This window comes from Musca vetustissima, unplaced genomic scaffold, assembly GCF_032173495.1.
Source record: "Musca vetustissima isolate MV318-11 ecotype Yass unplaced genomic scaffold, APGP_CSIRO_Mvet_v1 utg15341, whole genome shotgun sequence".
Lineage (NCBI taxonomy): Eukaryota > Metazoa > Arthropoda > Insecta > Diptera > Muscidae > Musca > Musca vetustissima.
In genome coordinates, this window is record NW_026880581.1 from 144,561 (window position 1) to 216,649 (window position 72,089).

A 72,089-nucleotide genomic window follows, 5' to 3' on the forward strand; every position below is an offset into this window, starting at 1 on the left:
GGCGTTATAAGAATCCGCAAGTAATTGGAGAGAGGTTATTACATCCTGAAAAAGTCACTGTTTGGTGCGCTCTTTGGTCCGAATGTGTGATAGGACGATGGAACGATTGTTGCAGCAAAAAGCACGACTTAGAGAATATGTGGTTTCAACAAGACGGTTCCACTTTATTGCAATGTTACATTTTTCATCGTGGCGATATCAACTGGCCACCAAGATCATTCAATTTGACACCATTATACTTTTTTGGGGTTACGGAAAGGCCAGGCAGATAAACCGCCAACCCTTAAGAACTTAAAAAAACAACATTCGTCAAGTTATGACTGAAAACCCGCACAATGTGTGACCAAAAAACGGGCGAAAATTACCTAAAAAATCAATGCTTGCAGCAGTTCGGACAGAGCGACTATACGCGTTCTAGTGTGGTAATACTAACCAAACCAAAACACTTAGACACCTGTAGTTATCTTAGTAGATCTCCTACATACAGCAATAAAATTGGTATTTATTTAAAGGTCACATACTCCTCTTGAATATACTATCAACTTCTCGGGATTATGTCCTTCAGGAGTAAATATACACGCCATAGAAGAATAGAAATTTTGTAATTTTTCACAAAAAGGTTCATTTGACCGATTTTCATCATATTGACCGGTTTTTTGACCGATTTTCATCATATTGACCGATCTTCATCAAAACAGTCATGCTTATTCCATTGCCAGACTCCTTTCTCTGTATAAAATTTCATGATGTTCGGGTCATAATTGTAGCCTCCAGATCGATCAGAAAAAATACAAAAATAAAGTCCATTTCACCCCATAAATATTAACCGATCATTACCAAAAACGATAGACAACTCCAGAAACGGTCCCGACGATTGGTCCATAAATGTGGCCCGTAATAATATACAAATTGTAATGGACAGACGGACACACATGTTTAGATCGACCAATATTTCGCAGCGTTCCTCATATTTTCCCACCTATTTGGCATTCCGGTTTCTCGCACCTGTAGCTCCCCTAAAAACGTCTCGCCTAATTAAACACTACACAACTATGTTGTCAGGGTATTACAGCTTTGTGCAGCCCCAAGAGTTTGTAACGCCACGAAATATTGGTCCTAGACCCACCTTTAAGGATAACGATCTTCAAATCTCGACTAGATGAGTCGATCTAGACATGTGTGTCCGTCCGTCCGTCTGTCCATTATATTTTGTAAACACGATACAGGCCACAGTTATGGACCAATCTTCACGAAATTTTGCACGTAGGATGGGTTCTGGCCAATGAAGACCCCTATTATTTTTGGCAAAGATCGGTTAATATCTAGGGGATGAAATGGACCAAATACTTAATTTTTATCGGTTTTTCTGGTCGCTCTAGAGGCCGCAATTATGACCCAAACATCGCGAATTTTTGCATGGAGAAGGGGATTGGGCCAAAGAATAAGCATGCCTCTTTTGATAAGGATCGGTCAATATTTAGCGGGTCAAATTAACCCTAACTTTTGTGTGAATAATTACAAACTTTGTATTTTATAGCGTATAGATTTACCTTTGAAGGACATAGACCCGAAAAGTTGTTGGTATATCCAAGGGCAGTGGTTGACCTTTAAATTGATACCAATTATATGGTCGTATGTACTCAGATGTGGGAGTTACACTTAAATATTTACAGGTGCTTATGTATTCAGATATTATTTAGTAACTCTTTACCACACTAGAGGGCGGAAATATAGCTCTGGTCGCTTTGTAATTTTCCAAGAGGATCAATGTATGGTCAAGGACAACGCCTATAATTTTCGGTGATGATCAGATAAATTTTTGGGTTGAACTGAACCGAGAACCTAATTTTTGGTATAATTTTGAGACTATCTATAGGCCACAATTGAAAGCCGAACATCGCAACACAACCCACGGTGAAGGGAATATGACCAAGAAATTAGAAGGATTCTACTGAATATTAGTAATATTGGATGACCTCTAATCGATCAAATATTGCCCAAGCACAGAATAGAGATCAACAGAATGTTAGATTTTCGTAGAAGTTTTGTAGGGTATCATATGGTCGGCCCCGTCCGACTATACTGCTCCGCTCACTGGTTTTATGATATCTTTGTTTGTGGTTGTTTTTAACAGTGCTCGCGAGAATTCTCGAACATTAGTTTTTTGAGTTTTTTAAAAGAATGTTCTACAGCAGCAAATGCTCGCGAAAGAATGAATAGACGACGCTTGCAGCGAAATTTTATCGTTCGTGAATTTTTCGCTTGTGCATTCATTGTAACTTTATCATTCGCTATAAATTGAAAACATTCGAATTCTCGCCCGTGAGCATTCGTGAGAAAGAGCGTATTTTAATCATTCTTCGCACCCTGGTTTTAATTGCATACCAATATTGGTAAATTTTTAGACCCTCCACCATAGTATGGAGGGTATATTAATTTTGTCATTCCGTTTTTAACTCATCGAAATATTGCCGACCCTATAAATTATATATATTCTTTATCAGGGTAAAATTCTAAGACGTCTGTTGTAATCACGCTTCTGAATGAATTGAGATAGGGTGCTGAAATATTATTATAAAATAAAATAGTTATCTAATTTGTTCCGCGTTTTGGGTTTGGTTCTAAGACTCTGTTGCAATCATTTCACCTGCGGAGGATATCGAGATAAAAAACTAAAACGTAAGGTTCAATAATGAACTATATATGAACTATAACCCGCATTTAGGTCTGTGGGAGGTACCAGATGGAGTGGACCGATATTCCCCATCTTCGAACTTGAACTAAGTTTGGATGAAATAATAAGATGGGCAAAGTTTGAATGAAAATTTTCAAAATTTTCTGAAACAAATTTGGCCCAAAGAAACATGGGGTCTAGCTAGAACCAATATTTCGATGAGGCTCATTTTCACCGTGTCAAAGTGTATATACCCTCATTAGCCATATGGCTGAGGGTATAATTATCCATTAAAAATTTCTGAAATTTGCATCATGATTTACATAATCGGTTTGTAGAAATGTCGGTATGAGTCCGCTTTTCGGTGTATTCCCTATATTTTCATTTCAAGTACCTGTCAGTATATCTATGGTGGAGTGTATCCAAAGTTCGGCCCGACCGAACATAACGCTTTTTCGCTTGTTTAAAGTAATTCCCATATTACAATACCTCACAAATTTCGGCACTTTGGGCAATTCGTAATTTAATATTTTGGTTTTTCATGGGGTGCCTACCTACCAAAATTTTGTCGGTCTACGTTATGGTATTTTAATTATTTCAGATATATTTTTCGGTATGTTTCGAGGTCCTAGGCACATTTTCCCAATTTAAATGACTGTAGTTTAGTATTTCGAAATGATTTCCATTTTATTTAAAAAAATCAGTCTGTTCTGAAAATTACAATACTTAATAAATAATTCATAACTTTAGAAATTTTTTAAAATATGTTGCTTGTTAAAACGCAGTGTAAAGCAATTAAATTAATAACACAAACTATCCCCCTTTCAAAAATGCCAACCCAGTTGCAGTGGAATAATCAATGCTGCACCCCCTGTTGAGTCAAAACAGAAAAACAAAAATGTCCTTAAAACCGCGAAAATACGTAACGATTTTAAGGGTTAAGATGTGGTCAGTTTCTGAAACACAGCAGGACTAACAACAGCAGCAGCCAGCCAAGTGTAGATTCTTGCACCTTAGATGGGAGCTTAAACACACACACACACTGACACAAAGGTAGTTTCAGATAAAACTAATTAACGTAAATAGAAATACGCCAAAGAGAAATGTTTTACCTAGAACGGTGGCATGAAAGAGCAAGTTTTTTATTTCTGCATATTTAATTATTTATGTAAATTTTGAAAGACAGACAGTAAAACTGTAACACGCTTTTTTGATTGTTCTTCGAAATAGGAAAAATATAAATGGAAAATTATTTAATTTTATTTTAACGTGACTGACCACTGCAGAAGGAAATGCCAACTCATAAAGTAATTTCCGAACGCAATGCAACACAGCAACTGACCATTGGTGGTGTTAATCCTTTTTGTAGCTATTTCCTTTCGGCAAACCAGAAACCCGGTGATGCAAGTGTTCATAATTTTTTTTGGAATTTTAAAATAGAGTATTGATAATGAGCTGATTTTAACTATGGACATTGTTTTAGTAGTGGTCACGCACGCTCCAAATATTAGGCGAAGGGTTTTGAAGTTTGTGTAAAATATTAACTAATACCAATGTAGTTTGGCTGCTAACCAGGGGCAGATTTACTTAGACAACAATGCGATAATTAGAGGTATTATTTTATTTTTTACAAGGTAATGAGTTGTGAAATAAATGCACGTGTGCTTTAGTTTTAAAGGTATTTATGTAAATACACATGAATGAGCGTATGTAAGATCGTATGTGCTCTGGGTTAATATGTATGAATACTACCCAGAATTTAGGGCATTTTTGAACACGAATGGGCTCTAATTTGGTATTAAGGGATATCATTGTATACTCATCTCCGTACCAAAATACCGATTTGCTACCCAATTAGAACCGATTTGCTACCCAATTAGAACCGATATGCTACCCAATTAGAACCGTAACTATCAATATAGAAAAACGTACCCAAAATATAGAATTTTTCATAAGGGGCCTATACCAAAATTTGGACCGACATATACTTGGTCTGTTCCCGTACTACAAGAATCTACTATTTTTTACTACGATAACGAATTTTCCTTTATAATATCGAAGAAAATAGTAAAATCTAGTAGATTCTTGCAGTACGGGAACAGACCAACTATTTTCAATACCACATAAGTTGTGGAAAATGGTTTACGAACATTTGGCCTGTTCCCGTACTGCAAGAATCTACTACTTTTTACTGCGATAACGAAATTTCCTTTATGATATCGAAGAAAATAGTAAAATCGAGTAGATTCTCGCAGTACGGGAACAGACTAATTATGTTGTTGTTATAACAGGTTGGCTGTAGGTGAAATGTCTTTCCTATATTGGTAGAAGAAATAGCAATGGAAATGGAAGCCTAGGAAGAAATCTCTCACAGTCTGATTTGCAGAAATTCCAGGAAGATGTTGGAGTATGACTTTGTTGCATCTGTAGCCATTTATGGCTACACGGATTTCATTGCGTTCGCCTTGGACGATCTGTTGACGTTCGATGGAATGACGTCTTCACGATAGCGTCTGGAATCCTGACAGATGTGTCGCGGAGGTGGATCCCATCACTGTGGGATGTTTGGGATGACACGGCTAGGGATACGTAGTTGAGCGTAAAAGTCGACTTTTAGACTTTTCCATTTTTGCCACCGACCAAAAAGTCGATTTTTAGACTTTTCGATTTTTGCCTTTGACTACAAAGTCGACTTTTCGATTTTGTCAAATCTGTTCAAAATCGATTTTCGACTTTTATCAACTAATGAAAAATCGCCTATAAATTCCATTATCTACAAGAATTGTTGTCAACAGAGAAAATAAAATTCTGGAAGGTGTAATTTTTGGACAATTTGGGCCTTTCCATGAAGAAAATGGAAAGTCGACTTTGCGATTTCCTCAAAGGTCAACTTTACGACTTTTTAATACAGAAAGTCGATTAGTCGAAAGTCGATTTACTTATCCCTAAACACATTATGTTGCTTGACTGACAGCATCCTGGATTAAGCGTGAAGGTGATCGACGCTCGTCATCTGGACACACCCGATTGCAATTCGGAATGCATTATTTTGAATGCATTTTATTATCGTGTGTCGCTAAGTATAATAGTCCAGACTGAGACAGCATAACTAAGCATGGAAGAGCCGATGGTTTTGAATGTCGGTACCAATGTTTCTTTATCCTAGACCAGCCAAAGCTTTCAGCACTTTATTCCTAGATTTCACCTTATGGTTGATGTAGTTACAATGCAATGAAGGAGGTTATCGAAGATAACCTTCGGATTATGGACATTCCCACCGCCTTCCTTCGATGGCAATGGCAAGTTCTAAATTGACTTCTCGCGTCCAATAGACTTTTTAGATTGCGGTAGTTGGAAAATTTTGCAATTACGTCTTAATTGTAGACTAAAGCTGCTTGGAGTTTATATTGCAGTGGTTATGTGTTCTAACCATTTAGAGCGCCTATGCTCAAGGGCTTAATCTTCTATTTCAGCGCTTAGCTGCCGGATTCTGTCGTTAACCCGATTTTCGAAACGGAGTTGGTCGCTTTTCTGTGTTAATGTGGAGGCCCTAGATGGGTAGTTTGATTTCATTAAAATAATTCTGCCCGCGGAAAATAAGACGCTTTAAGAATAATTTCACGGAATATTTTCTGGCAAAAACGGTTGGCGTCATAGGAGTCCTCAATGAATTTTGTGAATCCTTGCCAGTAGTGTTCATTATAATTCATGAATGTACGTTGATCGGGCTCCACGAAATCGCTGGGTTTCTCAACAGTGTCCAGGACGAGAATATGTTCGGAATTTAAAGCGACCTTTGTTTGATAGGAAGGATACGGTAGGAGCGATTCCTCATTGATGGAAGCGAAATCGGATTCGTCTATTTGGTTCGCAATAAGAATACCCCGTGGACCATTTGGAAGTTGAAGTTGTATGAGCGTTGAAGCTCCAAGAAATTTTATTATCTCCCTGTTGCAGATGGATGATGCTTGGATGATAACTGGTCCCAATGCTATTAAAGGGCGGAATATATACATTGACAATTTCAATTTCAGAATCTTCGGAATGAACTGAAATGCTCAAAACCTCCAGGAAAGGATCACACTGGGAAGGAGACGGAAGGGAAGTCAGGGTATATTTGGCATCTCGTTGGATAATGAATGCGAGGCCCCATCATCCCTGTCTCGTCGAATGATGTTGTAATTCCCGGAGGAGGATAAGGAACAACTGCTGGTCAGTACAGCACACACACAAAGACAAATGCATGAGAACCGAATTTTTACGCTAAGCCCGTGCCTGTTTTAGTCCTTGAGCATGTACGCTCTAAATGGTTAGATCACCTTTACCACCGCAGTGCAAATCTAATCTACAATTAAGAGTCTATGTGGTTGCAAAATAATTAAAAACATCCCTGATATTTCCTTCAATAACATTCAACATTCTGATGCCAAAAATGTGGATTGCAGTTCTGCTGGCAATTCATTGAGCATCCATCTTCGCTGAACGGGATCAAGCTATAAGTTGTCAATATCATTCACATCCAGAGAGGAAGAGGCAATAATCTCCAAATCAATGCCATGCGCATTAATTAATTTTTACTGGTTCAGATTACAAACTATTCTTAGTGAGGTTAAGTACGCAATAAAGAAATATGTAAGAGGTAGAAAAGCTTAAGTAGTGATGACAATGATAATCAAGATCGATATATCGATAAGAATAAGACTTAATTAGTTATACGTAATTGTAATACATATCACTTAAGAGTTCCAACATAACGGAACAAAAATGGAAATTCCAAAAACTCAAAAGTTTTAAATCGACTTTTTCGGAATGATTCTAAAAAGTCGAGATATAAATAATATAAAAAAATTCACAAGTAATGTTCGAGATTTTATGTGCTCTCTAGGGAACAATTTATATACTTCCTTCATAAATATATTCACTGCAATGTCCCTGTACTACACATAGGACCACCCGCCGCTTTACTAACATGAATATCAAATATGACGATGGTCACATTAAATTGAAACGGACATTGCTGAGAACACAAATTTCCGCATAGCTATAAACTGTGCAGAACTTTTCACTTATCTTTCGATTGACACCGGAAGGATAGACCATACTCCACATGTGGGGCGGGAAGATATGAACTTTTATTGCGTTGCAATTCAATAAGGAAATCCCACAAAACTCCCAAGTCAACTCACAAGCAATATAAAAATACATTCTCTCTTAACAAGAAAATTTCCAAATAGAATATTATTTTTATTGGATACCAGCCATGTCACTTTTTTGCAAATTTCAAAAAAAAAAAAAAATCCATTAAGGGTAATTTTTAATGGTTTTCAAAAAAAAAAAACAAAAACACAAAATTATGAAATATTCTCAAGAAAAGCCAAAACAACCCACCAGCCAGTCAGCCACTTATTCGTTCTCCAAGGAAGGCACTCAGTCAGTCAGTTAGTAATAATAAACAATAGCACGTGAGAGTTAAAATTGAAATGACTTCCCACGCCGACGTTCAATGCAATCAACAGTACAACAACAACAAGAACACCAATATTGTCAATGGGAATAAACTAGACCAATCTGAAACCAACTAAACCAACCACCATATTGCCATTACCACCCTTAAACCGTTTGCCATCAACTGCCTTGGCAATGGGAATATAACCGACGAACAGGATAAAAGCAAACTATTAATGCTTAACCTTAGCCAAGAAGAACAACAAAACATTCCCATCAAATCCTAACTACACTCAACCCTCAGAGACCTCCGGGAAAATTATTCAATTTCCAATTGGACATTATAAAGCAAACAAAAGTTTCTTCAAAATGTCAGTTGATTGTTTTTAATTCATTCATATTTTTGTCACAGTGGATACAACACCTCTTGGGTCTGGAATCTCTATAAAGAAAATCATTTGGTGTTCTACAGAATTGTTAGAAGGCCTGTTTGTATACTTTGTGACCAATCCCAAGGCAACTGTTTGTACATACCGGCTCTCGGATCCCAACTCGGTACACGGAGCTCTACCACAATCTCCCAACAGAAACCTCGTTCACAGGACAATCGGATCTACTCTCATGAACGACCACAGTTCGACTCAACCAGGGATTGTCAACCCAGCGAAGATCATGTCGGCAGTTTTGCTCGCAATTGTTCGAATTCGTGCCGGCATTGAACAAAACCCAGGCCCTGATGTCTGGTTATGTCATCTACACATCGCTGCTAATTCCACCTCAGTACAATGCAATGTTTGTCACAATTGATCTCACCCCACACCGCGACTAATTCATGTTGAGGGTCTGAAAGCAGCATTTTGAAATAGTGGCGGTGAAGATGATACCCAGAACCAATAAGAGATGACGGTATAGAGTGTATACCACCTAGCCAAGATGAGGTCAGAATAGCAATCAATCGGTTGAAGATTAATAAAGCAGCAGGTGCCGATGGGCTATTAACCGAACTATTCAAGACTGGTGGTAAGGAGCATGCACCAGCTGATTAGTACAATTTGGCTAGAGGAATGCATGCCCAACGATTGGAACCTCAGCATCCTGTGTCCCGTGCACAAATAAGAAGATAAGACGATATGTGTCAACTATAGAAGTACTATCCAGTGTAAAGTGTGAACGACTGAAGCCAATGGTCAATGATATTATTGGATCGTATCAATGCGGTTTCAGACCTGGCAAATCCACCATAGACCAGATTTTTACTCTGAACACATCGACACATTCCATCTATTCGTCGACTATAAATCCGCATTCGATAGCCTTATCCGTTCAGAGGTGTTTAAAGCCATGTCTGCGTTCGGCATTCCTGTAAAATTAATACAGCTATGCAGGATAACTTCAACTGACACACGATCAGCAGTTAAAGTCGGAAATGAACTCTCGGAACCCTTCAATACAGAAAGAGGATTCAGATAAGGTGACAGTTTGCCGTGTGATCTTTTGGGTGTTATCTTGCCGGAAAAGGTCATACGAGATGCAAAGGTGAACAGTAATGGCACTCTGTACACCAAACAACACATGAAGTAGTCTGCCAATGTGGGTCTGGCAGTAAATGGCGAGAAGACCAAGCTGATGGTATCAACGGGCAAGACGTCCAATAGACTCGGGCCAACTGTGGAACTTGAGAACTAGCTTCGAGGTAGTCAAACATGTTATATACCTTGGTACCGCCATAAATAAAACTAATGACATCAGTTTTGAAATTCGGAGAAGGATAGTGTTGGCTAACAGATGCTAATATGGTCTATGTAAGCAATTTATAAATAAGGCCACTTCTCGTCAGACCAAACTCACACTCTACAACACGCTGATACTACCTGTCGCTGTTGGTGTATGGATCTGAAGCATGGGTACTTATGCAAACAGATGAGGTAGCTCTTGGAGTGTTTGAGAGAAAAATTCTGCGTTGACGATGAATATCGCCGAGAACATTTCGAAACATGGTCTTTCAAATTGGAAGAGCTGCGCGAAAGACCGACGCGCCTGGAAATCTTTGTTAAGCTCGGCTTATGGAACAAATATTCTGTCTCGAGTCAGCTAAATAAGACTTGATTTAGATTATTCGAGTTTACTTGCGGCAAGTCTTTGTTTGTAGGAGAGAGGGGCAAGGGGTATAGAAATGAAAAAAAATTGCTCGTACCGACAATTTTCTGGCAATTCGTTTTGTGTATTTCATATTTGTTGACATTTTATATATATTTAAATGTGAAAAAACAACAAATAAAAAAATATATTGGAAACCGAATTGCCTTGTATAGACGCATGGAGCAAGTTCAAAAGAGAACGATAAAAATTGCCGCAAGTAAACTCGCCTAATATAAATCAGGACTAAGACCTAGAAGGTCTTTTATAGGAGGTATTCTATAGGAATATCCCTAGATCACCTATAGGAAGACCATATAGTTACCTATAGGACCAGATTATGCGTAAGAAGTATAGGAAGAACTCACAGGTCTCCTATAGTAGGAATAACTCAACTATAGGAAGACCTTACTAATCTTCTACAAAATGACCTCTGGTGTCTTCTATTGATCTGGTCCCGTATTGCTAGAATTTGTTTTTTAATTTTTGTCGATATCATAAAGGAAAAATTGTTATCGTAGTTTTCATCGAAGGCCTCACATGTCTTCTATAGCAAAACCTCTCAGTTCATCTACATGAAGCCCGCTAAGGGGTTTAATTTATGATATTTCATAGGAAGACATTTCAGTTCTCCTGTACGTTTTTTAAAACGACGTTTATGGAAATACTTCACAGGTTTTCTACCCCCTCTATTGGAAGACCTCTTAGGTATCTAATAAGTATTTTATAAGGAAATCCTGTCAAGTTTCTATAGGCAGGATTTTTAAATTTTCTAAAGGAATACCTCTCAAGTTTTTTAATAAAACTACTTATGGCTTCTACAGGAAGAACTCAAAGGTATTCTTTAGAAATAACTTTCAATTATTCTAAAGAAATACTTGTCATTTATTCGATAAAAATACCTTTCAGTTTTCTATAAAATACCTCTCGGCTCTTCTGTGGGAAAATCTCCCCAAACCTGTCTTTCTATGACATGTCAGTACTTCTTTAATAACACATCTCAACCCTTAAATAATTTACACATTTTAACCACTGTCCCAAACACAATCGACTACCACGATTGTTCTCATGCGAAATACAAATGACAAGAGGATTGTGTACAACAAAAAATGCGCTGGTGCTATCAACAGGCAAAAAATAACAGCAATGCTACTCATATTACACACAAACATATTTTTTGTGTTTGATGAGGATGATGATGGTGATTTTAACCTGATAGACCCTTGTGAATCCAATAAGATTTCTCTTCTTTCCCAGCCATATAGAATACAGGCAATGGGGGTTGATTTCAGGCTATCATCATCATCCACATCGTTTAATAATCATATGTTTGTCATTATTGCGATTGCATTTTGATATTTCCATTGTTCTTGTTGTCCTCGTTGTTTACATTATCCTGGCCCAATGGCTCGTGTACAATTTTACCGCTCGTCGAAAAAAAGGTAAAAAATAACAACGAGCTCACACCAAAATTAAATTGATTTGTATTTTTGCGGTAATGTCGTCGGCTCTGTCCCATTAACTGGTGAATGAACATCAATTGTGTGTGTTTGTGGATTGTTTTACGGTTGAGTGCATAATTCGATTAGAATATTTATTGAGAACAAAAATTAATGGTTCATTAAAATGTTCAGTGTTGTTGGTGGCAAAGGTAATTCATGTGATGTGATAAATCTACATATGCACAAACATTCATGCATGCATACGTTGTTTATATGTGTGTCTTAATATATGCACATATGATAATGCCATAAAGGTAGATGACTGACTGGCTGGCTTTCTGTCTGACTACCCCTATCCCAATTAACATGTTGTGCAATTGTTATTGCACACATCCGATTCATATGTGATTATATTTTGATATATTTTTGCTGCTGTTGTTGCTTTGATAGCTATAAAATAATCAATATTGGTTTTATTTGTTTGCATTTGAACACATTTTGGATTCATTGTGTTGGAATATAAATCATTCGTTGATGGTTTTTTTTTTTTCTTTCAAAAATATATGGATTTTATTACAAAAAAATAGAACGACGTAAAACAAAAAAAGAAAACTAGATATAACTTTATTCATTGAATAGCTTAGACATCTCCCCTTCGTCTCTTTGACGGGGGAAACTGAATTTTTTTTTTCAATGCCATGGCACTTGATTGGGATTACTTATGATACCCTTTTTATAGTATTTTACTGTTGCTGCTGCCGAACTAGAAAAACTAGGTGAATTCAATGCCGGTTCATATGAGGGACCTGAACCCTCAGCTTTTAGCACAGCAGCACATTTCCATTTTTTGCTATAATTCACTGGAAATAAAAAATCGAAAAAGTTATTATTTGTTATCTTGAATGGAGGGGAGGTATTTGCATCTTACTTCTCCATATCCGTACACAACCATCATCACCGGTCGAAATCAACATGGTGGCCAACATGTTCCAGCATACACGCCACACTGGACAATTGTGATCGGTGTGTTTAACTGTTTGTATATCTAGTTTGGAGGTGCCGGTGGCATCACTGAAAATAATAATAATGATAAAAAATTTTAATAATCCTGAAAATGTTTGTAGTTGTAATTATAATCCTAAGCTTTATTTTAGGTTATTATAATTTATTTTAATGTTGGGTTTGATGCTATGTTTGTAAAATAAGTCTATAGTTTCAATGCCTGTTGATAAGCTATTTCTGATCGGCAAACCGAGTAGTTATTTAGACTGCTAACAGAGTTTTACCAAACCTCTTCCTACAAACCGCAGCATAAGCAACACTTGGGTACCATAGAACACCATTAAGAAACCAGTGGGATGAAAAACGCCGCGTATAGGCCAACTTTTCAAACTGTAGCAACACGCAACGCAAGAGAGAATTATCAGAAGGAATGAAGAGAAGAGAAACTATTTTCAAGAGAAAGAAGAAAAACGTGAGCGCGAGCAAATCGAGATGTACAGGAGTCAGAATGAAGTCCGGAAATTTTACCCACGAGTAAAACACCAAACCGAAGGCTTGGTTCTGGCACATTCTCCTGTTGAGATGAAGAAGGAAACCTGGTAACAGATACAGACAGCGTTTTGAGGATCTGAAAAGAGCATTTGGAATACCTCTGGTATCAAATAGTAACGGCGAAGAAGATCAATCAATAATAGATGGTGGTATATATTATATACCACCTAGATAAGATTAATCGGCTGAAGAACAATAAAGCAGAAGGTGCCGACAAGACGATATTTGCCAACTATAGAGGAATTAGTCTTCTTCCCATCGCATATAAAGTGCTATTCAATGTGCTGTGTGTGTGCGACTGAAACCAATGGTCAATGACATTATAGAACCATATCAATGCGGATACAGCATGCCAAATCCACCATTGACCAGATTTTCACTTTGTGCCAGATCCTGGAAAAGACCCACATCGACACATTCCAACTATTCGTCTACAATAAAGCCGCATTCGACAACCCAGTCCGTTCAGAGAGGTTTAAAACCATGTCTGCGTTCAGCATTCATGCACAATTAATTCGGCTATGCAGGATAACTTTAACTGGCACAAGATCAACAGTTAAAGTCGGAAAAGACCTATCGCAGCCCTTTAATACCGAAAGAGGATTCAGACAAGGTGACATTTTGTCGCGTGATCTTTTTAACATCTTACTGGAAAAGGCCATACGAGGTGTAAAGGTGAACAGAAAGGGCACTATGTATACCAAGCAACATCGGTACAATGGGTCGGACATTGCGAGCGGTAATAGCCACCTTTGAACGAATTGAGAAGGTGTCTGTAAAAGTGGTACTGGTAGTAAATGGCGAGAAGACCAAGCTGATGTTATCAACGCGCAAAACGTCCAGTAGACTCGGACCAACTGTGGAACTTGAAAACTACAGCTTTGAGGTAGTCAAAGATTTCCTATACCTCGGTATCGCCATACACAAAACTAATAACATCCGGAGGAGAATATTGTTGGCCAACAGCTGCTACTATGGTCTGAGTAAGCCACTCAAAAGCAAGGGCACCACTCGCCAGACCAAACTCACACTCTACAAGACGCTGATATTATCCGTGCTGTTGTATGGATATGAAGCATAGGTACTTGCGCAAGCAGATGAGGCAGCTTTTCTCAGGTAGATCTGCGTCGACGGTGAATATCTTCGTCGAATGAACCATGAGCTATACCATCTATTCTCAGACATCGACATAGCCAGACGGGATCGAGCTGCAGCAACAACGTTGGCTAGGTCATATTGTGAGAGTGGATGAGGATGCCCAGCGAGCCAAGTAATGGCTCATCCGTTTGCAACACCACGAAATATTCACCGGAGACCCCACAAAGTATATATATTCTTGATTAGATTAAAATTCTATGTAAATTTACGAATATCTGTTCGTCCGTCTGTCTGTTGATATCACGATAGTGACCGCAATATTTCAGATAGAGCTCTGAAATTTTGCAAAGATATTTATAGGATTTTGCTGCTGCAAGTGGGATATATCGGTCCACGTTTTGGTGCATCCCCCATATAACGGTACTCCCGAATATTCGGTATGTTGGGGATTTTGAAGTCGTTTTTCAACCGAATTGAGTACAATATGGTATTTTTGGTTATTATTGAATTAAACATATTCGTACCAAATATTTATTCATATTGACCCCAGTTTCAGTGTTGCCCCATATAAAGGAAAATCCTTTAATATTCGGTATTTTGGAATTTTTTTTTGGACACGTTTTTTAAACGGAATTGGCTGTAATTTTGTATTTTGGGTTCTTATTGTATAGCACATTTCCATACTAATTATTTTTTATCATATCATATTATTCTAACGTAGAAATCATAAAATGGATGAAGTTTAATGGGAGCCGAACATGTGCACAATTTGTCTTTCCCAGAATAAAACCCCATAGCCTCACGTCTTCGTCCTGCCTTCTTTTTTGTCGTAGCATTCCGTCACCGCCTTCTTTTTTGTCGTAGCATTCCATTGACTCAAGATTTTTTTTTTTTTTTTTTTTGACTCTTGCATCGTAGACAGTATTTGTTGTCCCTCGTCAGAATGGTTGTTATCATAACATGGAATTCCATTTGTTTCACAGCTAATTGTTGGACTTGCCTAAGCTCTCCTGCAATTTTCCCTCTCTAACAGCTCTTTTGAAACTAATCCATGTCTTCCAACATTATGTCAATGTTTTCTTAATTGTTCGGATTACATGCTCTATTGTTTATATCTTGTTTGCTGTCTCCAGATCAAGTTTGGTCGATGTTAAGCCTTTGCACGATGCGTATTTTCTGGAATAAAACCTCATAGCCTCACGTCATCGTTATGCACCTTCCGTTCCCAGAACTGAAGCTCGTTCTCCGGCACCGCATTATTCCTTGTCATAGCCTCTCTTTGACTCAGCTGTTTTTTATTCCGTGTAAATTCTCCAGCAAACTGACAGAATCTCTTTTACATTTTTAGGAAATTCTTCAGCACCAATTTCCTCCACAATCCGTCACTGATTCGACTCGAAGAACCAATGTTAATATACCTGTTTATTATTTTTCTCAGGGATATTCTCAGAGGAGTGAAAGCTCTATTTATTCATATAAAACCCGTAATCTCACCCAATCTTACAGGTGGGAAAAGAAAAATCCTACGTTATTTTATAGTACAAACATTCAACAATAAAAATCTCTAGTCTTCACTGGACTGTATACAAAAATGAATCCCTATTTAACTAAATTTTCTCTCCCCCTTCAAAAGAGACCTACAATAAGTCATTCATCGTATTCATTAAACGAAAATCTCAGTTCGATACGTGAAAAATATCCGAGTGAAACAACCGCTGAATAATTATTATGTACTTACCTTGTTCCACGAATATTAACAATATACAAATCTTTACTAGCCACAGCCAGCATATGGAAGCTTCGACCTGCATTCGGGGCAAATGCTAAATCGGTAACAGGATCCGTGATGTCATTAATTGTATCGACCTTAACACATTTGCGGGCATTTTCACTGTAGGCGAAAATAAAAACTTTACCCGTTGCTGTGGCCGTTTCATCGCTGCCAGCCTAAAACAACACACAAACAAATAAGATTAACATTTCTGCAAACAAATAAGATAACAACAACAGCAACTTACAGCCAACAATTGTGACGACAACATATACATTGACGTATTCCACGATAAACAACTCAGTGGCAATTTATTTGTGATTTCATGTTGCACCGACCATTGACTTAAATTCATAATATCGGGAGCTTCATAGATACGTATAACACCGTCGGCCGAAGCTGTGGCCAGTAGTAAACCCAAATATTTCGGTGCAAATTCAACGTCCGTGACACTTGTACGAGAATCAACGAGGATGGTACGTTTGACCCAGCGACGAGCTGGAGTCATTGTGCCGCCAACTTTTTCACCCAATACCTCTTCCCATACGGAGGCAGTTCTGTCAAAAGAGCACGTGGCCAAAACTTGACCAAATTCTGGATGAGCCCACGATACACGCCATATTGAACCCGAGTGTGCCTTCCAACTTGATGTCACCGACCATTTGCCTTGTTCATTTTCATCCCATATCTGAAAGGGGATAGATGATTGAAAACAATGAACTGAATACTGAATGGCATGCCAAACACGGCAAACATTCACACACAATGCTGCATACCTTTACTGTTTGATCGCTGGAACATGTTGCCATTCTGCGGCCGTAATAATCGAATACGACATCGTGTATAACATCTTTATGATCAACAATAATGGGCTCAACTTCAAACATTCTTTTTTATTATTGTTTAATTCTTAATAGCACAAATTCAGCAAATTTCAATATTATTTTGCAAAGTAAACAAAAAACACCGGGAAAATATTGATATCAATATCGATTTGACCGCTAATCGTGTTATCGAATTGTTGCACAGTCGACTGTATAAAGTTAACGCCGTTGACTCTGTAAAAAAGCAGCACAGTGGCAAGTATTAGTGCTTTTCAAACTGTATTAACCAAAAACAGCTGTTTAATTTAAAAATTTTGAAAGTATTATTTTTCTGTTTTTGCCTGTTAGGACATTGGTCATTGGATGATGATCGAATTTTTCCATAATAAACATGTATTCCATAAAATCCAGAAATACGCCCTAAAACGACATATACATTAGAACTTTAAGGAGGGTTAACCTACTTTATGAGGATCTATTTAATAAGTGTGCGAAGGAATTGACAATTTAAATCCACTGTGTTAAATAAATCCGGTACAATGTCAACGTAATAAAAAGCAACAGAAATTACATTAATCACGTAAAAAATATTTGTTTGTTATCTCTTTGAAATATATACAAATGTATGAAAAAACAAACAGATGATAAAAAATTGAAATTATAGATTCAATTCCTCGTAGGTGTGCTGCCGTAATTAAAAATAGTGGCCACGCTGTCAATTACTAGCTAAATTTACGTATTATAGAAAAAAATCAAAAAGTTGCTTTAGTTTTGACCAAAAAAAAAAATGGGTCAATTTAATTTTCCATACATGGTACAAGGAATTGTAATGCAGGTATAATTTTACTTTTGCAACATTCAGCTTTCAAAATATAAATGAAAATATCCTCCTTCCTCCATTTTTAATTTTTTAAAAAATATGCCAATCGACAAATTTTATGGATTTTATTTTTCAAACAATTTGAAATTGATAGTCCTGATTTAGATTAGGCGAGCTTACTTGTGGCAATTCTTATCGTTCTCTTTTGAACTTGCATCATGCGTCTATACAAGGAAATTCGGTTTCAAAAATATATTTTTTTATGACATTTTGTGACCATTCGTATTTCAAATTACTAACACTTCAAAAAATATACACAAAACAAATTACCAAAAAAAAACCGGTACAAACATTTTTTTCAATTTCTATTCCCCTCTCTCCTATAAACCAAGACTTGCCGCAAATAAACTCGCCTAATCTAAATTGGGACATATATGAGTTCCAAATTAAAAAAGGGGTTGTCATTATTTGGCCTGTTCCCGCACCTAGGCAGTTTAGGAATTGCCATTTTATGGCAAATTCTTTTGCAATGGATTCCCAATCCAAAGGGCAATTGGGAAACTGTGTGGAATAAAAAAAACTATAAAGATAAATTATTCGAAAATTTTCATCAAGATAAATACATTTAAATATGAACCTATCAGTTGGATTTAGCAGCGCTTCGCATACCTCCGGTATTATAAGACAAATGGATGACTTAGATAAGCGAGTTTGATAGTCAAGACTTTGAAAAGTCTCTCCTGTACAAACAATTATTATTAAAAACAACGATTAGATATGTGATAACTCACCACTAGCGAGGAACCTTAAAGTCAATGCTAATTTTTCAGCTGCTGGAATTGCGTGCTTCATTTTTGTATTGGAACGCGCGATCCTGTTGTACTAAGTTTAATAACAAATTTAAATTGCTCTCCAGTCACTCTTTAAATAATTTTTGTACGACACTTCGTCTTTTAAGAGAGCCATGGCTTCCCTCATAGCTCTCTTTGTCACTGTCGTCCGAATCTAAGTCAATCGCTTGACCAATACAATCAACAATATTTTCGATAAGGGTATTTTTTTCATAAACGAGATTTTAGCCCAAAGGGCCATGAGCGATTAAAAAAACTTCATTACATGGACTTTATTTTTTAATTCATTCTTTCTTTCATTCTGTAATCTTGTATTGTTTAATTTGTTTTCCACAAAAAAAAAACTTTAACAAAATGTCAAAACAGAAAAAAATAGAAACGGAATTGATTTGTAGACGCATGAAGCAAGTTCAAAAGAGAGCGATAAGAATTGCCGCAAGTAAACTCGCCTAATCTAAATCAGGACTAAGTAATTTATGAAGAAAAAAAATGTTGACAAAAGAAAACATGTAAGATTTACAAGTGACATATATGACCCTGTGTCTATATCTACAAACTATTGACTTACTACTGACCGTGACCACATATGTGACGTTGTGTCTATTGATCTGTTCCCGTACTGCAAGAATCTACTACTTTTTACTACGATAACGGATTTTCCTTTATGATATCGAAGTGAATAGTAAAATTTAGTAGATTCTTGCGATATTGGATTTATTAAAGAATAGCTGTGAATAACAAATAAACAGTCGCGGACAATCAGCGGGAGAGGGAGAGTAAAATTGATCGGTCTTTTTTGCGTCGTCACTATCGCTGACCTTCTTCATTCTTTAAAAGCCAAATTCGAAATAAAGCTTTGTTGATTCATTTGTGGCATATCAGCTTCACACCGACCAAACGTACATGTTTGACAGTTTGGTCGCAATATGATGCGCACCAGCATAGACATGTTTACTTGTTGACGTTTCAACAACGACTAAACAAATGAGCGTAAGAATCCGTGTGAGTTGAGCTGACCGCTAGAGTGCAAGGGCGTGCATCCCTGGTTTGCAGTCAGGGTCCCGACTGTATTAGAACGGAACCTTGTTGATACCTGGGAACCTCAACAAGCTTTTTAGGCTTAAATGACAAGTATTTGCCATGGTAAGAGGCTCATAACCCTTAATTAAGGAAACCGGCTCCTTCCGCTTATTCAGGAGAGCATCCCGAATCAGCTCTGGGATTACTCGCCCTTGTCACACGAGGTAGACATCATGGAAACTACAGAGATTAGCACTACGGTGAAAAACACAGTTCCCCAAACCAAAAAAACTAATCCCCATTTTCAAACAGAAATCTCCAATTATCCCCTAAACTGGCAACACTGGACTCCACTCAACACTGAGGCATCCACACGGACAGAGTCTGTGTGTGTAACAATGCGGTTCTCATTTACTCCTCCATCCCACCTCATTCGTAAATATTTCGTTATGCCACTTTGAGTACTTCATTATCGGCCATTTTGTCTTCTCTCCCATTCGTTAGCAAGTGGAACGTTTTTCAATTTTTATTGGTTGCGACCCTGTCAAACTATCCCCTTCAACTCAACACTGTGTTGTGTTTTGAGTAACTTTGACAAATTGTCATAGTGGCAAACCATAGACTCGGGTTCTGTTGAGTGAAAAGAAACAGAAAGCACCAGTTAAAAATTCGCGGAAGTTAGTTTTGTTTTCTTTATAAGAGAAGAGCAGTAGTTGAAGAAGAATTGTAAACTATTTTCACTGAAGACAAAATATAAGAAAAAATAAACTTGAACTGTTGTGTGTGAACATGCAGTGTTAAATTAATTAATAATTAAAATAAATACAAAAATAAGGAAACCCAAAAGAAAGGAGAAAAAAAGAAAACATTGTGCAAAGTGAAAGAAAAAGAAATTTGGAAAATTACAAGCCAACGAAGAAGACCTGCAACCATTTCATGAAATAAAAAAAAGTGCTGGATTTTCTTGTCCACACTCACTTGAAGAAATACAACCAACTCTTAATTAACGGGATTTTGGATTTTTTTGCAAATATGGAAACTGGTATGTAGTGTGGTGTGTGGCTTTACAAAATCAGACATCATGTTTTGTTTATTTTTTATTTATTTATATTTTTGTTGTCAAAAATATTCAAAAAAAAGCAAAAGCATTTTTTTATATTAAACCTCAGACCATAAGGAGGCGTAACATCAGGTGATGTTTGGTATGTGTTTTGTGTGTTGCTGTGGCATACGTATTTTTTGTCTTAGGCGGTTGGTCGGTCGGTCGGCTGGTGTAGCCATGAGAGAGAGAGGGGTGATTAACCCTCTTATTAGAAAACAAAAATCCATTACAAATCCGCAATTGCATATGTTGACATTGGCGTCTTCCTGGTTATTATTTTTAAGGATTCCTTTGACTTAAAGGACACATAAGAAGGATACGTTCAATTCATACAACATACATACACACAACACACTATTCTATTATGCAATAGGAAACTGATAACAGAATGTAAACATTCAAATACCGGTTTTAGTTTTAAACCTAAACCCTGACTTTGAATTAAGAAAAAAAAAGAAACGTGAATATTTTTGCTTTTTTACTTAAACAAATTCTCATTTTCTTTTTAATTATTCTATTCACAGCCCATCAACATATGAATAAAAAATGTCTCTGCCCATGTTCCCTAACAAAATACAACTTGCTTCTTCCTTTCTCTTCATTTGCCCATCGCAAAAAATCTCTCATCTTTCACTCTCTTGCTCTTTGGTTGGAGTGTGAAACATTGCGTGTTCTCCCCTGATATACTGACCTTGGATTTCTATTGGATGTAAGAGCTCGCGCCATATTCCATATACTAGTATGGGTGTAGTAATTTTACTGAGCGATATAGAATAGCGTTGTTTTGTTGTTGCTTTTTTGTTTAAAGGGGGAAGTGGTGGGAGCCCTTAGGGGAAAATACTAAACATCAACGTGTTAACGAGAAATGTATGTATGACAGACGGCGGCGTGATACAAACAACTTGTCAAAGCCAGCCGCTGCCGGCTTGTTATCTTCTGTTTTGTTATGTTATTTTGTGACAAAGAGCGAGCCCCAAATGACAAATAGAGAATTTCTCAGAGCAAATTGTGTTACGGTTATTCGTGTTGTCTTTTTTTAGTTGGGGGGAAAACAGAACAGTGTAAAATAGGGATATTGACACATATGACGTAGTGCCGGAAATGTTTAATGAATTTTAATTAATTACAAGGGGCTTGTGTCCAGGTTTTAAATAAATTAAATATCTAATGGTGTAAATAACCGTAATAACTATAGTATTCTTTTTTTGCAAAGTTAACTTGACAGATAACCACGCAACCTTAAAAATGTGTTGAAAGGAAATCTGGTAACAATGAACTTAGAGACGACTACTCGTATTAAGTGGGTTAATGTACGCCAAAAATGTTCTCCACGAGGAAGGAAATTTAATACACAACAAATAACGTAGTTAAATCTGGAATTTTTAATAAATTTTATTAATTTTTTAAAGAGGGTCTTGGCCATATTCCTAGAGTGAAAAGTAACTAGAAAAAATATTATACTGTCACAATAGAAATTCAAGTTACTTTACCATACCCCATACCAGAATAGATTATCATCACATAAATTAATTTTGATGAATTTAACATTACCAGGCAGTGAGTCCTGGGAGGGTGAGCTTCAAGGATGGAAGAAGGCACAGGTGCGGAAGTTTTATGTGAAGAATTTTCTGTTAAGAACTCATACAGACTATGTAATAATTGTAGCTTTTTTTCAAGCAGTTATTTTAGCAATCCTGAAAGCAGTGGAGTTAGCCAAGGAACTATATACTAGTGACTCGGTACCCGTGACTATATTTGTCGGTGGTAAAGCGGCACTTAAAGCAATCTGGTCGGTACTCTAGGGTAGTTCATGATTGTCTTTGTTAATTTTGTTAGCTTCCAGGTCATTGTGATATTAAGAGAAATGAAGTAGCTCTGACGAATTTACTCCATGTGAATCGCAGTCAATTGATTTAACAATTAATGATCCTGTTATACCTCTCTACTTAGATACTTTTATGGCCAAGTAACAACAAGATGGTATGGGGAATCTAGGTATAGAACCTCAAGAAATTTATCAGGCTTGTGATTCCTTAGCGTATATCTAAATCCTTAATTTCTATGGACTGAAAAGAGATAAGCACAATCATAGAGTTCACAGCAGGTCACTGCAGAATCATATCTTATTTTTCAAAATGGTAGATTTTGCCGTCTATGTGAGGATGAAGAGGAAACAAAAATTATAGAACATATTTGTCGATGCAGAAGCTATAAACATTTTGGGAGATTCAAGTTATATGCTAATCTGTTTCTCCAATATAAGCTTCAAAATCATTTACAACTTTGCTATGAAATTGACCTGGTTGAATTAGGAATATTTAACTTATTGCACTCTTCTATCGCCATCGTCTTTTCTTCATTTAGCTTCTCTGTTTCATAACGACTTTTAGAATAATCACAATGTACTGCAGTGGAGCGGCTGCTTTTTTGACAGCATCGCATCTTGTAACATAACCTAACCTAGGTAACTCTTGGCAAAAAGCGGTATTTTAAAATTAGATCCTTTAAAAAAATCAATGCGATTGAGGAAAAGATAACACTACCTTATCTAAAATTTATATGGAAATCTGTCTAGTCATTCTTAAGCATACTCGATATTTAAAGTAAGTTATTCAACTGTCAGAATTGTTGAAAACCTGTTCCATAAAAGAAAACGTTTCGACTTTTCCCCTACCTTTGTATACTTAATTAATATACGACAAAGAATTAGAATAACAACAATGACAAGATCTATCCGTCGTATACAAAAGTGGACATTGTGTGGTAGGCCGGCCATTCATTCATGATGCATATTATCGAAGATTCCCTGTTATAAATTGAATTGAAAAAAATGCGCATAATATGCATATATTAATTACCGAATATGAGGCCCTGACGAGTAAGTCAAGGAAATTGTGATTCAATGTTATAAGGAATTTATTAATTAGATTTTGTGTTTTTTTTTATATTTCAACCTGAAATAAAATAGGTGGCCAATGTGAGGCAATGTCATTAATTGTTATCGGCGAGGCTAAGGCACTTATATTTAAGAATGGATGTCCTATACACAGCATGCTGTTGCACTATTATGTTAGGATTCAAAGTCGGTACATACATAAGCATGTTTATTTATAGAATGATGTTGGGTTTAAGCTATTTATCCTGAATATATGTACCTTTAAAACATGGATGAACTTGGATTCAGATCATTGAGTTTAAGTAGTAAGATAATTTGCATCCTCTTCACCACTAAATCCAAAATCGGAATTTAATGTTAATGCCACAGTAAAAAAAATTGCATATCTTCATAGAGTCCTTGCAAACAAGATGCTTTGGAATCCCTCTTTCTTAAATTCTAATCACTTTTCCCTACTATGAGAATTCTACCGATCTCTTGTTCTACCACTTATATCGGCTGACCATAGAAACCAAAAAAATAAATAAATATTAGACGTATCTAAGAATGATGACCCCCAATTTGATCTGTATGTGTTGTTCGCTCGCCTTATGCTCATACATATATTTGCATATTTTTGTATTTCCATAGAACAACAACAACAGCGATAGACCCCGAAACCTGTATGGTGTGGCGTGTGTGTGGTTTTTGTATAGATCACTTTTGTCTATTACGACGATCGGTGTGCTTTGGAAAAGCTATATTTTTGTTGTGTTTTCTGTATTTTGTCGTATTTTTTGTTTTCTTTATTTTGTTCACATCGTTTATAATATGATGGGGAGAACTGCTGCTGCCGTTGTTGTCGTCAGTTTTTTTTTAATTTGTTGTATTTTTTCTGTGCTAGTCCATTTAATAAGCCAATTCAAAGCTATTGATAATGTCTTTCGATGGCTCCGTGCACGCTTAGTCGTAACCGAGTTGTCGACGCTTACAGACCTCTTCTTTAAAGAAAAATTAATTCTCCAACTTTGGTTTGGGACAGCTTACCTTAGAAAGCTGATCCTCCTTATAAAAACGTTTTATAGAGACGGTCGTCGTGAGTGAAGAAAAAAAATAAAATATTTTACGAAAAATCAAAAGAAATTGTGAAAGAAAAAATATCATACCAAAAAAAAGATTTTACAAATCTTAAAAAAAACCGAATTTATTTGCTGAAAACCTTGACAATGAAAATATAAAATAGATATTGTTTACTAAAAAAACAAGTTTTAAAAACTAAAAGCAGAAAAAACCCCCAGAAAACGTTGAAGGTATATATTTTAATGATGTTGGCTATCTTTATCTTCTTCAGTAGCACAATATAAATTTGTTTTTGTTAAAAAAATGAACCTTGAGCGGATTTTGGATATCTATAAAGAATATAAGTTAAGGCTTTTTGTGCAAATGACCAGTTTATTGTGCCTTTGAAAATATGCAGAGCTGAATACAGAAATAATAATGCTCAGCCTTCAATATAGGCCTTGTAAAATTTTATAAATAATTCCTTATGCACCTAGTATCGGAATAAATTTTATTTTTTAACACAACTCGCGGATTACCATTTACATTTCGTTGCTCCGATTAAATGCTAGAAGTCACAAGCCGAATTGATTGACTATTCCATTATTTATCGCTTTCTAAATTCGTGTTCATTTTGTTTTACTAGGTCACCACAAATGCCCCATAGCCTCAATTATTATGATAAATCCGGGTTTCAAATCTGTGTCGTAGTGGAATCAATTCTTTCGATATTTCAAAAAGAGCGAAAATAACATCATGAACAAAGCCCTGAAATCTACTGAGGAGCATGTTGAGTTTCGGATTATTCCTTAAGTCATATTAAGTCATATTTTTGTTATCAGGGAGACCCGAAACATACCTGTGGCAGTTTTCTATGAAACAATTTTAAATTAAGTACTCATACAAAGTAAATAAAATTTGCAGCGTTTTCAAGTAGAGATTTTAGCAATCCTGAAAGCAGCGAAGTTAGTCAAGGAACTGTGTAATAGTGACTCAGTAACTGTGACTATAATTGCCGATAGTCAAGAGACACTTTAACCCTTTGAGCCCCGAATTGTTTTCCGTAATCACAGAACAATTTTTGTTCACAGATTTAATACAACTATCCTAGATAGAACTATCCTATAGGACTAGATAGGACAAAATTTGACATCGCTGCATCCTTGCATTCGGGTGATACAGTACTGTCTTTATGAAAAATAAAAGCCCAATATCAAGAAACCAAATGCAAAATCGACACATATCAATATTCTGGTGATATGTGTCGTCCATTATTAGGTCTTAACATAGGAAATCAAGGAAAGTATATCTACTAGCTGTATAACAAATATAACCTCTAAAACATTTTGTTACCTGTGGGCAACATTGGGCCATAAAGGGTTAAGCAATCAGGTAGTGTAAATTATCTCTGCAGAATAAACGGCATTTTGTTAGGTTCCTCCAAGTCATAATGACTTTAAAGAAAATGAAATAGTTCATGTGCTTACTCGATGTGCAAGTCCTCAAGTTTTTAGAGTAGAAAATAACAACAATATGGAATGGGTATAGGACCTCAACACTTATCTGACGAGGCATTGCCAAAAAAATTCTTGATAGATCGGTCTGTATTGAGCTATATGTGGATCTAGAGTGTTTCATGGATTCCTATTGCTATGAATGGAAAAAATTGACCACATATGAGACAACTATATATCATACACACACGCACCAACCTATCTTTGAAATAACTACAGTATCTCGAACCTAAGTAAAACGTACAGGTCATTTCAAAAAGAGAGAAAGTTTTCAAAATAACCGAAAGGTGTGGAAGACATAGGGAAATTCATTAAGAGCCTCGAAATAACAGAAAGGTCTGGGATACATAATCATAGGTACTTACTTAGCTGGCTTGTGACAGAACGTTTGTAACATGAAATACTATGTTCCGAGATGTTGTCTTCCAGTTAATCTTTCCATCGGATTCGTGGACTTCTTCTCCTGCATGAACCATCAGTAGGCTCGCTTTTATTTGCCTTTTTAGCTCACTAGCCAACGTAGTCGCTGCAGTTCGATACGTCTGAAATTTGTAATGTTGGTCCATGTCTTGACCTAGGCTCCACATCTGATACATAGATCTCGAGTCATTTTAGGTACTCTGAATGCCCAACTCATGGAGGAGGGAATAAAAAGTTCGACACGAAGGTCCATATCAAAATTTTTTCAAAATGTTCTTGGTAAAGTTTTTAACAAATTTTGGATTTTTTTAGTTTTAAACATCTCAGAAAATCGCTAACATCATTTATGTCGTATTCAATAATTTAAATAAATCTATTTATTTAGATTTATTTTTGTACTACATTTCCAATATTTTCCTTGCAGAAGTCTAGAACTATTATAATTTTATAAATCATCGGGGGGTTCCAATTAATTTATTTTAAATTTAATACTACAACTTTAAACAGTCTTTTAAAAAGTTATAAATACCATCAAAAAAGTTATTATTTGAATATCTATGTCAAATAACACCAACACTAACATTTTGCTAAAGAAAACAAACAACAACAAAACGTTTGCCAAAAATGCCAGTTATTTTTTATTATTCATTTTCTTCGTTATGGCCATAGCGAGCTCTTTTTTGTTAAATAATTAAGAAAGCAAATATAAAAACATAATAAAGAAGACATTGACCTGAACTTGACTGATTTTTTGTCGTTTTTTTTTTTTAATTTTTTTACTATGAAATTTTTAACCCATTGAGAGACCTGCAGCGACCGACTGACCGATCGACCTCTTCTATGATGCGTGACATAGATTAAAGAAAAATAGAAAAAATATGTATACATAATATATTGTATAACATATAATATATATATATATATATATATGCATTTATTTTTTTTAATTATATATTTTATAACATTGATTTGAATAAATATTAAATAAGCATTTTGTTGTGCCTCTTTTTTATTATTTAGTAAATGGTGGACATTGTCCATTTAAAGACTTGAACTTTAGTCTATTTTTTGTATTCAGTTCACCTTTCCTTTGTGGTATGTTGTTGACGTTTTTCTCCCCATTAAATATTTTTAAATGAATATACATGGTTTTGTTTTTGTTGTTGTTTTTTTTAATGCGTAATTGTTGTTAAAACAAATTTACATTTGTTGTCGAAGGGAAATTTAATTATTTTTTTTTAACAAGGAATGTGTTCTTATTTTTGAATACTTTTTAAAATAAATAAGATAGGAAATTACTTGAACTTTAAAATCTATAAATCATATTTAATTAGTAAATGACTTTCCTAAACATCTATGTTAGGCTAGGTTTCACTTGGTAGATACCAGTGGTTCATTGTATTCATCCTGAAAATATAATAAAAATAGGATAGGGTAAGAGAAGAGGGGTTTGAGATAACTAAAGCATAATATATATATATATATATATATTTTTTTTTTTTTGACTATCCTGTAAATAGCGAGGATAATGATCACAGAGAAAATATCATATCTACCAAACAATCGATGTCTTTTTTTGCATACTTGGAAATACGAGATTTAATTAAAATAAAAATCAATGGTTTAGGTCTGCTTCTAGAAATCACCGGTTTCACCCGACACCTATTTTCAGCATTGTTGAATTAAATCTTACGAATTACCAAAAAAATTAGCCATCACAACTAAAGCATTTTAGTTGTGAGTTTAATCCTCGGATATAATATGTAGATAAACCAGTCCATTATTTTCTGAAATGCTTAGACGAATGAGAACTCTCGCATTTCAATGGAAAATAGCTCAGAGGAGACAACCTGTCCCAGTTTTCAGGGCCGTGTTCTGATAAGACTGTGGCTCCAAAAGGTCAACCTACTCGATTTTCTATTAGTATGGTCAAAAAGATTTTCTTATCTCCCATCGAGAGAGCAGAGGGTGTTTGTCCTACTTTATAGGTTATCACATATAATTGTGGGGTGTTTGGAAGGCTCAATTAAAAACTGGCAAATAAATTAAATAATACCAATAAAACTGTCCTGAACTCATTTATTATATCTCCCACAATGAGTTGGACATTCAAAATATCTAAATTCAGTCGGAGGGTTTTTTCATCTAACAAATCTAAATTTTGAAATAATAAATAATTTATGCTGAGTTCCAGGACATAGCAACATAATCCGCTTGTTTTTCGGCGAGGTAGTCGGCAATAGATGGTCGAGAGAACCTGGTTGCAGAATCTCAAAAGCTATCTGGCCTGAATTCTCTCGCCGTAGAACTTCTTCGCTGTTGGCACATAATAAGAGAGATATCAAAATAGTCAGGAGAGCATCCCGAATCAACTCTAGGATGACTCACCCTTGTCAAACGAGGAAGACATCATGGAAACTACATTGATTATCACTACTAGACCAACACGGTGGTCCCTTCAAGAAAGGAGAAAACTGTCGGAGGTCCTAGTACATCTAGGAAGCTGGTGACTCCCACAACCAGTTTTTGACATGTTTTGGTGTATGTTTGAAGTTATTGTTAAGCTGAAATACTCAAACAAGCGGTATATTTTCTTTAGCGAAAGGAAACATTTCCAACAAACTTTTATAAACAATCAGATCCATTACTTTATAAAGCTCGAAAATAGATCGAACGCCGCCATAAAAAGAAAAACAACTCAATGCCATTATTGGCCCCCCCTCAATGCATCCCAGTACCCTTGCAACACTGAGATCTGACACTTTAATTTATAGGCATTTGAATAAATCGGTTCCGTACGTCTTTGACATTTTTCTAACTGTATCTTTTCTTGATATATTTTGTTACTTCCACGATTAAACATTTTAAAAATATTCGTCATTAAACCATAACAATATTGTTCCTATGCCAGTTAAATATTTTTTAATTTCGATTATGTTAATCATCAATTGATTAATAAACATTTTCAATAATAGATTGTTCTTAAAAAAATTTTAGATATCATTGCGGAACAATTCCATTCATGTACGTACTTGAATTTTTCGTTTTGTTTATTTCTTGTTATTATTATTTTTTAACACAAGTCTGGTCACTTCTTTTTCCACCTATATAAATTATGATATATAGGATGTTATAATTCTGATAATAAATCGGACCATCTTTCGCACACACACGAATGCAACATATACTTTAGTATAAAAGTATGAGTGTGTGTGTATATGTACATATACACCTGATAATGGAAAGTTTATTTAATATGTGTGTAAAATTCCATAATATTAACTTATTATCGTCTATGTTTGGAACTAACTTCCCCCGACAACATATAGAATAATAATACTTATAATTAAATATACCATGTTCCCGGGTCATGCGTAGTTGTTTTGATAATGAAAATTTCCATAACAATCAGTTATCGGATGTTCGGACTACTTCTCTGATAAGCAACATAATATTTCCAGTTTCGAAAAAAATCTTTCCTAAGTGGCTGATAACCACTGTTGTATGTCTGAAGAAAATAATGAAGGTCAGGGTTTTCTTATGCATGTGAAAAAGAAATGTTTCACTGGCTAGCTGCCTTATCTCATGGCAAATAAATTAATCGGAGTATAAAAACTATTGGCATGAAGAGTGGACAATTATGTTTGATCTGGTTTGAAGTGGTTCGCAAATAAGATCATAACATGAAAAATATAAAATGACATAAAAGTGTCTGTTATTGCGCATCTTTTGATATTGGACCTACATTTTTAATATATTTCCCGCACATTTTGGTTTCTCAATTTTTGAGAGTTTTGCTACATATTTCAACCGGTGTGGCTACAATTAGGCTTTCGAGGTCTATATAGGCTCCGAAAGCCTGTCCTTCGGAGAATGTTTTATATAGCTCTATATAAAGGTCTAGACCTATAAAAATTTGGCATAGTCCTATATAAAAGTCTACACCCATTTTCGGTATTTTGGAATTCCTAGCCTCATTTTGCAAACGAAGTGACTTTAAATTTGCAATGTGATTAACCAAAGGAAGAAATTCTTCCTGGGAGAAAACATTTTAATGTAGGTTCACATTTTGATATAGTTTCCCATTTTTTTCGATATTATGGGAGTTCTGGCTGCATTTTCCAACTTGTAATTTGACATTTTGGTTCTTCAAATAAAATACAAATTTCCTGGCAACAAATTTTCGATATTGGTCCACATTTTGGGATAGGGCGCGCATTTGGGATACATTGGGAGTGTTTTTTTTTTTTTTTTTTGGTATTTTGACCACATTTTCCAAAAGATGTGACTAATTTGGGAAATCTTGGAGCCGAAAGACTTCTTCGCAGAAATACAAATTTCCTGGCAGCAAATTTTCGATATTGGTCCACATTTTGGGATAGGGCGCGCATTTGGGATACATTGGGAGTGTTTTTTTTTTTTTTTTTGTATTTTGACCACAATTTCCAAAAGATGTGACTAATTTGGGAAATCTTGGAGCCGAAAGACTTCTTCGCAGAAACCTTGAAATATTGTCGGGAGAGACCCCATAAAGTATATACATATATTCCTGATCAGAATAAAATTCTATATCGATTTATGCATGTCCGTCCGTTGAAAAATCACGATAGAGCTTTGAAATTTTGCACATACATTGTTACTACTCGTAGGCTATTTGGTATTGAAACTTAAAAATGTATAAGTCCAGGTTTTGGTTAGCTCCCATATAACGCTATCCGCAAATTTTCGGTATTTATACCCTTCACAGGCAAAAGGAATCGAGATAGACCCATGGTTCCTTTTGAAAATATGCAAAGAATCGCTTCCTGAGTCGATTTATGCATGTCCGTCTGTCCGTCCGTCCATGTATTTTTGTGAACAAAATACAGGTCGCATTTATGATCCGATTTGGATGAAATTTGGCACATGTCATTTATTTGACCAAAGGACGAACCCTATTGAAATTGGAGAAAATCGTTTCAGATTTAGATATAGCTTCCATATATAGTTTCGTCCGATTTTATGTAAATACTCCACCAAACTTCCAATATTGGTCCGATTGAGAGAACATTTACAGATTACAGAATTATGTCCAAATTGATATATGTCAAGTTTTATTGAAATCGGTTCAGATTTGGATATATCTCCCATATATAGAATCGCCCGAGTTCATGAAAATGAAGCACCATACTGCCAAAATTGGTCCGATTGAGACAAAATTTTGCACAGAATACAGAATGCATAAAGTACTGACTTAGGTCCAGATTGATGTATGCGAAGTTTTGTTGAAATCGGTACAGATTTAGATTTGCTCCCATATATAGGTTCGTCCGATTTTATGTAAATGGAGCACCAAAGAGTGAAATTTAGGCCGATTGACATAAGATTTTGCATAGCGTACTGTATTAGGTCAAAATTTATGTATGCGAAGTATTGAAGGAATCGGTTCGATCGATTTTATTTAAATGAAGCACCATGCTGCCAATATTTATTCGATTGAGACAAAATTTTTGACAGCGTAATAAATTAGGTATTGATTTGGTGTAATAATCAAAACTTATCACAAATTTTGGTCAAATTTTCAACATAGGCCCCATATAACGCTAACCCCCAAATTTTCGGTATTTTGAAGATTTTTTGCATGTTAGTTGAGATATCCAATGACCTACTCACTTTTGTCATTGTGGAAACCAGAAATGTCTGCGATGTTTTCAGTTCATAGTAACGAGAAAAAGTGTGGGGTTAGGTGTGGTAGCTTCGGCAGGATGCGTTAGAGTGTAAATACTTCATATGTCGATGTCTCTTGCTGCGAAGCATTGCAAAATTACACAATTACAAAATTGCTAAGTTATTCACGAGTTCTTTGATAGATAGGACGGTCTAAAGATCATATTTAATTTTAATAAAGCATGTGGACGGATATATATGGGATCTGGTGGCCTAACCAAATTTTAGAAATTACCGATTGCTTGGTATTCTTTATATCTTCTATAAGTCTTTTCGGCCTTTAAAAAAAGATTTTTTGTCTTCTATTAAAAGAGACTTTTTGCAAAAAAAAAAACATAGAGAGTTTGACTCTGTTGTGACAATTGCGGTTCTTGGAGCTGTTCAATATGGACACCAAAACACTTTTTTATATCACAAATCAGATATTTTCACAAATATTTACAATATTCAAAAAGTAAACAAATATTTTTCATATTTCCAAATGTTGATTGGTTGAAAGCCTGTGATTTTTTTCTTGTTCAAATTAACGAAAGATCTCATTGTATCAGACTTTTTGTCCTTGACTGTGTTCTTTTTTATCAGCCAAAATCATAGTCTTGGATGTTGATTGGTTAAAAGCCTGTGATTTTTTTCTTGTTCAAATTAACGAAGGATCTCATTGTATCAGACTTTTTGTCCTTGACTGTGTTCTTTTTTATCGGCCAAAATTATAGCATTGGGTATGTGAGTGGTTCCTAGTCTTTTGATTTGCATATTATTCTTGTGAAAAAAATACATTATGTAACCATAAAATCACCCCAGATCCAAAGCTGATAACGAGATTGCTGAAAAATATTCCTATTATCAAAAAAAGGTGGCTCTTTAATCTGACCTTCAATATCAGATTTATCAACAAATATGCAACTTGCAAGCATTGTGGTATCTGTCAAACCTGATATGTAATGTGTGTGTGTGAGGGTCCTTTCCATTTGTGATATGCAATTTATTATTGAGGAAATGTTATATTGGTATAATATGACAATAAAAAAAACGCCTGACACTCACAAATTTAGAAGTGTGGCCTGTTTCTCAAATCTTATCAATTTTTCTTTTTGGTTTGTTGATAATAATTTTCCATTCCATGAATAAATTATTTCGTTTTCTTATGCTGCGATTTTTTTTGCAATGAACTTTTTTATGGTTATCTGAAATCAATTCCAAACAAACTTTTCTTTTTTTGCATTCTCTCTTTCTCTCTATTTATAGTTGTGTCCACTACGCTGTGGATCAGGTGATAATGCCTTATCAACAACAACATGTCGGCTCACTATTTTTGAAAAGCAAAGCAAAACAAAACTGAAAACAGAACAAAATAATTGCAAACAATTTGATGAGGCCAGGCTTTCTATGATAATAATAATAACAATAATCAGTGGCGGCTTCCATAGCTCACGCAACAATAATCATCAGATCAGTGCGCCCGCACACTTACACGCACCCATACACACCAATTGGCTTATCTCAATATGAACTATTTAGCAAAGCAAACAAAGTTACTCGCCGCTTGATCGCTCACGTTTTGCACCTAATGTTTTGCTAGTTCCTCCCTCTCTCCCTCCCTTCACTCCAAAAACAACATTCAATTGACTTTGAAGAAATCTTCTAAAATTATCAACAGCGGTCGCAAAAGAGCAGCAGCACAATCAATAATAAGGGCATAACTACGACGTAGCTTGTCCCAAAACGAAATTAAAATTATATTCCAGATGTTATTAACATTGATAATCACGCTTAGCTTCATCGTAACGTTAGTTGCTTTTGCCAGGCGTCGCCAGCAGCAACATTTTATTCATACTACAGCAGCAGCACCATTAACAACATCGTCATCATCGCCTCCACCAACAATAGCATCAACACCACCACCAGTCCAACTGGCTCAGGGTACCTTTAAAGATATTTATTATTTTATAGCTACTTTTTTGTTTTTATTCTTATTTTCACATTTTTGATTATTTCCTTCTACCATCTCTTTTCATTTCAGAAAATTGCACACAAGAATTAAGTTCTTCAGCATCGACTGGCCGCATCAAAAAAGTTCAATTCTCCAGTGATAGTTTTAAGGTGGATGAAGACGACGATCATAATACAATTTGTGACAGTGTCAATTGTTTAAATCTGGACGATAATAAACAATTGGATAGCAATCAGGCTGCGCAACAACAACAAGATCAATTGGATAATTGTGATACAAATAATCGTAGATTAATATTGAATAATAATAACATCAAGATGAGCAATTCAAATAATGAACGACCAAGTTTTTTGGTAAGTGAAGTGAATAAGAGAAAAAAATCAAGTGAATAGTAATTATTATTATAATTATTTATTATTATTATAATTAATTATTAACCTATTTAAGGATATATTTAAGATTAGTGAAATGAGTACGAGATGATTTTAAGTGAAGTGATTTAGAAATTATCCAGTGTAATGTGAATATAGATTTTTGAGAGATAATTTTGTGAACAAGGATTTTATAGTGAATAGTGAAGATGCAGTAATGTACAGAAGATATCATCAAAGCCTTCTATAATCCATGGCAGAAAATATAAATAATTAACAATTTTAACAATACAAATATTCCCAGCAAACAACTAAAACGTTGTAGGCATTATTGGGCCTTAGAATAATAAATATCAAGTGCGCAATTAAATGCCCAAATTATTTATGGACATTTGTTATATTTATTATATGCAACTATGCCATGGTAAATTCCTTCCAGAAAAAAATGAAATACCAAACTACACATATATTTCTAAAATGATATAGTTAATTTACAAAAATATATTAAGGCTTTATAATATTTGAAAATCAATATAGATGACAAATCATTCATTTAAAATAGATGTTTGTCCTTTAAAATAGGGGACGTATGGTGACCTTAATATATAGAAAGATGAATTTATATTGAAAATATTTATGTTATAAATTGTTATGTGAAGAAGTTGCCAAAATATAATCGTTACTTGGTTTTTAAAGGACCACAAAATACCTATAAAGGGTCTGGACCCATATATAGCACCGATATTTATAATTTTTGAAAGAAATATTTTTTTATAAAAATAGTAAATGATCGGTTTCGCCATAATTTTATTGACAACATATCATGTTTTTGAAAAAGGTTAGTTGCTTGCGTAAAATTCATATTCGATATCATCATTAATATATATATGTTTCTACTTTTCTTTTAGCCTTTAGACTATGCTCAGTTCGGGATAATAACTCATTAATGAAATAGCCATGTAAGAGATTGACTTTAGTTTGATCGAGCCTTCGCATAGGCAACATCCAGTTCGTATGCCAAATAAGGTCGCATTTTCATCCGCCTCCTTTAATAAATTACATTTTTTATTCCGCAAAAAGCAAGATAAGGGATTATTTTAGTCCCAAAATCTTGTGTACGAGTCAAATTAGCATGCATTTCTTCTAATAACTGCTGCCTCACGGCTTTCCTTTCCGTGTAATTGTAATTAAGATCGACTTTGAACAATTCGTTCAAGTCCGAAAGTTTTTTTCAAAGTCTTTTCGGTTTGTTCTTATGACAGTTCAACTGTTTGAGTTCTTTCGGGACAAGGCGCAACTTGGGTATCTTAGCATGCGAGATTTTTGCAATTGTTCTATTGTCTCAGAATTTAAAATTCGCATCTTTTCGTTATTGCAATCCAGCGCTAGGGAAAAGTAAATGGACTCATTTCCACCAAATGAGAACTCAAAACATCAAGTTAGATTCAATTTTGTTTAAAAAAAATATTTTGAAATCTTAAACATATCGAAAATTATGTGTAAAAAATTTGAACCAATATTTACAACTGCTGGTAGGAAGACAATATATTTTCTCTGAAAATTGTCCTCCAATTGTCCTGTTGGTGTAGGCTTATTTTTTTTACTATGCGGTAAATGAAGACAAATCGCAAAATATCTGTGGCCAATTGGTGTAATCACCTTTTCCGTAATAAAACGATGGTTTCGTTACTTGGCCCGTCTTTCTAAATATAATATAAACGTTGTCCAGATCAATATCACCCAACTCCGACTCTCTTATACGATGTGCACGGGTCTACATTACTAACTTGTCCCATAAAAGTTTGCACAAAAAGTAGTCCTGACGCAGAACTTTTACGGATATTCACTATTTACGTTTTTTTGAAAGGTTTTCTATCGAAAATCCCTTTTACTGATCTTCTACAAAAAAAAAAAAATAAATAAATATTAATAAAATATATTTTTGTTATTAGTATTTTATAATTTAAAGAACGTAGACCTTAATTCGCATATTCGACAGAGTAGTATATATTTACAGCCTGTTTTTGTAAAATTCCAAACGAACGAATTCGAGTGACTTACGACCAAACTCCTTGGTTTTGAAAAATATGTAATTTATTTTTTTTTTGAATCAGAAAAAATTTATAAACATAAATAAAGGTTTGGTCGTAAGTCACTCGAATTCGTATATACAGGCTGTTAATGTTTCGTATAGGTGTTAGACACTTTTTTTGTAGTCTTTTACGAATATAGGACATTTTTAATACAAATAGTAGGTGACCCTTTTTCTGCACCAAATGTATTACCAACATTATTTTGTCTCCTCTTCTACACAACGACAATAATTAGTTCCACTACCTACCATCCCACTTGGAAATAACATATCTAATCCTGAAGTGATCGTATATATGAAACCTTAGGGCTTTTTAATATTCAAATATAATATAAAATTCAAAGACAATGATTATATAACATGTGTTAAGTAGATCTAGGTATATATATACATAAATTATATACAGTGTCGTCTTATAAATGTACTGTATATCCATTCGCATAGTATTTTTTCCGTCAAAAATAATCCCTACTATTTATATACATACATATGTACAATACATTATTGACACTTCAAGTAATTTCCAAATATTGTATTACAGGGCGGCCTGTTTCAGAAAATTTTTAATGGCCATAAAGTAGAAGAGGTATGTTTCTGCATTTTTTTTTTCAATATAACATTAATAAATATAAACATTGCTAGGGTAATGGTTAATATAATTTCTGAAATAAACAATTATAATTATAAATATATTTGAATAAGATTGAAAAATATTATTTTTTTACATAAATACAATTCTAATTCCATTTCTATTTTTTTTTTATTTTAGGTCGGTGACGAAAATGATGTTACCAATGGCCATGAAGCTGGAGAATCTGGCGATGAATTCCCCCAGAAAATGCAAAATGACAGTCAACGCATGAATGGTGATTTAATGGAGAAACGTAAACGTTTGAGGTAAGTCAATAAAACAAAAACAAAATATTTATCTGGTCACCTTAGATATTATATTGAAATAATAAAATAAACAGGTGATCACAACCACCGGCAGAAAGCATGCCATGTGTTGCTTCGTAGTCTGCCTGTCCCCCACCACCACAATCATAACAAAACATTGCCAACCAGATAACGTCATTATTTTCCATCCCAGACCGAATCGAGACTTGTGTTTTTGCTAATCTCTTCAGACAGATTCTCTTTTATTCCATTTACTGATAGAATCGGAGAAGAGTATGTTTCGAGTACTCTTATTAAAAAATAAAAATCATAAAACAACATTTGAAAGCCAACTATAATAATCTTCCGAACATCGTCCGACCGACCGACCCACAAATAGACCCTCAAACAAAAAACACCTCATCCAACGCAAACGTAAACAAACATCATACGATGTATGGTTTGTATACATAGTTTTTTTCCTCGCTCATTCTTTCTCACATTATCCACCGCTGTTGTTGTTTTTGTTTTTTGGGGTAAATCCCATAAACAATAAACTATTCTCTCGTACTCATACCGGCTCTCACCTATACCACAATCAAATAATGTCAGTGCTGCGCAACATAGTACTTAAATAAATGATGATTGTAGGTTTGACAATACAAATTTTAGTACGAAAATGAAAGAAAAATAAATGAATTTTTTAAACTAATTAAATGTAATCTTAAAAAAAGTAATTTTATTGTACTATGACAAAGTATGACATCATAAACTAACGAATTTGATATAGAAATTTGTATAAAAGGTAGCTAGGCTGGATGGTATACTAGTTGGATGTGAGCTACGAGGGCTGTTGGGAAAGATCATAGCCTAGCACAAAAAAGGCGGCATAGCCCCAATGTGGACATTTATAAATATAACAGAACAGAATTTTCAAAATCGTATCTTATATAAGTTCATGTTGACCTTGGTCAGTTTATGCGTTGACCTGTACGACGGTAAATAACTTAACCCAGATAACGCGCGCTGTTTCATATAGCCGAATTCTGCTGTGTGAATTTGGTACATTGGGTTATTTTGGGGTACCAAATGTCTCCATGGAAAATGATAAATATAGTTTCAGTTTTTCGGCCCCATATAAGCGCGCTTTTCAACCGAATTCTCTGAATTTGGTACATTGGGTTATTTTGGGGTACCAAATGTCTCCATGGAAAATGATATAGTTTGCGGTTCAATTTTCGGTAGCGTGTTTTTCAACCGAATTCGCTGAAATTTGGTACAATGGTTTCTTAATAGGTAACAAATGTCTCTACTACAAATTATCGGTCCACTTTTTCTGGTAGCCCCCATATAACGGTACCCCCTAATTTAAGATATATTTTGCTGTAATTTGGTACAATGGGTTCTTATTGGGTACCAAATTTCTTTACTAACAATTATAAATATAGGCACATTTTTTGGGTAGCCTCCATATAAGGGCGGCCCCAATTTTCGATATTTCGGTTTCTCGAACGCGGTTATCAACCGAATTCGCTGCAATATGGTATTTTGTATACGCATATGGCAACAAATCTTCCTACCAACAATTATTAATATTCGCCCCCTTTTAAGGGTAGATCCCATATAACCTTCTTATATTAAAATAGTTAGCTGATTAGTTCCTTGTGTAGGGGTTGTCTCCAAATAGGTGTATTCTACCATAGTATAGGGGATAGTCGTTACCCGAAATAGTCAGTTTTACCCCACAAATTATGAAATTCTTAAACGATTTAGCCATCGGTTGTAATCATTCCCCTTTCTAAGGAAATCGTGATAAAAAACTCGAACCTGACTGATGGCAATGAAATATATCGGCCAGCATGAGACACAAAATAAAAAATATTGGGTTCGAAACATATGTCTGCCATTAATTATTCATAGCCCTTATATAATTATAACCCCAAATATTCGATAATTCCTACTCTACGTAATCTAACTTTGTAATCTAAATTGCAGTACATAGTTTGAGAATTGTATATTCTAAGATGTGTTAATAGCATCAGTCCTTTGGGGGTTTCATTAAAAATTGCTGAAATTTGTGCTGAAAGTGTACATAATGGTTTACATAAATCGGTTTGTAGAATTAACGGTATAGGTTCACTTTTTGGTATGTTCCCTATATTTTCATTTCAAGTATCTGTCAGTATACCTATGGTGGTGGAGGTTATCCAAAGTTCGGCCCGGCCGAACTTAACGGTTTTTCACTTGTTATTATTAAAATATATTTATTTTAAGTATTTGGTAATTTAAAGAACGTAGGTCTTAATTCGTATATTCTACAAAGAAGTATCTATTTAATGTTTCGTATAGGTGCTAGACTTTTTTAGTAGTCTTTTAGTACAAATAGTAGGTGACCATTTTTCTGTACCAAAATAGTTGTATTTGGTTTTGATATTTTTATCAGCACTTTAATATTATTACCAACATGTGCAACAGATAATTATTTTGCAAAATATATATATATAGACCAAATATCTATCAATGTAAACAAAAAGAAGAAAAAACTATGAATGAAAATTTCCGCTCGCCGATTTATTTTGTGCTCATTTAAAAGGAGGAGATACACTGTTGCTACGTCATCTCTAAATGCAATTGACAATTAATTATTGCTCGTCGAAAAGAGACAGGTTTTTTTTCCAAATTTTTATTTACTTTATTGTTGTGGTTAAACAAACTTCAAAGTCCACAGCATCAATATTTAAAACATGTAAACAATGGCCTCAGATTGTTGTGTCGGCCTAAAATGTGGCTTCAACACATTGGGGGCTTTTTTATTCGATTTGATTGTTAACTTGGTCAACTAAAACTTTCTCTCAATGCGCAAAACCTCTTTTGGTTGTTGTATTTTTCTTCTTGTCTACGACTACTGCTGTCTGCTGCTGCTTGAGAGAAACAGCCGATTCGGTTTGCCTGCCTAACTGCCCAACAGAAGAGGGAGTCATCATCACCGTTGCTTGGTTGTTTTATTTGTGTCTTGTATTAACGTTGTTTCCCCTATTCTGCTGTTTGTTCGGCTTAGTAGTATTTCGAATTTTGCTGGTATTACAACGTCTTAGCGGGTTATTTTGTTTTTGGTTTTTTAGACGGCGTTTTGCTGTGTTGTAGTGAGCTTTAAAAGATATTAAATTTATTTATTTTTCGTTTTGTGTCGATTAAAAATTTCGTGTATTTTTTGTGTTGTTTTTGAAATCATACGCGTAAAATTATTGTTTGTGTGTTAACTAAATTTTGTTGTTTTTCTGTGTGTTTTCTTTTACATGTTATAGAAGCAAAAAAAAGCTCATAAAATTATATTTAAACGAAAAAAAAACTAATATTCCGAATGCAAAATTCGTGTAATCGTAAACGACAATAACCGAAAAAAATATATATAAAGTGTTTGTCCTGATTTGTATGCTTTTGGTAGTTTTTGTACTACTGCTGAACATAATGTTGAAGCGACGTGCTAGCAAACGTTTTGTTCTTGACCAACAGCCAGATGCAAATGCGGCCGGGACAACGGCTGCAACAAATGCAACCGCCACCACCAACAATGGAACATCAACACCGCCCGATGTCAATGTATCTATGGCCGATAATTGTAATACCGAACAACAGCAACAATGCGCCGCTCCCGGTTCTACGGAAAATAATAATGTCGATCAAAATTCCAATAAAACCTATTTGACACCGAATACCACCACCACGGGCTCAACACCAACTCTCAAGTAATTAAATTGACCCATAACACATATTTTTATACATAAAAATACAAATAACCATATACATATAATAACAATGACATTACTACGACCTTATAACAGTTTTAACAATTTTGGAAAAATAGCAAAAAACCAAAACCAAAAAAGTTCAATATTCAACATTTCAACGTAGTGGCATGACATTGGCCTAAACGCTCGCCGCAATATATAAAGACCTGTTTGTCTGTTTGTTGTTGACTTTTGGCTATAGTTTCTTAAATATTTTAACAATTTGCTTTCTGTTGTTGTTTTTATATTTGTACGTCATCAGTTTGTATTCCGTATTTATTGTTGTGATGATGATGAGAGTGTAAAATGTTTAGGAGGTAAACAAGTGTTGAAAATCACCGCAAATACTGTGAATAATTAAAAAAAAACAACAACTTAAATATTGTTTCCTCGGTTTAATTAATTTAAAGTTATAAAGGTTAAGTTCGATATTTGTTGCTGACAAATATTAACGGAGCTTTTTTAATTATATTTATCACCTATACGAAGAACGAACGATATGTGAGGAGCAGTGGTTGTAAGAGAAAGTTATGGAAATTTACATTAAGTCGGGTTCACATTGTCCAATTCTTAAACCAAGCAGCTTACCAATAAAAATACATGAAATCTAAATTAAATAAAAAAAGTTTCAAAAGGAAAATTTTTTACCGAAATACCTACCTATAGTTATTTCACTTGAAAAATTTGACTAGAACCGTCAAAATACCTTAAAACCGTCTTCCATGAAATTAGAATGCCACTTGGTTTAGAAAATACGGCTAAAATTTTCAATAAATATGGCGGTGGATAACCAAACGTGAACAATACCTCCAATATTCAATGTCGTAAATTCTAAGAGGAGTAGCAATGTATTTTTGTACCCTCCACCATGATATGGGGTTCTTGAGCGCGTTTTTCAACCGATGTCGCTGAAATTTGGTAGATTGGGTTCTCTTTGGGTACCAAATGTCTCCACTAAAAATTATAAATATCGGTACACTTTTTGTTGTAGCCCCCATATAACGGTTCGGGTTCGGGTTTGGGGTTCTTGAGCGCGTTTCGCTAAAATTTAGTATTTTGTAGACGCATATGACAATAAATCTTCCTAAATTATAAATATTCGCCTCCCTTTTAGGGTAGTTTCCATATAACTCCTTCTTATATTAAAATAGTCCTGATTAGCTCCGTGTGTGGAGGTTGTCCCCATATAGGTGATAGTCGTTACTCGAAATAGTCGGTTTTAATAATTCCGCTTTCTAAGGAAATCGTGATAAAAAACTCGAACTTGACGATAATTAAATATATCGGCTAGCATTTAGGCATCTCCCCCATATAATTATACCTCCTGAAGGAAAGAATTGAGACACAAAACAAAAATATTGGGTTCACTTTTTGTTATGATCCCTATATTTTCATTTCAAGTATTTGTCAGTATACATATGGTGGAGGGTATTCGAAGTTCGGCAAGGCCGAACTCAACGCTTTTTCACTTGTTAAATTTTGAATACTTTATCTTAAGACCGGCGGACATGTCCGCCCCAATTGATAAAGGATTTAATTCTGATCTATAATGTTTATACTTTAATGAGGTCTCCGAACGCGATTTCTAGGGGTACCAAGCAGAAAGACAAATTTATTATACAGTATTTTTCGGTTAATTGAACCTACGGTTAATTGGTTTCCACGCTTAATTGAACCACAAGATGGGTCAAAAATATTTCATTTCATAGTAAGGTTATAGTTAGTTAATTGAATAAAAATGCAAATTTTGATGTGCAATTAAGAAAAATAAATACCATGGTAGAGGTTATAGTTGATTTTCGATAAATACCTTGATTTTCGTATGTAATTTACTAAATATATCATATTTATTTTAGATGTAGAAGTTTTCGAATTGTTGTTTTTTCCGAAAGCTACCATAAGAAGGAGTGAATCTATAGCTACAACGTTAATAACAAACTTTATCTTAGAATGCAAAGTGAGCACCACGACATAAATCGAATGAAATTTTTCTGAAACGAACATTTGATGTGTAACCAAGCTGAAGGCTGAAAAGCTTCTATGAAAATCCTTAATCTACATCCATGAATTGAAAATTAATACCTCAAGCCAAATACCTCAAACTTCATTCTGTTAGAATAAAAAAAAAAAACAATCAATTGTTAACTAAAAATGTACTAAAATATAAAACGTGTATAACATATTCCACCTACACACAGTATAAATAAAGCAAAATGTATGCCTTCGTCAATTAAATGTACCCCACTCCAGTTTGCGGAGAAAGAGTGTTAATAGCCAACACCAAAGCAAATGTAGGCTCTTGTTCTTTTTTGTTTTATTTTGCCTCGCGAATAACAATGACAACTGCCGGCAAAAAAAAGTGAAGCGACTTTGAAGTTATTAGTATAGTGTGTAGTGTACTGTCAAATTAACCACATTTCAAGTTAACCATGGATATTTTTCTCAATTATACATATAAACAGTATGTATTTTATTGTATTGTATGTTATCTAGACACATAATATGTATACTAAATAATTAATATTGCAATTAGTGTAATAAATAATTGTTCTGCAATTACTTGATTTTCTTTTGTATATTCATATTGATTTTTGAATTGATTTTGTACCTTTGGCTCTCTCGTCAGCTGTGTGTAAGAAGATAAAGAGAACATTGGCATCAGCTGATAATGATGCCGCCAGTTGTCAATTGGAAATGAGTACCTGTTTGTTTGTTGTTGTCAATGCCAATGTAATAGTTCTTTTTTATAAAAAATAATAATGAAACAATATAATTACATTGTTGTTAAATAAATTATTATTTTTACTACTTTATTTTTTGATTCTTTTTTTATGGAATTTATTCAGAAATAAAAGCAACAAACAGGGAGAGTAATTTCCATCCATATCATACAACGTCATACACAGTGTTGGTACATATGGCAAAGAAGAATATGATAAAATAATAGTTTCTTTTGTGAACATTAGAGTGCCTCAGCATAAAACAAAAACACAATTGAAATTAATGACAATTTTTTTTTATTTTTCAAGAAGAGCCTAAGAAAGAAACTTGTAATAAAAATTAAAATATATGGGACACTATGGAAACTATAGCGAAATTTTAATATATATTAAGTAAAAATTAACATAACAAATTCGCCATCAGAGCCACTACACACAGGCAGTTCAAGAGGTATCTTTAGCTGTCGAAATAAAGGTTATTTTTTTAAACTAGGCTGTTTTTATGTAAACAAATATCATGCTCCCTTTCTTCTATAGGTGTAAATATATATCCATTTTTTGGAGTAGCCCCCATGTAAGGGCACCCTCAATTTTCGATATTTTAAGGTTCTTGAGCCCGTTTTTCAACCGAATTCGCTGTAATTTGGTATTTTGTGTAGTCGCATATGGTAACAAATCTTCCTACCAAAAATTATTAATATTCGCCACCTTTTAGGGGTAGTTCCCATATAACCCCCTTCTTATATTAAAATAGTTAGCTGATTAGTTCCGCGTGTAGGGGTTGTCCCCATATAAGCGTATTCCCCATAGTATAGGGGACAGAGAGGGGACGAGAAACGAAATATTCAGTTTTACCCTACAAATTATGGAATTCTAAGACGATTTAGCCATCGGTTGTAATCATTCCGCTTTCTAAGGAAATCGTGATAAAAAACTAAAACCTAACGATAATGAAAAATATATCGGCCAGCATTTAGGCATCTACCCCATATAATTATAGCTCCTGAAAGAACGAATTTAGACACAAAACAAAAAATATTGGGTTCGAAATTGACATATGTCGGTCATTAATTAGGCATAGTGTGTTTGTTGGTTAACGATTTTTATAGAAATAAATCAGGACCTCTAAAAAGCCTATAGAAAGAATTCTACATCAAGAAAATGCTCAGGGTCCGTTAGGCGGGTCTTTATGGACTTACAGTAAATCCATCCATTCAAAGTATTTATAGAACACATGTTGAGCTTTCATAAAAAAAACTTTACTAAAGTGTGAAATATATTGTTTTAGTGGAAACAAATTTCTTAGGGGAAACAAGTTTCATCAATATAAGATCTGTAATATAGACCCTATCTGTAGAGTTGCGCAAAAATAAAGGAAACAAATCTATATAAAGAATCTTACAAAAGATCTTCAACGACTTTAGGAACGTCATTTTTTAGATATACAAAATACTTTGGGAATTTGTTACATGTATATCTTCAAAGTTTGGTTGTATTTTATTTGGTTACGAAATTGTTGATCTATTATCGTACAGCAAATCAAAACCAAGAAATAAAAACACTTTTTTAATATGATTTTAAATTAACCCTTACATTAAACCTCAAAATATTATTTAGTGGACTTTACTGTATATTATTTTTAATATTTTATTTTGTTTTTTTTTCGATTTTTCATACTATTGTTATTTTTGTCATATATGTTTTTACATGTCTCATTGGTTTGGTGGCAGTTCATCAAAGGCTATCTCTCTATTATATTTGTTGTTATGTCTGTCTGTATGTTTGGTGGACAATAGATGTTCATATGGTGATAGGAAGAAAAAAACACCCAATATGTATGAATGATAATGTATAAGAGACTCTACTATATTCACAGAGCAGCAGCGAACATATGATTTTATTTTTGTTTGTTTTTGTTTTTTCTTGTGTTCGTTCTTCCTCTTATTCTATATTTTGTTGTTTTAGTTGTATTTCTTTACTTTTAATTAAATGTCGTAGAAAAAAGATTAGTTCAATTTCAATTTTTATTGTTTTACTTGTGATAAAAGTTAAATTTTATTTTCTTACACCTACAAAATACACAAACACACACGTGTGCCCCACTTGTATAATATAAAGAGAGAGAGAGAGAGAGAGAAAGCGTGTATATTTGTGAATGGTGTTACACTCTTCAATATTATTTTGATAATTTGTTAATATATAATTTTTTATCTGATATAATTTGGATTTTTTGTCAACAATCAACTCGTAAAGTGTGTGTGTAATATGCACATAAAATTGAGCTGCCGACTATTATGTGTGCGTCGCGTGTTTTCTTTTCGTTTTTTCAGTGAAAAAAGGTATGGTTGATTGGTGGCGATGGGGCCCTATTAGTTGTAATAGTACCCAGCCGGCAGGCACAGTTCGACTAGGCCTGTTTGGCTGTTAATATTAGAAACAAAAAAAAAAGAAAGCAACGGCTATTCATAAAGAAAAATATTGACAAAATAATAGTTTGATTTTCTTTTTCGTTTAATAGTGTAATAAGAGTTATGACAATTGTACAAAATTGTATATACAAATACGACAAGAAGTGACGAGAGAGTAGACCGACCACTGGCCACAAATAAAAAGGCGGAAATTATTTAGTTATTATTTTTTGTTTTTATTGTTGTGGTGTATTCTTACTCAGAAAGGTGTCTTTGTGTGGAAAAAGTGCTGAAAAAATCAATAGTATGTGGTAATTTCTTTTTTGGTTTGTTGATGTTTTTGTCGTTGTCTGCATTAATACATGGTTTAATAACATAATGAATTATTATTGTTCTTCGATTCGATGGTTTTTATGTACGAAAATTACAACTCCACCGACTTTTGTTAATCGTTACAAATTTTTGTTGTAACTGAGAAAAAAAAATAAAAATATTTATGTTTTCCATATTTTACCGAGTATTGTTTGCTTAGTAATTTCGAAAAAAAAACAATGTACCAAATTTCACGAATTCAGTTGAAAAGCACGCTCAAATACCCTAAAATATCGAAAATTGTGCGGTTCCCTTATATGGGGGCTATCAGAAAAAGTGCACCTATATTTATTATTTTAGTAGAGACATTTGGTACCCAAAAAGAACCCTATGTACCAAATTTCAGCGAATGGAGGGTATAAAAATGATAATTTATATAATTCGGTATAAGTCCGATATCATGATGCACTGATGACCCTACATTTATCCGAACGACATTTAATTCAATCAATTTAAATATTGAAATATTGTAGTCGATTCAGATATAAATAGGAGCGCCCGCCCGCACTCTAAATTTGTTCGATTATTTTTTTTTTAAATATTGCAGGAATTTCAGATGTTGACATTTCTTCTATATTTCAGTAGAGTTGGCGGGTTATTTGGTGGAATAACATTTGGGATGGGATATTCATTTATTTTGATATTGCAAAATAGGCAGGCATAATAATTTTTCGGATTTCTTGTAATAATCGCTATGTCTCTCTGTTCGGCACGAAATCACAGCGTGAATGGCGTAATCTGATAAAAATATTGATTTGCGATAAAACCGCGCAATATCACTTTTTGCGTTCATATTATCATTTTTGTTTATTATTTATTTATTTGTAATTCTTTTTGATGATTATTTTATTATTATTATTTTTTTCTTTGCTTAGAAATTATCAAGATTATTGATCTTATTATTAGATCTGATTTGGGTTTAGCCCTGTATTGTTATTTATTGATATGATTTACCAACAACAAGTCTGAACAAGATGTTTACTTTTTAATTGTTTTCAGTTTTATTAAATTAAAAATTGGCATTTAAAAATGTTTCATTATTTTTTTCAGTAATTGCAACAAGCATTGCATATTATTAAAAATTAAACAAATTTAAATTATTTTAGGTTAATACACTTATATTTCAAAGTCATTTTTTAATAAATACAAATAAAAATGTCTAAAATAAATAACTTTTGAGGTTAAGAATCTAAGAAATCTAAATTATTTTAGGTTAATAGACGTATATTTCAAAGTATTTTTTTTTTAAATAAAAACAAATAAAATGTCTAAAATAAATACATTTTAGATTAAATTGAATACAGGTTATTTTAACAATAGAATTTTCTTATAATTTTTAAATTATATATATATATATATATATATATATTTGTTCAATAATTAATATTGCAATAATAATCCAAAGACTTTAAAAATTGTATATGAATTTAGAAATAAAATTATGCAACATAAAAATCCCTTTTATGCTAAAAAAAATACTACTACGTGTTCAATGAAAACAACAAAATCTTCCACAATTTATAAGTCTTATTAGAATTTTAATTAATATTATTCGCTATCGTTTGATCTACACAATGTTTGTGACGACAGTTCATTGTACTTGAATTGAATTCGAGGTTATTTTTAGTAATTATTTTGTGATTTTTTATACTGAAATTAATTTACATGCTATATACTTTTGCTATGAAACCGGAATTTATATATTTATTTTTTTCAACTTTCGTTCCAATGTGAAATGGAAATTTTCGTTATTTTTTATGGTTTGTTGTTGTTGCAAACAACCAAGAAACCATATTAAATAATCCAAGTGTGAATTTCATTGAGACTTTTAACAAAAGACTATGGACTTTATAGTAACAACAAACATGCAAAATTTAGTGTATTAATTATATATAAATTAAATATGCTGTTTTTTTCTTTTTTTTTTTTTTGTTTCTTAAGTTTACATACTTACATATTTAAATATGTTAAAATATCTGTGTTAAAAAAAGAAGACTTAAAGGACATGTTAATCTTGTAGAGAGATAGGTCGAGGTAATCGTATATTGATATTCCAATTGGACTTAATAATAGGTCTGTATAAACATCGTTTGCTAAAAAAAAGAACAATTCCATAATGATGCCGTTTCTCCTTAAGAAAACCGTAAAGAACATTTCTTTGGAAGACAATTTTAGGGAACGTACCAAAAAGTGAACCTATACCGATAATGCTACATACCGATTTATGTAAACCTATATGTACACCAAACTACTCCCGACTCTCTAATACTACCCTTTCCAGGGTAGTACCAGGAGGTATAATTATATGGTGGCCGGTATATTTCATTATCGCCAGGTTCGAGTTTTTTTTATCAAGATTTTCTTAGAAAGCGGAATGATTACAATCGATGGCTAAATCGTCATAGAATTCCATAATTTGTAGGGTAAAATTAACTATTTCGAGTAACGATTATCCCCTATTCTACTGTAGAACACAGGACAACCCCTAGACACGGAACTAATCAGCTAACTATTTTAATATAAGAAGGGGGTTATATGGGAACTAATATAATATTAATAATTTTTGGTGGGCAGATTTGTTACCATATGCGCCACTATAAAATACCAAATTACACCGAATTCGGTTGAAAAATGCGTTCAAGAACCTCAAAATACCGAAAATTGGAGGTGCCCTTATATGGGGGCTACCTGAAAAAATGGGACAATATTTATAATTTTTAGTGAAGAAATTTGGTACCCAACAACAACAAATTGTGTGATTGCAACGGACAACGGACATGCCTTGATCGTCTTAGAATTTCACCATGATCAAGAATATATATACTTTATAAGGTCGGAAATGAATATTTCGATGAGTTACAAACGGAATGACAAAATTAATATACCCTCCATACTATGGTAGAGGGTATAAAAATATGGGTTCACATGTCTTACTGTCACCTAAAAATATAAACTTATTTTTTCTCTTTTTTTAAACAATTCTAATCCATTCCTTATCAACTTTCTCTCTTCTACTTGCAGACCGAGTATGTCTCGCGGCACCGGACTCGGCCAGGATCGTTATCAGGATCGTGATTTTCACATTGCAACACCCGAAGAATTTGTTAAGAAATTCGGTGGTACTCGTGTCATCAATCGCATTCTAATTGCCAACAATGGCATTGCTGCCGTCAAGTGTATGCGTTCGATTAGGCGTTGGTCCTATGAAATGTTCAAAAATGAACGGGCCATTCGCTTTGTTGTTATGGTCACACCGGAAGATTTAAAGGCAAATGCTGAATACATTAAAATGGCCGATCATTACGTCCCAGTACCCGGAGGTTCGAATAACAACAATTACGCCAATGTGGAATTGATTGTTGACATTGCTTTACGTACTCAAGTACAGGTGAGTGATGATGAATGTTTGCTAATTAATTTCAAAACGGAATATCGCCTGATATTTGTTTACTAATTAAAACCAATGAATTGAAATAAACGACAATTGTTGCTGACTAACTCTCTCTCTCTCTCTCTCCTCTTTCATTTTTCTCTCTTATAGGCTGTTTGGGCTGGTTGGGGTCATGCCTCGGAAAATCCAAAATTACCCGAATTGTTGCATAAAGAAAATCTCATCTTTTTGGGTCCCCCCGAAAGAGCCATGTGGGCTTTGGGTGACAAGGTTGCCTCATCGATTGTGGCCCAAACTGCAGACATTCCCACTTTGCCATGGTCCGGTTCGGATTTGAAAGCCCAATACAGTGGCAAGAAAATCAAAATCTCCAGTGATTTATTTGCACGTGGTTGCGTTAGTAATGTGGAACAGGGTTTGGCAGCTGTAAGCAAAATTGGTATGTACTAACATTAATCAAAATTGGGAAACACATGGAACACATGCTAACTTTGGCATTCATAATTGTTTTTTAGGCTTTCCTGTCATGATTAAGGCCTCCGAAGGTGGTGGCGGCAAAGGTATTCGTCGTGTCGACACCGCCGAGGAATTCCCCGCCCTTTTCCGTCAAGTACAAGCTGAAGTTCCTGGCTCGCCAATTTTCGTCATGAAATTGGCTCGTGGTGCCCGCCATTTAGAAGTACAGCTGTTGGCCGATCAGTATGGCAATGCCATCAGTCTTTTCGGTCGTGATTGTTCCATTCAGAGACGTCATCAGAAAATCATTGAAGAAGCTCCAGCCATTGTTGCCCATCCGGAAATTTTCGAAGATATGGAAAAGGCCGCGGTGCGTTTAGCCAAAATGGTGGGCTATGTCAGTGCTGGTACTGTCGAATATTTGTACGATGCTGAAGGCAAATATTTCTTCTTGGAATTGAATCCTCGTCTGCAAGTAGAGCATCCATGTACCGAAATGGTGGCAGATGTCAATCTTCCCGCTTGTCAATTGCAAATTGGAATGGGTATACCGCTGTATCGTCTGAAAGACATCCGTCTGCTCTATGGAGAATCACCCTGGGGAACATCTGTTATTGATTTCGAGAATCCTCCAAACAAACCCCGCCCATCGGGTCATGTTATTGCTGCCCGTATTACATCTGAAAATCCTGACGAAGGCTTCAAACCAAGTTCGGGTACCGTACAAGAATTGAATTTCCGTTCCAGTAAAAATGTTTGGGGTTACTTCAGTGTTGCCGCTTCTGGTGGTCTTCACGAGTTTGCCGATTCTCAGTTCGGTCATTGTTTCTCGTGGGGTGAAAATCGTCAACAGGCTCGTGAAAATTTGGTCATCGCCCTCAAAGAACTTTCGATTCGTGGTGATTTCCGTACCACGGTGGAGTACCTGATTACTTTATTGGAAACCAATAGCTTTTTGGATAACACCATTGATACCGCCTGGTTGGATGCCTTGATTGCCGAAAGAGTCCAATCGGAGAAACCCGACATTCTATTGGGTGTTATGTGTGGAGCTTTACACATCGCTGATAGGCAAATCACCGAAGCTTTCAATAGTTTCCAAACCTCCCTTGAAAAGGGTCAAATCCAAGCAGCCAACACCCTCACCAATGTCATCGATGTGGAACTCATCAACGGCGGCATTCGCTATAAGGTACAGGCTGCCAAGAGTGGTGCCAACACCTATTTCCTTTTGATGAACAATTCCTTTAAGGAATTGGAGGTGCATCGTCTATCTGATGGTGGTATGCTGCTATCATTTGATGGCGCTTCGTTCACCACCTACATGAAGGAGGAGGTGGATCGTTATCGCATTGTTATTGGCAACCAAACTTGCGTATTTGAAAAGGAAAATGATCCTTCATTGTTGCGCAGTCCCTCGGCTGGTAAATTGGTTAATTTACTTGTCGAAGATGGTGCCCATGTCAACAAGGGTCAGGCTTATGCCGAAATCGAAGTTATGAAAATGGTTATGACTTTAACTTCCCAGGAAGCTGGTACCGTATCCTTTGTACGTAGACCTGGTGCTGTTCTAGATGCTGGCTCAATGTTGGGTCATTTGGAATTGGATGATCCCTCCCTGGTTACCAAAGCCCAACCCTACAAGGGACAATTCCCACAACCTGAAAATCCTCCAGTACCCGAAAAACTCAACCGTGTCCATAACACATACAAAACTATTTTGGAAAATACCTTGGCCGGTTATTGTCTACCCGAGCCGTATAATGCCCAACGTTTGCGTGATGTCATCGAAAAGTTCATGCAAAGTTTGAGAGACCCCTCTTTGCCTTTGCTGGAATTGCAGGAGGTGATTGCTTCCATTTCGGGCAGAATACCAATTTCCGTGGAGAAGAAGATCCGCAAGCTGATGACTTTGTATGAGAGAAACATTACCAGTGTGTTGGCCCAATTCCCCTCGCAACAAATTGCCAGTGTCATCGATTTCCATGCTGCCACATTACAAAAGAGGGCCGACCGTGATCATTTCTTCCTCACCACTCAGGGTATCGTACAATTGGTGCAACGCTATCGTAATGGTATTCGCGGTCGCATGAAGGCCGCTGTCCATGAATTGTTGCGTCAATACTACGATGTCGAATCACAGTTCCAACATGGCCACTATGACAAATGTGTGGGCTTGGTTAGAGAACGGAATAAGGATGATATGGAAACTGTGGTGAATACAATTTTCTCACATTCCCAAGTGGCCAAGAAGAATTTGCTCGTGACCCTGCTGATCGATCATTTGTGGGCCAATGAGCCAGGTCTAACAGATGAGTTGGCTCATACCTTAAACGAATTGACTTCGTTGAATCGTGCTGAACATTCACGCGTTGCTTTACGTGCCCGTCAGGTGCTCATTGCCGCCCATCAACCAGCCTATGAACTTAGACACAATCAAATGGAGTCGATATTCCTTTCGGCTGTTGATATGTACGGTCATGATTTCCATCCTGAGAACTTGCAACGTCTTATCCTTTCGGAGACCTCGATCTTTGATATTCTTCACGATTTCTTCTATCACACCAATCGGGCGGTATGTAACGCTGCCTTGGAAGTCTACGTGCGCAGAGCCTACACCTCATATGAGTTGACTTGCTTACAACACTTGGAATTGTCTGGAGGTTTGCCATTGGTTCACTTCCAATTCCTCCTGCCCACTGCCCATCCAAATCGCCTTTATTCACGCATGTCTCACGATGGCGTTGAAGGTGCACCTGAGACAGTTAGTAATACCTTCTTGCGTACTGGTTGCATGTCGGCATTCGATTCCTTTGAACATTTCGAAATGTATTCTGATGAAATTTTGGATTTGTTGGAGGATTTGGCTTCACCTGCATTTGTTAGTGCCAAGGTGAGTTGGGAGAGAGAAGAGTTTTGTTGGAAAATTGTGTTTATAACAAATTTGTCTTTTAGGTTTTGGAGGCCGTTGATGCTGTCGATTCCATGTCTGATGGCCGTTTAAGTACCTCAATTAATGTCTCCCTCTCCGATCCCATTACCCGAGCCAATGCTGCTGAAGAGGCCAAGTCAACTGAACCCATACATATTATTAGTGTGGCTGTTCGCGAAACCGGTGATATGGATGATGTCCAAATGGCCCAGATTTTCGGCAACTATTGTAAATTACATCGTGAAGAATTGTTGCAACGACGTATTCGCCGCATAACCTTTGCTGCATTGAAGAAGTAAGTTGTTGTTGCTTTTTTATTGACTTTTTTGTAATGTGTTCTTGTTTGTGTTTTCCATAGACGCCAATTCCCCAAATTCTTCACATATCGTGCCCGTGATAACTTCGAAGAAGATCGCATCTATCGCCATCTAGAACCTGCCTGCGCCTTCCAATTGGAATTGAATCGCATGAGAACTTACGATCTCGAAGCATTGCCAACTGCCAATCAAAAAATGCATTTATATTTGGGTCGTGCAAAGGTATCACAGGGTCAAGAGGTGACCGATTATCGTTTCTTCATTCGTTCCATTATTCGCCATTCCGATTTGATTACCAAAGAGGCTTCATTCGAGTATCTACAAAACGAGGGTGAACGTGTGCTGCTCGAAGCCATGGATGAATTGGAAGTTGCATTCTCGCATCCCCATGCCAAGCGTACCGATTGTAATCACATTTTCTTGAACTTCGTGCCCACTGTTATTATGGATCCGGCCAAAATTGAAGAGTCGGTGACTAAGATGATTATGCGCTACGGTCCCAGACTGTGGAAATTGCGTGTTTTGCAGGCTGAATTGAAAATGTTGATTCGTCAATCTCCTCAGGCACCCACACAGGCCATTCGTCTGTGCATCGCCAATGATTCGGGTTATTTCTTGGACATTTCCATGTACACCGAACAGACTGATCCTCTCACGGGTATAATTAAATTCAAGGCATATGGTGATAAACTGGGTTCCCTACATGGCCTGCCCATCTCCACACCCTACATGACCAAAGATTTCCTGCAACAAAAACGCTTCCAAGCTCAAAGTAATGGCACCACATATGTCTATGACATTCCCGATATGTTCCGTCAAATGACTGAACGTCATTGGAAGGAATTCTCCAAGGCTAGGCCGACCGTAGATGTTCGTATACCAGAAAAGATATTGATTGAGTGTGTTGAATTGGTGTTGGAGGGTGATAATTTGGTGGAAATGAAGCGTTTGCCAGGAGAGAATACTGTGAGTGTTTTGTTGAGAAAATGTTTACTCGGTTTGCAGTGAGATAATAATGTTTCTTTTTCTTTCTTTCGTCTAGTGTGGTATGGTAGCCTGGCGCATTATCTTGGCCACTCCCGAATATCCAGAGGGTCGTGAAATGATTGTCATTGCCAATGATTTGACCTATTTCATTGGTTCCTTTGGCATACAAGAAGATATTGTCTTCCACAAGGCTTCACAATTGGCCCGAGAAAGAAAAGTTCCAAGGGTGAGTAGTAGGAAGGGATTTCCTCCCATATTTCAAAATGGAAAATAATTTCATATTTCCCTTTTTTCAGATTTACATTTCCGTTAACAGTGGTGCTCGTATTGGTCTGGCTGAAGAAGTTAAATCCATGTTCCGTGTAGCATGGGAAGATCCCGAAGAACCTGAAAAGGGCTTCAAGTACTTATACTTGACCACAGAAGATTATAGCAAGGTGGCCCATTTGAATTCGGTGCGTGCCATTTTGATTGAAGACGAAGGCGAACCTAGATATAAAATTACCGACATCATTGGCAAAGATGATGGTTTGGGAGTTGAGAATTTACGTTATGCCGGTTTAATTGCCGGTGAAACATCTCAGGCCTATGATGAAATTGTTACCATTTCCATGGTAACCTGTCGTACCATTGGTATTGGTTCGTATTTGGTGCGTTTGGGTCAACGTGTTATACAAATTGAAAATTCCCATATTATTTTGACGGGTTATGCTGCTCTGAATAAGTTGTTGGGTCGTAAAGTCTATGCTTCCAATAATCAATTGGGTGGTGTTCAAATTATGTACAACAATGGTGTGTCACATAAAACCGAAGCATTGGATTTGGATGGTGTCTATACGATATTGGATTGGTTGTCGTACATGCCAGCCTATACGGGTGGTGATTTGCCAATTGTTATACCCAATGATAGAATAAGCAGAGCTGTTGATTTTATGCCCACAAAATCTCCGTATGATCCACGTTGGATGTTGGCTGGCCGTGTTAATCCTGGTGAGTTGAAGAGCTTTATTGTTTTGTTGTTTACATACAATAAAAATTTGTGTTTTCCTTAGCCAATGCCAGTGAATGGGAGAATGGTTTCTTCGATCGCGATTCATGGAGTGAAATTATGGCACCCTGGGCCAAGACTGTGGTTACTGGTCGTGCTCGTTTGGGTGGCATTCCAGTTGGTGTTATTGCCGTTGAGACACGTACCGTTGAAGTTGAAATGCCTGCCGATCCCGCCAATTTAGATTCTGAAGCCAAGGTGCGTTTTGATACACAAATGTTACTCATCAAACATGTCATCTAACTTATTCCCTTGTCTTTCTCCTCCCCCCATAGACTCTACAACAAGCCGGTCAAGTTTGGTATCCCGATTCATCATACAAAACCGCTCAGGCCATTAAAGATTTCGATCGTGAAGAATTACCTTTGATTATTTTTGCCAATTGGCGTGGCTTCTCCGGTGGCATGAAGGATATGTACGAACAAATTGTTAAATTCGGTGCCTACATTGTTGATGGCTTGCGTGAATATAAGAAACCTGTACTCATCTATTTGCCACCCAATGCTGAGTTGCGTGGTGGTGCCTGGGCTGTGTTAGACTCATTGATTAATCCCCGTTACATGGAATCCTATGCCGATCCAGAGGCTAGAGCTGGTGTTTTGGAACCAGAGGGTATTGTGGAAATCAAGTACAAAGAAAAGGATCTAGTCAAGACGATACATCGTTTGGATCCCACAACCATTGCAGTAAGTAGCTATAAATTTAGGGAGTTTTGAAAAAATGTCTTCAAAATGTATTATTTTTTTAGTTGAAAAAAGAAATGGACGAAGCTTTGGCTGCTGGTGATAAGCTAAAGGCCAGTCAAGTTAATGAAAAAATAAAGGAACGTATTGAGGCCATGATTCATGTATACCACACCGTTGCTGTACACTTTGCCGATTTGCATGACACCCCCGAACGTATGTTGGAGAAGGGTTGCATTAATGAAATTGTGCCATGGCGTGAATCACGCACATGGCTATACTGGCGTCTAAGACGTCTACTGCTTGAGGATGCTTTCATCAAGAAAATCATTCAAGCCCAAGAAGGTTTGAGTGTAGGTCAAGCTAAACAGATGTTGAGACGTTGGTTGGTCGAAGATAAGGGTACAACGGAGGTATGTTGTATATTGAAAATAATTTAATTACAATTGAAATACTTATGATGAATTATTTTTTCTCATGTTAGTCTTACATTTGGGAAAAGAACGAAGAAATGGTTCAATGGTATTTGGAGCAATTGAAACCCGATTCTATTGTTACCGGCAATATTAATGCCGTACGCAAGGATGCCATTATTTCGTCTATTACGAAAATGCTTGAGGTAAATACTTGTGTAACAAGCTTAAAAATAGAAAAATATATTTAAAAAAATATTTTTTTTATCTTTTTAGGACTGTCCCGATGTTACACTAGACGCTGTTGTTGGCCTATGTCAAAATCTCTCACCCGTTAATCGTGGTGTAGTTGTACGCACTTTAGCCCAATTACAATTAAATGAACAACAACCTAGCGGAACTCAAGGATGATATAGTTCAACAAATAACAACACGACAAATATGCCACCTCAGAATTTTTTCTACCAGTTCAACAAATACTAAGCTAAAGACCATAGATTTTTCTTCTAAACCCCACCCCACCTCACCACACACATACACCCAGTACCCAGTACATCCTTTGATGAATAGCAAAACTAATGACAAAACCAACTATTTTCAACACTTTGTTGTTTGTTTATCTGTCATGAGCAAACCAATTTCACCTAAAAAAAAAACACTCATCCATCCATTTATCCACAACTCATTGACTCTTATTATGTATAAATGATATTGTGTTAATATTCTTTAAGATATATAGGAGAACATTAACAACATGTTCATATTTTGTTAATTCTTTTCTTCGAATAATTAAGACATTTCTATTTTTTAATGCATTTGTTATTTTTCTTTTTTTGTACGTGAATTTGAATTTAAAGAAGAAAAAAATAATTAAAATGTTTTTAAAAGAAATTAAAAAAAAAAACAAACAAAAACGATGGGGGACGACATAACTTAAAATAGACGATGGTTATTACACAAACACACACATCGTCGGTGTTGGTTTAAAACCTATAATCTAACCTATCTCTAACTAAAAAAACGGACGCACATTGTCTTGATTTTTTGATTTTGTTTTTCCTTAACTCACACACCCTACTATTTAGTTAAATTTTTAGTTATACGCATGTTGTTGTCTCTTCATCATTATATGATTTTTTTATTTTTCCATTAAACAACAAAGCAACTTATTAACGATTTATTATTGTATAAATAACGAAACGTTTATAAGTATAAAATACTTTCCATTAGTTTATATATGTATTTAAAAAACGAAAAACAAGCCAAGAAATTCAAATGTTATTAATTTTAAACTATTATTATTACTATTATTTTAGATAAGCTGTAAAGAAATACGAAATAAATAAGACATTTTTTCAGGTAAACAAAAAAAAAAACGAATGATAATTATGAAGAATATTATATAGAAATTGTATAAAATAAATCATGAAGAAATTTAAAAAATGTGTGTTTCCATTTTATATTGAATCTTTCGGTGGGTGATTTTTCAAGAACACTGCATTTTCAGGTGTGATAACCAGCTGATATCAACGTTTTCATGGATATATTTGAGGTTGCTGCAATCACAAATCTTTCTTACACAAAACTATTGTAAGACGAAAATTATATATCGATGACCGCTATTTAAAAACTGTGAACTAGATACTCAGTTGAGACTTATTCCCTAATAAGTAATCAGCATTACTCTGGACATCAATTCACCGTGAATTTGTTCCCTTTTCCCTTCAAAGTTATTCTGAACCAGAACTCGCAGCGAATTTCGCATTTTCACTTTCCCCTTATTCTTAATTAAGTTCGAAAGCGAAAAAGTCCGCATTGGGGAAAATTTGTCATTAGGTATTACAGGGAGTGGGAGAATGTGATGACATTTTGTGCGAATTTTTTCACTAATAAATTTAAACGGAGCTGACTACAAAAATATAAGTATAAAGTATTTTTAATAAAATATCTACACAATGCTTATTCTATGACGATTTGGAATATTATAAATGGTTGTATTTTAAACTCATAAAATTGAAAATCCTTTTGATAACGATGCAGTCTCAAACAAATATTGCCACGGAATGTATAAACAAAGTCAATGTCTAAGGCGTCTACATCAAGGCGAGATAGCGCATCTGGAACAACGCACTCAGCGAAATTATACAGTCACAGAACTGGAATGTCTGGCTGCAATTGTTTGTGTAAATCGTTTTAGACCCTACGTGGAGCGCTTACCTTTTAGGATCATAACGGACCATTCTAGCCTCAAATGGCTAATGAGCCAAAAGGACCTGAGCGACAGATTGGCCCGTTGGAGTCTAAAACTCCAAGGTTTTGATTTCCGAATAGAGCATCGCAAGGGTTCTCCCCTTGCGATTCCCAAATCCTTGCATAGTATACAAGGTCAATGCACATGCAGCGTTTTTGTGTAGTTTAGCGTTTTTTTGCAGTTTTAGCGTTTTTTTCTGTAAGGGAAAATTAACGAAAACAAATCCCTAACTTTCTTTAACAAAAATACACGTTTGTCTGTAATTACAATCGGTTATTTTTAAATTTTTATTCATTTTTGAAGCCGATAATTATTTTTAAATAAAAATATTCAATGTCGGGTAATGTGGACCACTATAAAAAAGTGGGACATTTTCATGAGGAAAAGTTCGAAACAAGGACGCGTTTAATATTCGAGGAGGTATTCTATCCTCTGAAACTTGATATCCGAAATTATAGGTGCCTCGGTTGGATAATAAAGCAAGGACCTTCAAAATACCGCCAATGGAGTGGTACCCTTAAATGGGGGCTATTCCAAAACATGGACACATATATTTTTGCATTCATTGTTACCCAAGAGTGCAATAAATTGAAATTTATCACAATTAATCCGCAACCTACCTTTAACTTACTGATCATCATTACCCACACATACTGGTCCACATTACCCGCCAAGTTATTTTTATTTGCAGTTTAGAGTTTTTTGAAATATAATGCAATAACATTTTTATGAACAAATATATATAATTTTGGCTTAAATGCACTTTACGGACACCTCTCAGATCATTTTGAAATTTTTATCATAGGTAGCCCTTCTGATGCTGATTACAGCAACATAATTTTTTTCGGGGGGAAATCAGTACTTTCCGAGATATGGGCTTCCAAAGTTCAAAAAATACCCCCACTTGTTATTAAACATATTTAAGAATACCACTCCGAAACGTTTAGTTTTTTTACAACACATAGTCCTTTTGGAGCTGATTACAACCACATAATTTTTTTTGGGGGGAACTTCGTACTTCCGGAAATATGGAGTTCCAAAATTTTAAAAATAAGCTTATATTGTTATTTGTTTGATTTCAGGATTTTTTCCTTTAGGGACACTCGGATTTTCCACCCAATTTTCCACCTGTCCATAGGATAAAGTCTTAAATCCCCGGCCGAAGGCCGGCTATATAGAAAAAATTGAAATTAAAAGAGAATTCTGCTCGCGTAGCCCAATTTTCCACCTGTCCATAGGAGAAAGTCTTAAATCCCCGGCCGAAGGCCGGCTATTTTGAAAAAAATTGAAATTAAAAGAGAATTCTGCTCGCGTAGCCCAATTTTCCACCTGTCCATAGGAGAAAGTTTTAAATCCCCGGCCGAAGGCCGGCTATTTAGAAAAAATTGAAATTAAAAGAGAATTCTGCTCGCGTAGCCCAATTTTCCACCTGTCCACAGGAGAAAGTCTTAAATCCCCGGCCGAAGGCCGGCTATTTAGAAAAAAAAATTCAAATTAAAAGAGAATTCTGCTCGCGTAGCCCAATTTTCCACCTGTCCATAGGAGAAAGTCTTAAATCCCCGGCCGAAGGCCGGCTATTTAGAAAAAAATTGAAATTATTCCGGAAGTACGAAGTTCTCCAAAAAATAATTAGGTTGTAATCAGCTCCAAAAGGACTATGTGTTGTAAGAAATTTAAATGTTTCGGAGTGGTATTCTTAAATATATTTAATAAAAAGTGGGGGTATTTTTTGAACTTTGGAACCCAATATCTCGGGAAGTACTGATTTCCCCCCGAAAAAATTTATGTTGCTGTAATCAGCATCAGAAGGGCTACCTATGGTAAAAATTTCAAAATTATCTGAGAGGTGTCCGTAAAGTGCATTTGTTCCATAATTTTTGACCTGGAATATAATTAGCCAACAAATCTACCATGTTGTGAAAACAATTTGTTTTTATTTGTTACCTTTGTTACGCCCACAATATAAAAAAAAAGATAGTGGTGGTCCACATTACCCGAAGTTACTCTATCAATTAAATACCTCAGTTTAAGCATACATTTACGGTCTTCTATGGGTTAATTGACCCTTGAATGTCTTCAATGCAAAAGTCGATTAATTGATTAGTCGAAAGTCGATTTACTTATCCCTATGGCCCAGTTACCGAACAGCTGTTTGATTCTCTGAACAGCTGATATTGAGCAAGCCTAATCGGTCGATTTGTTTTGATTCCCCTATTCGGCCCGATTTTCGACCTAAGAGACACTAATCCAATCGGTGTTTATTTTGATTCTGGCTTTTATCAGTTACGTTTTGAAGCAATTTCGTCCAATTCCACAACGCCGTCAAAACTTTAGAAACGGCATTGTACTTAACTTTTTCATTCGAAAGCACACCACTTACGCCACTTTTCTCTCAAATTCGGAAATTCGGGTAAAAACGAAAACACCTTAGAAAATATGAACGTTGAGACCACAACTCCCATAAATACCTTTAATCCCAAGGACCCACATGGTTTGGGTAAGTTGCCGCAACGTATTCCACTCATGACCCCAATAAACAACCGCTTATTTACAGGTGATCCCAATGACACATCTCTGCGCAAGGTAGAAGTTGAGATTCTAATTCCCAAAATTATGCGAGACCGTGCTAAGGAGATACATTGCACCAAAGAAGTTGCAGATTTCCAAGCCTGTTGCAAAGACAGTGGTGTACTGATGGTCGTATCGTGTCGCAAAGAAAATTCCCATTTAAAAGAATGCCTAAGTAAATGGTATAAGAATGAGGCATTTAAGGAGGAGTGCAAACAGATTTACCTACAAGAAAGATCGGAATTTCGCAGAACCGGCATTCCCAAAAAACACAGAGTTGAAAAAGTTTAATTCTTCTTCGATTTAAGCATTTTTGATATACTATTACGTTGAGTTTGTACATATGATGTGTAATTAAAACGCTTTATAATAGATTCGGTTACGTTCAGCATGGCAATATCTTGTGGAGTTTGCATTTTGAAATTTTTAGGTTTGGTGATATCTAGTAGAAGGACATCCTTATCAGATGTTTCAGCTATTCTTTGTAAACCTTTTATTTTCTTGGGTTCTAAATGCTGTGTATTGGAAGGGATATTCACAATGACCACAAAACTGGCATGGAAAAATCGGGGACCCTTGCTATAAATCACTGAAATTAGTTTATTAAATTAGATCCATTACCACATTTATTTTGTGTTATATACTCACAATAGTTTCCAGCAAATTTCAGTCCACTCTTTACAACCCAACCCTTGGATTTCAAGTATACATAAGCGGCAACCGACTCCACAAAGTTGCCATTAACTTTTAAAGCCGACTTCATAAAATCTTCCCATGTTATTTCTTTTGCGTCGAAATCGAAGATTTTCAAGACCCGCAAATAATAGGCCAAGAAAAATGACTCTTCTGAGCCCAGCGATAGCGTTTCCCGTTCTTCGAGATCAATTTCTGATGGGTTTTTATACACCACATTAGGTACGCTCCGGGATTGTGAGCCTTTGCCGTAAAATCCATTGGTGTATAAAGCTCTAATATCATTGGCATTGCAAATTTCTACAGATATTCCAGTAAAAATTCCGTTATATGCATCGTGTCCTTCATTGGTACAGGGCGGAGGAAACGGGAGCACATCATAGGTGCCACCTCTTTTATTTTTCAAATGTGGCACAAAAAACATTTTCGCTTTGTTTTTATTTTGATTTCTGTTTCCTCATTTGAATTAATTAATTTAATAAAATTAATAAAATAATAAAAATAATTGGCGTGGCGTTGGTTGAAAAAGTACAATGCCGCTTCTGCCGTTTCTAACGGCGTTGTGGAATTGGACGAAATTGCTTCAAAACGTAACTGATAAAAGCCAGAATCAAAATAAACACCGATTGGATTAGTGTCTCTTAGGTCGAAAATCGGGCCGAATAGGGGAATCAAAACAAATCGACCGATTAGGCTTGCTCGACAACAATATCAGCTGTTCAGGGAATTTTAACAGCTGTTAGGGGGTTTGAACAGATGATTACAACTGGTAGTATCTTTAATTTTTGCGGAAGCCTAATGTCAAACGAGAATTTAAAAACATGAAGAATAATGCTACATTTACATCGAACGTGTGGAAGAAGCAAGTCTAGGGTCCGATCGTGGATCATTTTGAAATTTTTACCTTAAAATTCCAACCATAGTAAGGTGGCTTTTGATATTGTATATGAGGGTTTTCATCGCCTGGTGGTGACTTTTTGGATATTTTTTTGCGATAGAAAATGTTTGCTGAGAAATACGTTTTAAGGGTCAGAGATTTAACATATTCCCCATATAACGGCACCACCATTATTCGGTATTTTGGGGGTTTAGGCACATTTTTCAGCAGAATAAGCTGTAATTTGCTATTTTGAATTCTCATTGGCTACCAGATCTGGCTACGAAATACCAATTAAAAATTAAAGAAACTCCAAATTCAGTTTTAATAAAATTTCAACATTACAGCACTCAAAGACAAATCTTTCCGAGTATTTTAAAGAATTCTTATCATAATCATATTTGCAAAAACATGTTGTGAAAAAAACTTGACATTCCATTCATTTTGGCAATATTTTACTTAAAAATTTGTCAAATAAACAGAACAACATGATGTATATGTTTATAAGTAAATATGACAGATGTTGCATGTGGCTGCATTATTTTTTATAAAAAAAAAAACCGGCAGCAATTCTTATCGATGTGTTTCGTGGCTGCCGGTCTAGGAGAAATAAGCCGGATACGGTAGGCTATGAAGTTGGCTGCATATAAACAGTGTTGCTAAGATGGAATAATGAAGTGAATCATGAATTGTAGTTAGTGGATGCGGTCACGTAACGTGCATGAAATGCAACACTGCGTGAGCGTAATAGGTTTGGATGTAGCATAAAACAGACATAAATAAATGTCGGAAAATTGTGCGAAAAATGAAAAGGAGGTAAAATCATGCTTGGGTTTCGGCCATATAAAAGGAGCGAATGAGAGAAAAATCGCCATAGTTATTTGTGTCAATTAAAAATCCAATTGGATTTTTTGCCCAAAATAAAAAAAATCAAAATCAACAAAAAAAACCTAATTGGAAATAAACAAAATTTATATATTTTTTCTTCAAAGTTTATTGTGGTGTTGTTTGTGCATGTTGTGCGTATACCAAAATGTAAGCATGTTGTTTAATGTGTTTGTTTTTTGTCGCTTCAATATCTTGTACTTTTTTTGTTTTATTAAAGTTGAACGCCTATAAAAAACTGCACACCGCCGAAGAAACTGACCCCTCCCAAATATCTGCGAGGAGGAGGTCAGATAAAATTTTGAAGAATATTCGGAAGAAATTTGAAGAATATTTTGAAGACGTTGTGAAAACAGCTGGAAAAAGGCCTTGAAAACAGTCATAAAACAGACTTCATAAGTTGCCAATAATCCCCTTTAAATCCGTATGGAGAGGGAACAGAAAATCCTGGTAATCCGTGATGATTTGCTCTGTCGCTGGTAATTAGCCCCTACAATAAAGAAACCAGAAAATATATATATTAAATCGTTGGAAACCAGGTAAAAGAATATTAATATAATACATACCGATTGATGATAATGCTGGAATAATGAAATTGCCAGTTCCCTATGCAAATAAAAAAAACCTGAAATGAGATAAAAGAAAGAATACGTTAAAATCAATTTTACAAAAATTAGGACACGAAAACTATAAAAAAAGACAAAAAAATATATAATTAAAACAAGAATATATGTTAGTATAAGTTGTGAATGTTAGTAGTTAGTTTAGTATTAAGGAATTTTTAATGAGTATATATTGTGAGGATTTTTAACCCCTTTTATAACTGGTGAGCTAGATTACCACATAGCTACGTGGAGCAAGAATTTGAATATTTTGTGGATGCGATTTAACCGCCCACGTCACCACTAACAGAGCTCTCTTAGGTAGGTGTAGTTGTCTAAAATAGCCTGAATTGGCAGTGTAACGTGCCCTATGCTAAGTGTTGGTAATCGACGATATTGATTCACACTGAGAGAAAAGGAGTTAGGAGTTCGTAAATTGACATGATTATCAACTTTTATATGGTAGATTAAGGTCCAAAAAATGTCAATAAATGATTTTAATGTTTGATTTTATGTTATTAGAAATTATGTTGTGTTAAGTTTTCTTTGTGAGAGAGGGAATTAGGTGTAAGTTTTCGTGAGGTAAGTGTGTGTGGAATTTGGGGCCCTTTTAAATATAAATATTCGTTAATTGGACTAAAGGGTTAAGGATGGGCGGGCATAGTGGAGGAGCACTAAACCAAGCTCCTTCGTCATAGGTGTATGTTGTGTTTGTTTATGTTTTTGTGTTTTGTATGATCCAAAAATTTCTAGTTGTTCGTTCCCTAGGGTTGATGGTGGCAAGGGTTGAGAACTCTCCTGATCGAAAAGTGCTCCTAACTGAGCTAGTGCGAACCCCGCCATAACGCCGCATTAGGTCTAGAACGTAACACAGAGCATATATAATATATATCGATATACTGGAATTTTGGCGATATTTTCCTTAAAAATATGTCAAATAAACAGAACATTGTATATGTTTATAAGTCTGCTTTTCCACAGGCAGATTTTTATTTGTCAAATTTTTTGTTTTCTCTTTTGAAATTTTCACTTGCTTTTCCATTAGCAAATTTTTCTTTGCCAAATTTGCGAATCAAAATACAAAAGAAAGAAAATAAAAGTCAAAAGTGTTTGCATTTTAAAGATTTTTTTTTAATATTTTATTTATTTTTTATATATTTTATTATATAAATTGCAAAAATTAAAAATTAAATTTCACTTGCACAAATTAAAGCAAATGTTTTGTAAACAAAAGCCGGCAGTGTGTCAGTAAAGCGAATAGGTTCAAAAGGAAATGTCAACAAAATTGTTTTCAACGAACAGAGCAAAGCAGAATTTGCGTGTACGGCAAATTCTGGACAGGCAAAATTTTTGTTTTTCTTCCTCGCACCCCTCTTGCCTACAAACTCAGTATTTGCCAAATAAAAATTTGCCTGTGGAAAAGCAGACTAAGTAAATATTACAGAGCGATGTACTGGAATTTTGGTTTCAAAATAGAAGATTCTTTTAGGTTCTGGAACGGAATTCCTGTAACAAATGTAGATATATCGATTTGTCAATTTCGACTTAGATATCATTTGGTCTGTTCTGCAAGAATCTACTACTTTTTACTACCATAACGAATTTTCCTTTATGATATCGAATAAAATAGTAAAATCAAGTAGATTCTTGCAGTACGGGAACCGACCAACAATTAATCAGCATCGACAGGAGGCATTAATCCATGTTGAGTTACTAAAAATTAATATTAAAGAGCAATCTTAGTTAGAACATTATAGGGATTTTAATATCAATAAATCAGTCAGCAAGTTTAAGCGGAAAAGAGGGTAGAACACTTGATTTGCCATCATCAAACTCTCAAATGAGACTACCTTCTGTAATTATGCCATGGCCCTACTTTTTAATTATTATACCAGGATTTCAATTAAATTTATTTGTATAATTTCATGTGGCAATATACCCTCTATTTCTCGAAAAGTCTTGATTTAGATTAGGCGAGTTTACTTGCAGCAATTCTTGTCGTTGTATTTTGAACTTGCATCATGCGTCTATACAAGGCAATTCGGTTTCCAAAATATTTTTCTATTTGTTGTTTTTTCGCATTTAAATATATATAAAATGTAAACTAATACGAAATACACAAAACGAATTGCCAGAACATTGTAGGTACAAACAATTTTTTTTTCATTTCTATTCCCCTTGCCCCTCTCTCCTACAAACAAAGACTTGCCGCAAGTAAACTCGCCTAATCTAAATCATGACAAAGAGAGTTCGCCAAATATTCATCAACGTTTACATTGTACGGAATTTATAAAATCCAGTTGATCTAAATTGTCAATTTCATATATGTCAAATAAATCCTCCTGGAGGAGGTTATCCCAGAAAAAGTTCTGATGTAAATGCCGTTTAAGCTCCATCTTTAATTCAGCCACAAGCTTCGATTAACGTATTTGCAGTAACCTTCTTTTCTTGTCACTTCACACGTTACTTGTACCACTAATTACAGCACCTCTTAAAATGACAGTTAAATAAAATCGGTATTTGTTAATTTGTACCCAAAATACTCATTACTTTGACATCACAAGTCACAAGACCTACTGTCAGCTGAATTCAGTGTAAAAATTTTGTCTACTGCTATTTTCCAACGGAATTGGTGAAAATTTTATTGAATTTTTTAGGAAAAAATAACAACAAATAAAGCAGTAGCCATGTCTGACGTTGCCGATTTGATGAAAATGCCCGAAGAGAGCATTGGTAAGTAGAAAAATAAAAAGATTTGTGGAAAAAATCAATAATCAAATGTCTTGTTATTTGTGACAATGAAAAAAATGATGTATACATCATTATTATCATCATTGACGAATGTAATATTGCAATTAATTACGTCTTTGTTTTTCTTCTTTATCTTCTGTGCTCCAGATATGATTGCTGCAACATCTGTGTTGCAGCAACAGGCCGCTGATATCCGTACCAAAACCATTAACTGGGCATCGTACATGCAATCCCAAATGATTTCCCAAGAAGATTATCAGTGCATTAGTGCTTTGGATAACTCAAAGGCTGCCTACTTGCAATCGAATCCAGCCCAAGCTGTTAAGACTTTGTTGAATCTGCTGTCGCATGTCTCCAAAGATTCGACAATTCAATATATTATGGTGATGATCGACGATCTGTTGCAAGAGGATCGTTCTCGTGTTGATATTTTCCATGAATATTGTGCCAAGCGCAAGGAATGTGTTTGGGGCCCCTTCTTGAATCTGTTGAATCGTCAAGATGGTTTCATTGTGAATATGTCATCTCGCATTTTGGCCAAATTGGCATGCTGGGGTCATGAAATGATGCCCAAATCTGATTTGAACTTCTATTTGCAATTCTTGAAGGATCAATTGACTGTACAGGTGAGCAAATTGATGTGGAGAGAGAGGGTGATGTGGTGAAGAGGAGGAGAGGTTGTTTTTTTGGTAGTAGTAGTTGTTATCATGACACATGATTCGTTGTCGTTTGCGGCCCTTTAATGTACACATTGTTATTGTGTTTGAAATTATCGTATCGTGTAACTATGTTGAGAACCCTATTTATGATACAAATAGGCTGTTTATTTAAATAATTTTGAACTTTTTATGTTGTTTTTTCGGATAGTGTTAATTTCAAATTATAACCTATAAGTTGGAGTATAAAATGAACATAATTTTAGCACCAAAAATATTTAAAATTTTTTTGTTTAATGCTTAAAATTTACATTGTTTTCACCCACTAGCGTTTTAAAAATCAAATTATTTGAGGACATGTTTGCAGATTATTTTTCTTATTTGCATCAAGGACAATTTTTCTAACTAGATTTCATTTATTTGGACTTCCCCACTTGAATAAGTCAGAAACTTATATATTTTTCTTTTTATCCCCGGTTCTGCACAAATATATGTTCCAACAACCTCAAAATAACCTAATAATATTCCGCCCCAAAAAAATCAGTGCAAAAAATATATCAGTGAGATGACTGCCCTATCAAAAAGAATCCAAACCATTATAATACATTCAGATGGACATGATAAGGGACACACAAATCACCTTGATCTGGTTGAATTTTTGAAATATCGTGAACAAGCTGCAGCGGCGGGCAAGACGGTAGTGGGCTTTTAAGCAATTTAATTATTTGCAAAATACTACCAATAACATAACAGAATAATAGCATATTCATCGTTCTACTAATTGGCTAACTTTTTTTAATATTCAGCATTTTTTTCACATTTTTTGTAAATTTATTCGAAATTCTGCCAGACGTTGTTTAGAAAGATTTTAAGTAAATTAAAACCGATTTTTTGTTATATGTCCACCCCACAAATATCATTGTCTGTATTTCGCCTTGTTTTGTTATTGTTATATTTGTTGTTGTTTTTTGATATTGTGGACCTGTCTGTCTTTCATATTCAAAAGGAGTATCAAAACGTTTGTCATCTTTTCTGGGATTTTTATTAAATTTAATAATTGAAGGTCCTTTGGCCTGACCTATTCAATGCCATACAACTTGTTGCGTTTCTTTTTTTTATAAAAATAACACCAACTAACTAATTCAAAAATTTAAATACAAAAAATAAATATTATTCTCATTATTTTCCAAAAAACAGTCCAACGAATATATTCAATCTGTGGCCCGTTGCCTGCAAATGATGTTGCGTATTGATGAATATCGTTTTGCTTTTGTTAGCGTAGATGGTATCAGTACTTTGGTGCGCATTTTGTCATCTCGTGTCAACTTCCAAGTAAGTAAAAAAATCGCAAATATTAATAGAGACGGTCATTACTAATTTATATAAATTTTACAGGTACAATATCAATTGGTCTTCTGTTTGTGGGTCTTGACCTTCAATCCTTTGTTGGCCACAAAAATGAACAAATTCACAGTCATCCCCATTTTGGCTGATATCCTCAATGATTGTGCCAAGGAAAAGGTAACATTTATTTTAAATTAATTAGGTTTGATTGTGTATATGATATTATTATTTTTTGCAGGTTACCCGCATCATTTTGGGTGTATTCCGTAACTTGATTGAAAAACCAACCGATGCCCAAGTTGCCAAGGAACATTGCATTGCCATGGTACAATGCAAAGTCTTGAAACAACTTTCCATTTTGGAACAACGTCGTTTCGATGATGAAGACATCTCTGCTGATGTTGAATTCTTAACTGAAAAGTTGCAAAACTCTGTACAAGATTTGTCCTCATTCGATGAATATGCCACAGAATTGCGCAGTGCCCGTTTGGAATGGTCTCCCGTACACAAATCTGCTAAATTCTGGCGTGAAAATGCCCAACGTTTGAATGAAAAGAACTACGAATTGTTGCGCATTTTGGTACATCTTCTGGAAACCTCCAAGGATCCCATTATTTTGTCCGTTGCCTGCTATGATATTGGAGAATATGTTCGTCATTATCCCAGAGGAAAACAGTAAGTTTGAAAATAAACCCTTAATCCGCGAATTCTTGAAACCTATTTTCACCTCTTCCAGCGTCTTGGAACAATTGGGCGGCAAACAAATTGTTATGCAATTGTTGGGTCATGAAGATCCCAATGTACGTTATGAAGCCTTGTTGGCAGTACAAAAATTGATGGTTCACAATTGGTAAGTCAATTTTATTTTAACAATATATTCGAAAAAAAAAATATTTTTTATATTCTTCTTCTCTCCAGGGAATATTTGGGCAAACAATTGGAAAAAGACAATGAAACCCAAAAACAAGGTTCTGCTGCCATTAGCGGCAAAGCTTAAGTATTATAATTCCCCATTAATATAAATAAACCATTAGTATGTTATTAAACTCTTAAGTAATGAAATGTATTAATAACTAAATAATTTCACTGAAAAATATGCAATTGATGCAGTATGAAATCAAACAATGTGTGTTTCCTCTGATAATAATAATAATACTACCTATATACAAATGATGATTCTTATTATATTCATTTTAATTTGATTGTCACTTGAAAATTCTGATCAAAAAATCATTCCAAATTCTTATTCTCCCTTTTTTTGTTTTTATTTTAAAATTTTCTGTTATCAAATTTGTTTCTAATTCGTGATGAATGTATGTGTTGTTGCTTTTGTTTGTAAATATCTACAATAATAGATGAATAAAAAAACAAGCTTGTTAAAAATTATTTCAGTTATTTGTTTTATTTTTGGGTTTAAAAGGGCTATGATATATTCAGCCAATATGGAGCAGGAATACCACTTTCAAGTCCGGTAATGTCCGGAGAACAGTTGATGCTATTTGAAAATCAGCTGTTCTCGAGCTAGATGTTAAAATCACTCAAAATTATGTCTCGTAACATTCAATTTTTAATTCCACACTTCTTAGTTATACTGAATTTGCGCTGAACCAAATGTGATTGGTTGGGCTCCGCTCTGTTAGTAGTGCTCTCATAAAATAATTGGTACTTTTTTATTATTTTAGTATTATTTTATTAATTTTACTTCATGAGGAACCAATTTTATAGGAAATTGCATAGTTTTATTAATTCTGTATTATAGCAACATTGTTATGCCATGTGCTGATGGGGCTATCTAACAGGCTCTTAATTATAATCTAAAATATTAAATAATATCTATGTTTTTATAATACATTTTCTAGACGATCTCAATTATTTTTCTCTAAAAAATTGTTATCTAATTATTATTTTTTATGTATACAAAAATATACCTGACTTTTTAATACTTCTTTCTGAATATTAATCGTATATTACTAAATTGTACACAGACTTTTTCTATTGAGTGTATTGCATTGATTGTACATTTTACAAGTATAGGATGAATTATTTTTTTAATTACATTCCCAACTTAATTTTCGATAGAAACACTGAAATACATTTTAATTTTTATGAAAATAAATATTCTAACTATTGACATTTTTTTCTGTTTTAAGTTTTTGGCCCGCCTCCCGATGGTCGAGTATTAACAGCGCCACCACCAACTATATATAGGTATATTTAATAAGGTATATTTAATAAGGTAGCCGCATCGGTCCAGCTGTTGGACAAATAAATGTCAAAAATGTTGTTGTAGTGTTGAACCAAAAAATTAAAAAACAAAATTATAAATGAAAATCTCCGAATTTCGAA

General features: G+C 35.0%; 5 protein-coding genes across 6 annotated transcripts; 3 read left to right on the top strand and 2 right to left on the bottom strand.

The window, feature by feature from the left end:
* Nucleotides 1-12,380: 12,380 nt before the first annotated feature.
* Nucleotides 12,381-17,018, bottom strand: LOC133326261 (nucleoporin seh1). Its single transcript, XM_061534944.1, has 5 exons — nucleotides 16,897-17,018; nucleotides 16,368-16,808; nucleotides 16,088-16,296; nucleotides 12,626-12,768; nucleotides 12,381-12,557 (listed from the first exon to the last, which is right to left on the bottom strand). The coding sequence occupies exons 1-5, from the start codon at nucleotides 17,005-17,007 to the stop codon at nucleotides 12,388-12,390; spliced, it is 1,074 nt and encodes a 357-aa protein (XP_061390928.1). The 5' UTR covers nucleotides 17,008-17,018; the 3' UTR covers nucleotides 12,381-12,387.
* A 3,567-nt stretch (nucleotides 17,019-20,585) lies between these two features.
* LOC133326274 (acetyl-CoA carboxylase) lies at nucleotides 20,586-57,635 on the top strand. Its single transcript, XM_061534957.1, has 15 exons — nucleotides 20,586-20,677; nucleotides 34,332-34,615; nucleotides 37,495-37,622; nucleotides 49,911-50,277; nucleotides 50,431-50,719; nucleotides 50,796-53,629; nucleotides 53,692-53,963; nucleotides 54,027-54,951; nucleotides 55,028-55,198; nucleotides 55,269-55,962; nucleotides 56,025-56,218; nucleotides 56,296-56,706; nucleotides 56,769-57,116; nucleotides 57,188-57,322; nucleotides 57,393-57,635. Exons 1-15 carry the CDS (start codon nucleotides 20,668-20,670, stop codon nucleotides 57,525-57,527), a joined length of 7,197 nt encoding a protein of 2,398 aa, XP_061390941.1. The 5' UTR covers nucleotides 20,586-20,667; the 3' UTR covers nucleotides 57,528-57,635.
* Nucleotides 57,636-61,803: 4,168 nt separating this feature from the next.
* Nucleotides 61,804-62,226, top strand: LOC133326270 (COX assembly mitochondrial protein homolog). The gene is made up of 2 exons (XM_061534953.1): nucleotides 61,804-61,864; nucleotides 61,922-62,226. The coding sequence occupies exons 1-2, from the start codon at nucleotides 61,804-61,806 to the stop codon at nucleotides 62,224-62,226; spliced, it is 366 nt and encodes a 121-aa protein (XP_061390937.1).
* On the bottom strand, nucleotides 62,223-63,052 carry LOC133326271 (tRNA-splicing endonuclease subunit Sen2-like). The gene is made up of 2 exons (XM_061534954.1): nucleotides 62,584-63,052; nucleotides 62,223-62,524 (listed from the first exon to the last, which is right to left on the bottom strand). Exons 1-2 carry the CDS (start codon nucleotides 63,050-63,052, stop codon nucleotides 62,223-62,225), a joined length of 771 nt encoding a protein of 256 aa, XP_061390938.1.
* A 4,512-nt stretch (nucleotides 63,053-67,564) lies between these two features.
* On the top strand, nucleotides 67,565-70,766 carry LOC133326259 (V-type proton ATPase subunit H). 2 transcript variants are annotated; one of them, XM_061534942.1, is made up of 7 exons: nucleotides 67,565-67,725; nucleotides 67,891-68,369; nucleotides 69,597-69,731; nucleotides 69,795-69,920; nucleotides 69,982-70,418; nucleotides 70,480-70,593; nucleotides 70,662-70,757. In XM_061534942.1, exons 1-7 carry the CDS (start codon nucleotides 67,680-67,682, stop codon nucleotides 70,738-70,740), a joined length of 1,416 nt encoding a protein of 471 aa, XP_061390926.1. In that variant the 5' UTR covers nucleotides 67,565-67,679; the 3' UTR covers nucleotides 70,741-70,757. The 2 variants fall into 2 exon arrangements, with proteins under 2 accessions (XP_061390926.1, XP_061390925.1); XM_061534941.1 differs by lacking the exon at nucleotides 67,565-67,725 and having other exon boundaries at nucleotides 67,803-68,369; nucleotides 70,662-70,766.
* The last annotated feature ends 1,323 nt before the right edge of the window (nucleotides 70,767-72,089 follow it).

What these genes read in the sequence shown, in the direction of transcription:
- LOC133326261 (XM_061534944.1), bottom strand. Translation starts at nt 17,007, where the DNA reads ATGTTTGAAGTTGAGCCCATTATTGTTGATCATAAAGATGTTATACAC. An exon ending in CCAGCGATCAAACAGTAAAG is followed by an intron (nt 16,809 to 16,896) that starts GTATGCAGCATT and finishes ATCCCCTTTCAG; the next exon opens with ATATGGGATGAAAATGAACA. An exon ending in TGTCGTCACAATTGTTGGCT is followed by an intron (nt 16,297 to 16,367) that starts GTAAGTTGCTGT and finishes GTGTTGTTTTAG; the next exon opens with GCTGGCAGCGATGAAACGGC.
- LOC133326274 (XM_061534957.1), top strand. An exon ending in TGGATCCCACAACCATTGCA is followed by an intron (nt 56,707 to 56,768) that starts GTAAGTAGCTAT and finishes TTATTTTTTTAG; the next exon opens with TTGAAAAAAGAAATGGACGA. An exon ending in AAGATAAGGGTACAACGGAG is followed by an intron (nt 57,117 to 57,187) that starts GTATGTTGTATA and finishes TTCTCATGTTAG; the next exon opens with TCTTACATTTGGGAAAAGAA.
- LOC133326270 (XM_061534953.1), top strand. Translation starts at nt 61,804, where the DNA reads ATGAACGTTGAGACCACAACTCCCATAAATACCTTTAATCCCAAGGAC. An exon ending in CAAGGACCCACATGGTTTGG is followed by an intron (nt 61,865 to 61,921) that starts GTAAGTTGCCGC and finishes GCTTATTTACAG; the next exon opens with GTGATCCCAATGACACATCT.
- LOC133326271 (XM_061534954.1), bottom strand. Translation starts at nt 63,052, where the DNA reads ATGTTTTTTGTGCCACATTTGAAAAATAAAAGAGGTGGCACCTATGAT. An exon ending in GAAATTTGCTGGAAACTATT is followed by an intron (nt 62,525 to 62,583) that starts GTGAGTATATAA and finishes AACTAATTTCAG; the next exon opens with TGATTTATAGCAAGGGTCCC.
- LOC133326259 (XM_061534941.1), top strand. Translation starts at nt 67,803, where the DNA reads ATGTATACATCATTATTATCATCATTGACGAATGTAATATTGCAATTA. An exon ending in AGGATCAATTGACTGTACAG is followed by an intron (nt 68,370 to 69,596) that starts GTGAGCAAATTG and finishes TCCAAAAAACAG; the next exon opens with TCCAACGAATATATTCAATC. An exon ending in CATTATCCCAGAGGAAAACA is followed by an intron (nt 70,419 to 70,479) that starts GTAAGTTTGAAA and finishes CACCTCTTCCAG; the next exon opens with CGTCTTGGAACAATTGGGCG.